Source organism: Salvia splendens, chromosome 16 (genome assembly GCF_004379255.2).
Source record: "Salvia splendens isolate huo1 chromosome 16, SspV2, whole genome shotgun sequence".
In the NCBI taxonomy this organism is placed as follows: Eukaryota; Viridiplantae; Streptophyta; class Magnoliopsida; order Lamiales; family Lamiaceae; genus Salvia; species Salvia splendens.
In genome coordinates, this window is record NC_056047.1 from 16,852,361 (window position 1) to 16,924,166 (window position 71,806).

Here is a 71,806-nt window from a genome sequence, read left to right on the forward strand (position 1 = left end):
AGACACCTAACACATTCGTTTTGATCTCAATAGATCTCTGACGTGGGTTCATCACTATTGCGTGTGCTGGTTCTCCATCGAGATGAGCCGTTAGTGACCCTATTTCTGGATCTGGGTCCGCTACGTGTGCCATCTCAACTTCCTCTTCCTCCCCTGTTTCTGACTCTGTTTCCGATTCTGGTGGGGACTCCGGATCTGTTCGTCCTGAAGATTCCCAGGATTCGTCACTCAAAAACTCAGTCGGGAACGGATCTCCCGTCGTGAACCCTGATCTGGTAGTCACAGTGGAGGCTGTATCCTTGATCTTTCAAACGAACTGACCGTATTTCCAACCAGACGAGTTACTCCGGTGGAAGTTCATGCTCATGCATGAGAAAATATTTGTCGGCATGAGAAAGTTCATCAAAATTTTCATCGTAATGATATAGAAAAATTTGGACTGTGTTAGGAAATTTGGAATAATAAATTAGTGACCTGTATAAGGTGTTCACTAAAAAAACTAGATTTATCGAGCATCGAAATATTCGATAATCAAACAAAGGTGTTAACTAAAATGTTACCGAGTATTTTTAGAGTATCGTTTTATTAGAAACTAGTTTTACCACCCGTGCTATGCACGGACCATAAAACTTGTAAAAAAATTCTAAGATAAATGAATTTAAAAAACAACGTTGACAAATATTGAGTAATTATGCTTGTAGACGGATCATAAATGTCTAATAAAAAAACACATTGTAAATATAAAAACAAATGAATAAGTGTGTATTTCCAATGAAGAAATATTTTTTTTGAATTTGAAACACATATATGAGTAGACTAAATAAAATATAATACAGAATAAAGATGAGGTAATAATACTTATATACATACATTATACATAAATGAATACTAAAATAAGTTCATTAAAAAACAAAAATTCATAAATACGAAATTACACAAATATCAACAATCCAATAGTTCATAAATTTTGAAAAACTTCTTTATAAACAATGTTAACAGTGGTATCACCATTGCCTTCATCTACTTCATCTTTACACACCAAAATCTTCAAACCTTCACGACTTGTGACTCTTGATATAGCAACATACAGCTGTCCATGATTAAAAACAGGTTTTCTAAAAAATAATCCAACATGAGAGAGTGATTGACCCTGACTCTTGTTAATGGTCATTGCATACGACACAACCAAAGGAAATTGTCTTCTTTGAAACTTGAAAGGCAATCTCGGATCAGATGGTATTAATGACATTCGAGGAATCAACACTTTATGACCAATATTATGGTCACCCAATACCTGTCCCTCTAACACATAATCACCTAATCGTGTAATTATCAATCTTGTGCCATTACACAACCCGTTTGACAGGTCTATGTTCCTCAACAACATCACAGGAGTACCAACTTTCAATAACAATTCATGGTTAGGAGTACCAGAACACTTCAATTTATTCAAAAACTCAACAGAATGTATCTCAGCAAGACCATTTGATGTTGAGTCAGGGTTTGAAATACTATCAGAACTAAAGTAAACTCGACCTTGAGACTGATCCAAAGATATCATGAATTGGTTAACCTCGTCAACTACCTCTAAAGTAGGAGCAAGTATAGCACGACCATGCAAACAACTAATCAATTCTTCAGGATTCATGTAAGAAGGATAGACATTTGAAACAATGGTTCTAAGAGGATCACCAGAATTTGGCAAAACAATGTCAATGGGAAGTTGAATAGCCACTTCACCATCATTTGGACCACCAATAACACCATCTCCAATAGAAGCAACCCAAGAGGAAAATTCCTTCAACTTAGAGGCTTCATGAACATTTTCTGTATTCAAAAGCCTCATATTTTTTGTTAGCCTTAAAACTGTGCAACTCTTCCAAAGATAAGATGAGTTAATGGTAGCATTCACAACATCTTGACGGCTGCCTTTAGGAACAACTGGCAAGATCTGTCTAAAGTCACCACCAAAAACAACAGTTTTTCCACCAAACGGTTTGTTCCTATTTAACTCATCGCAAACACGCATAATATCTCTTAAAGTTCTATCCACGGCTTCTATGCAATGTTTATGAATCATCGGAGCTTCATCCCATATAATAAGCTTAGCTCTCACAATCAACTCAGCCAGTGCACCGCCTGGTTTAATATTGCACATAGAATCTTCATTCACATTAATGGAAATTTTAAACCGAGAATGAGCTGTTCTACCACCAGACAATAATAAAGAAGCTATGCCACTGGACGCCACATTTAAAATAATATCGCCCTTCGAACGAATCCCTGCAGACAATGATCTCCAAATGAAAGTTTTCCCAGTACCTCCATACCCATAAACAAAAAATATTCCTCCATAATTAGAATGCACAGACGACATTATAGTGTCATGCACAGAAAGTTGTTCACCAGTGAATTTAGAGATAGATTCCAAATATTCCCTTGCTAAACATTCACGATCATAACACAACTCATCAGCAATCAACCTATTTTCACTTGACTCAAAATACTGACTATCCGGATACGGCAAACCATGGAAATCACGCAAAGTTTTGCCAAGATTTTGCAACAATTTCTCAATCTCTGCCAATGCAACATTCTGAATTTCATCCTCACTCAAGATCATACCTATAATAATTAAGAATACGTTGTTAGAATTAAACTTATATTATAAATTGAAATTAATAACAAATAACATAATACACATGCAATTAAAATAATTAACAAATAACTTACCAGGATTATTTGTTAATTTCCGGCGGTTATAAAGAACATCTTCAGAAAAATATTTCCAACATCTTTGCCAAACAAAGTCCGGCCGTGAAATAGATTCAGATGTTAACAAACTCACAAAGAGCAATCTCAAAGAGTGAGCTGAAGCCCAAAAAGAAGCCTCTACAATTCCATCAACATATTCCTTATCATCATCCAACAATCCTAAAGCAAAGCAAGCATCTCTAAATGTATCTGAAACGAGGATTTTTTTTATATATATCGCGTGTGCACAGAAATAGATCACTGCAAGCGCTTGGTCAAGACACCACGCTCCTTAAATCCACTAGAGCACAAGGTCTAGGAACTTAAGAGAACATAAAGTGCTTGGTCGTTGGACACACATCGACTCCCCTTCAAAAAAATATAAATCCCTCAACCCGAATACTATGAATTAGTATAGGGAAGTGGGGTCGATCCCACAGAGATGGACTCGCAAAGTAGTGCTCAGAGACTTTGGACAGACAAATGGCTGCTGCCACGCAACAAAAGGGTTGAGAATTTTAAACTAACTCTAGACCTAGGCAGAAAATGTAAATGCTAGACCTAGGACATGTTAAACTTGTAAATTCAGACTTCGACAACAAGAAACATAACCACTTCCTAGACAGTGTAAACAACTACCTAATCTAGCTAAACAGAATATGACTGAAAGTGGGGACCATAATTCCAAAAACGGCAAGTACGGAAAGAACTGCAGATTAACAAACTCTGACGCTAGCTCGCAGCAAAATGCATCCTCTCAACCAAATTAAACTTGCAGATGAACAAACAGAGCAAAAAGCGAGATTCGAACAGAATATAGAGATTTGGTCGTCGTTATCTTGCTGCAACTCGGAAACACATCAGATCTGCGTACACTAGACGGAATGAAAGAAAAATGCGTAAACTAAGCATGAAAATCAGATCGAAACTACTCAGATTCACGTCAGAATACTTGATCCACTCCGGATCCAAGACATCCGAACCCAACAACCAACAAATCCAGCAAATCCAACCAAAATTCCTCCACAATCCAACTCCAATCTCCCAGATCTGACCATTAACCTACAATAACTCAGTAAACAGCTGCGAAACGCATCCAACTCAGACAATTTAAAAACTCCAAAATCTCAATAAGCGAAACGATCAAACCAGAAATCAACACAATCGCCATAACGGAAAATCAAACTTGCATTTAAACCAGAAACTATTCGGTGAAAACAGCGAACCGAGCTTCGAACAACGAAGCTCGGCAGAGTAAGCAAAATGCGGAAAGCGGAAAATAAATTGTTTCTTCGCTCCTAACAAGAGCGGTGTTACACCATTTCGGAAACTAAGATGAAACCCGGACGTGCGAACTGAGATCTCCTCAAAACTAGTATCAAGTGTGTGTGTGGGAAAGTGAACTAAGCAACAGGCTGTGGTGAGGTCTCCCCCGGGAAGATCCCTCCAGCTTGCATGCTTCTGCCTTTTATAGATGCGGACATAGCCCTTGAGTCTTCGTAGAAATCCCTATTCTACCCTTCAACTCTGGAGCTTCCTCCGTCGAGCAATTCTCTTCATAATCGTTCACTAAATCGCCAGTTCCTCGACCTTGTGATTTTTTGGTCTTCTTTCCTGGACCTGGCGAATTCCTTCACACACCTGGCTTAAAACGTGCGTTAGTCCTAGTAAAATCACGAATTAAATCCCTAGACCCATGCATGAAATTAGCCTTATCAGTATCATACTGAACACCATTAACACATCTGATGTCTTCATATGAAGAAGCTCCTTTAACAATATTCAACAAACATCTGAGATAATACATATCACCAGAACCAGGGGCAACATAAAACAACCTTCCAATCGAATATCTTTGTTTCCTAGGTTCCCAGCGATTCTTCTTCCATACAAACTTCGTCGGAAATTCACCATAAGTGAGATCCCTACCTTGAGAATATATCTTATTTGCTTCCATCCAAGCCAAGAACTTACTTTCATGAATTGTCTTACGATTCAAAACAGTATCCAAGTCATCAGCTTCATCAAACACTACATGTTGTTGATCTGGAAGATGAAAACTCAATCTTTCAACAAGAGGATCCTTATATTGAATTTCAAATCCAAATATTCTCCAAGCAGCTTCACAAGACGATATATACCTACAATCGTAGTACAAACTTACTTCATCAATACATCGTTCAGTACCACCCGCACCAGATTGGAAAAAAGAAGTTGTCACACGGTCGTAACCCTTATTTATATACTTAAACAAATACTTAATAGATCGCGACTGATTGCACCACTCAACGTTGATATGACCGCCATACTTCATAAGAAGAAAACGATTGTGTGGAACAACATATCTATTATCTAAGGGCACACCATCCTTCATAACAACACGACCATTATCTCTACGTCTGTAAGCAGGGTAGCCATCATCATCAATGTTTGTGGCCGCGAGATATTTCTTGGGAAAATATTTGGAACAACGTCCGTTCAGCATGCAAGGAGATGATTTTCGAACAACACCACACGGCCCATGCATCATGAATTCTTTAACATATTCATGATAGTGAGGATCAGTTGCTTGGTCAGGAAGTTCAGTTGAAATTATCTCATCAATGCGTTGAGGCTTAGGATGTTTGTCCTCATTGCTTAAAAACAGCAAAATATGGGCATGAGGCAATCCACGTTTCTGAAACTCAACCGTGTACACAACTACAAAAAAAAAATTATTTTTCACAAACAACTAACAACAAATTTATAAGCAAATGTCATTATTTACAGAAAGAATGCTCAAACATACCTGCTTTCACAACTCCAAATATTTTTTTTACTCTTAAGATCTCTTATCAAATTATCCAACTTGACTTTAAATATCCTACAAATAATATCTGGACGATCATCTGATTTCAAACCCTTAGATGCAAGATATCGACATATCTCTGGCCACTTTGGATTGCACGTAAAGGTAATAAACAAATTTGGATAACCAATCCACCTACAGATCGCCATAGCATCTTGATAATTCTGAACCATATATCGAGCTCCACCAACAAAACTGGAAGGCAAGATAATTCGTTTCCCATGCCTTGAACCATCTGTCTCACCACGAAGAACAGCTTCTGCTAAACCACTATACAATTCAGCCCGCAACCTTTTCTGATGGGTTCGTACAAAAGTAAGACGACCAGTCTCAATCATCGTATAGGCATCAACGACAAACTGTTGAAACAATCGCCTTCCAAATAAAAGAATAGAATACTCAGAAATTCTTTCATGTAAACGAAACGCGAAAAATTCTTTAGGACTAATACTTTTCCTATGGGTTGATGAAGAAGAAGAATTTCTAGAAAATCCAATATCTTCTTTATAACCATCCTCCCCATAAGGAAACAAAAGTGGATACTGAAGTGGAAGATAAGAAGGATGCAGTTCACTAATGCGCTGCAACTGCCCTGACTTCTTTACAACAACAATATCTCTGTCACCCAAAGCTTCATCAAAATCCCCAACGACAAGCATAGCAACCTCAGAAACAGAAGGTAGATTATGAGTTCTTCCATCCCTACCTCTCTTACCAAGCAACCTCAAACTTACATTGGGTTGATTTTCAAGCCCAATCTTTTCTTTGGCCATACGAAAAGACTTTACTAACACATTTTCTTTATCCAACATATGTTGCAAATCACTAACAATCTCTGAATGAAGATTATTCACAGCATCCATTTGTCTGTAAAACAAAAATTACTAATTTATTTTTTTACAAAAAAATATAAAAGTAATGTGTTATAAAATGAAAACTATTTACCTCACCGACGTTATTCTGTAATTGATCTCATCGTCCGTATCATACACATATAACTGGGCAAACTTCGGTTCACAACCATCTACTGGTAGTAAACTACCAATTAAGTGGTAATTTTGCCCGTATAAACGAAATACAGGAGGGCCACCACCGGTGTTCACACTATTATCAACTTTACCTCCCATGGAGGTAAAACCAAACATCGAATTATATGAACGAATATTTTTCAAGTAGTGACTACTTTTGGCGTCATTAGAGAACATTAATTGGTGCAAAACGTCAGGTGGAGCAGTCAATTTAGGAATCTCAATATTTCCATTCATACAACATCCCGAATATCTTGGATTAGTGGGCTTAGTTGGTTTGCCAAGACGTTCCTCATACCAAAATATTGCCCCACAATGCGAACACATATACGAAGGATCACCGATATCCCAAAATTCTATAAAACAAAATTGTTAGTAAAACATAAATAAAAAACTGATATACTTTTAAATATTTAATCAAGAAAATAAGAATTTTTAAAAAGTTACCCAGCAACGATAAAAAATTTACCTCCATCTTCATTTAAACTGGATGAATCAAAAGAGCTCTCATTGACAATAGACCGATTGCGTTCATCAAGAACATCATCACTTATAACAATAGGACTTTCAAATGATCCACACACATCAGCTACAATACATAAAGCAAAATTAGTAGAAAGATAGTACACAAAACATAATTAGAGTATTACTTTCCAAATTAAAATAATACAATAGATTGCTATTAAAATTTAAAAATAATTACCACAAGTTTACTCAAATAATTTAAACAATTCTACTTTTTTAGAACCTAAGGTTAACATCTTTGCCCCAATTCGGCGAACATCGTTAGCTTTATTGATGAATCTGTAAATTATGGCGAGAATCCTATAACAGTATAGATTAATTTGGGGTTTTGAATCTTAATGTTTAAGGATATTCTGATATTATGAGCCACTCTTTAATCTCACCGCTATTTCACTCTCTACCTTTTTCTATGTCTCCTATTTTTATTTGCAAGTCGTCGTTGACGTGATGATTCAAATAAATCTCTCAACTAACAAAATACTACTACTAACTTACTCCATTTCATAATAAAACAGCCCAAATAAAATGCATCAGAGCCCAAACATTTCAAAAGCCCAAATCTAATAGCCCAAAACAAACCACACCTGCCTTCTAGGGTTTGACACTAATTCGCCTAACACTTTCCCGGTGAAATCGTTGCAATCCTTCCTCTTCTTCGTCACTCCACCTCCATCGCCCCCACCGTTACTCGTCGGCCATGGTGTCGCCGGCGAGCCGAACCTGTCTCCCCATACTTCCTTCATGCCTCTCTTCCAAATTATTCTCAATCGGTCAACCCAATTTTATCTCATACAAAATGCATACAGCGAATCGACGCCATCTCCGGCTAAATCGAATGGTCCACTCTGCTTACCGTCCAACCGTAGTCTATTTCTCACTCGGCCTCACCATGCTAAGCATCTCTCCCTTAAACTTATGTCCAGAATCACATACCTCAAAACCCTAACCCACAAAATGCGAAAAAAGAGAATAACTCAATCTCCAAACTAAATTATGTTCGAGAGTGTCTACGAAATCGGCGATAGCATCATTTCACGGATGGATTTGAAGAGAATCACAATTACTTCACCAAAACTGAGCAAAGAAATTCTCAAAGGTAAGACAAATTTCAAAATCTATGTATTCTTACTACTCAATCAATTTATGTTGCTTCAAACTTATTACAGTACATGTTAATTGAAATACATGTTTAAAAGTTGTTACTAATTGTTTCAAACAATGGGCAAATCACATCTGTAATGTTTGTCAAAATCAAGTAAATTTTAAAAAAATTACACTGATAGGAATGAAATCACTTAATTAGGATTCATAATGAATCCTAATGAGTTTGTGATTTGCAGATGCTAATGTATAGGTTTTTTATTGAACTGGCATCCAAAATAAATTAGTTGGATAATTTCAGAACGTGCATAGTACTAAATGAGTTTTAAGAAAAAACATAATACAGCTCCAGGAGAAATTTCAAAACAGAAAAATTTACATAGTTTACCTGATGTTGTAGGTGTTAACTGCTGATGACCACAACTCTTAAGTAAGGCAGATCTTTTTAACTTCTTCATTGATTAAGAATCTCAACTTGAATGACAATGAAGGTAATAAAAACTTATATGTACATTAAAAAGAAAAAAAAATCAGATTATAGTGAGGACATCTTAATCTCTGCAGATTACATCTTTTAAAGCTTTAGACCTTCACAAGTACCAAGAAGACCTTTCAGATTATCCCACAAAAAAGATGATTTAAATTGGTATTTCAGAAATTAAAAGGATGAAACCCAAAAGAGTTTTCACTAACATGATTCTCAGATATTGCTTAATTTTCAGCTTAGAATAATGGCAAAAAAATTCTTGTTAATTTCCTGAAACTGCTACATATTAGGACTTCAAGGAAAAACATATAGTAGAATCTCAACTTGAATGACAAAGAAGGTGAAATGATTCTTGGTTGTGCCTTACAAACAAAAAAACTTCAGATTATAAGGAGGACATATTAATCTCTGCATATTCCATCTTTTAAAGCTTTACAACTTCATAAATAGCAAGATGACCTTCACATTATCCCACAAACCAAACAGTTCAAATTGTTATTTCAGAAATTAAGACTCTAATTTTATCAGATAACTTTTGTTCACAAATGCTATATAATGTGCCAATGATTAGAACACAACATGTTCCAAAAAAGGCATTTCCTTTGAATTCAGAATCTGATTTTACATGTATCAATAATAATCTATAAGTATCATTCAATTTGAGAATGATTTCACCTTTGTTTTGACAGGTAATAAGGTGTGAAAGAAGGCCCACTGAAGTGACAAAAGGATGGTAAAAAAAGCAATAAAAACATGTTCTAACTTTCCCAATAGATATAAAGCAACATATGATCATAACTGAAATAACAGCTAAACGCTTATAAAATTGAATGGCAGATTCTGAATAATTGTGTATTACATTGTATGAGTTCTCAGCTTACATCAGTAATTATGGACACATATGAATCTGAATGTTGACTGCAATGTCTGAAAAAATTATTATTAATAACTAAGTAGATAAATAGAGATTTTATTTGGCAACAAACAGTTTATTTACAATGATCAAAGCTTGAATATTGCATTGATATAGTGATTCAATTTGATAATGATTTCACCTTTGTTTTGACAGGTACTAAGGTGTGAAAAAAGGCCCATTGAAGTGACAAAAGGATGATAAAAAACTAATGAGAAGAGGTTAGAACTTTTCCAGTAGATATAAAGCAACATTATCATAACTAAATTAACACTTAGATTATAAAATTGAATAGCCGATTCTGAATAATAGTGAACAATATTTTATGAGTTATCAGCTTACAACATGAATTATGGACACATATGAATCAGAACGTTGACTGAATGCCTGAAATAATTATAATTAATAACTAAGTAGATAAATAACAATTTTATTTGTCAACAAACAGTTTATTTACCATATTCAAAGCTTGAATATTGCAATGATATAGTAATTCAATTTGAGAATGATTTCACTTTTGTTTTGACAGGTAATAAGGTGTGAAAGAAGACTCATTGAAGTTACAAAACGATGATAAAAAACCAATTAAAAGAGGTTAGAACATTTCTACTTTCCAGTAGATATAATACAACAGCTGATCATAACTCAATTAACTGTTACATGATTATAAAATTGAATGGCAGATTCTGAATACTTGTGAACATTATTGTATGAATTATAAGCTTACATCAGGATTTATAGACACATGAATCAGATTGAAAATAGATTATTTTACACATCCACTTCTACAATTGCTTTCAGGTTTATTCAATGATAAATACTCCTTTACTGACCTTAATCATACATTTCAAATTTAAACATTGTCAAACATTAAAATACATAATAAGGGGATAAAACAGAACAATAAATTAAAAACTTCATTATAAAATGAAGGGATAGCTCAACAATAAAAATTCTTGATAAAAATCAATCTTCCTAACTTGACTACATGGAAAACATGCACATGCCCTAACAACATCAAAAAATTGTCAAGTTCAGTGCCAAAATCCAATTCCAACACAACAAAACATAGGATGAGAATTCTTTTAAGCTGCAAAAAAAAAAAAAAAACACTTGAAATCATAAACACCAAGCATGATTGCCCATCTAATTAGAACCAGCAATTTTCTCTTTCTTCTTCATCTGAACTTCACCAACATCAGCACATCTGTCAAATTCTAAATCCAAGCATCGCTTTACTGAGCCTTCAGCACCCCATCCATGATTTTTATCATTAGAAACAGTAGACAGATTAGGTGTATCAAACACTTTCTGAGAACCCTATATTAATAATGAAAGTTAATTATTAAACAGGACAAATATTTACAAAATAATCAAAATAGCAAAAATATAAACAGAATTACCTCAGCAACAACAACTCCAACATTTAATTCAGATCCTTCAACAAATAAGTCACTGATATTCTCATTACCAAGGCTGGACAGATCAGTTGTAGCATAAGGCTTTTGAGAAACCTATAAGTAATATGAAATCAGATATAAAACAATACCAACTGTTTCAAAATACTAAATATAGCTACTCAATAATAACAAAATATAAATACCTCAGCAAGATCAGCTCCAAAAAGTAGATCAGATAACTTGGTATCAAATTTAAAAATCTGTTCACCCAAGTCTTTAGGTGTATACTTGTCAACTACTTCAGGGAGATTACAAACTTTGTTCACAGTAAATGGGTAACTTCTGTAATACTCAATATGATTTTTCAACTGAAGTTTAAATAGGACATTCTGACCCACAAGAATCTCTTCAATAAGTGCAGGAATGGAATTCTTAGGAGCAACCTGCTGAAATAGAAATGAAATTAGAGCTCACATGATACAAAAAAGACTACATTCCAGTGTTTAAATATACAAACCTGACCACCATTTCCTAAAAAATCTGTCACACTTCTCCCTAAAAGTTGGCTGCCTTCCCTATCCCACAATAACAAAGATGCATTGCTGGTATGATCAACAACATTCACCACAAACTTGAACCTGATTAAGACAATATTATTGATATTAATTACTTAATTATATTGGAGTGGGATATATATACATATAAATTCATAAATTCAGATACAAAAGTACCACACCTTTTAACTGCATAAGAATGAGTTTTTGTACATCCAGAACAGTTAAATTTATTATCCACTTCTCTGACCTTCTTAACACAAGTCTTACACGCCAAAAAATACCATTCACCATAATGACACTCAACTGACTCAATTTTACCATACACCCAACATGAACCTTCCTGTGAACCACAAAAAGAAATAAACTACTGAAATGTTATACATATAATTCAAGAAACATAATAACATAAAAGAGACAGATCTGACACTTATTCAATACCTCTAGGCAAGACAAATCCTCAAGGGACTTCACTTGTAGATCATCATATTCACCACCAAGCCTTTGTCCTCCTTCAATGACAGAACCTTGCTGAAGAAATCTGCTATCATCTCTTATTCTAAACAAAACAAAATAAAATTTTGATAAATTGAGTAATAAATAAATAGAAATGGGTAATAAGTACTAAATAATATAACCAAGAACTGACTTGAAAATCCAGTAGTTAAAAATGACTACCTCATCCTAAAATCTTTCACTTCTTTAACATCAGCATTGATCACAACCTTAGAAGCTTGAAAATGTGTAGAAATGCGAATTTCACCTAAAACATAAACACTAAAAGATTAAGACAGATAATGACAAATAAAAACTTTAAACAGAAACAAAACATCAAATATAATTAACCTCTAAATAGATTGCGCTTGCAAAACTGAATAATAACAATTGGAATTGTTCCTTCACTCTTTTTCAGTTGATCCAGGTATAAGTCAACATTTGACTCCCATATTGTGCAAAATAGTTTGTTGTGACTGTTAAGAAAGATATACAATAAGTTTAAGAAAAGTAGATTACAAAATGTGATTGCCCAAATAGTAATCAACTTACTTCTCATCAGATATTTCAATCTCAATCAATCTATACTTAGATTGAGAGATAACTCTACCAGGTCCGGTTATCACACCAATGACATCTAAAAGCAAGTCATCAAGATTGACAGAAAATAGCTTCAATCACACTATCACATAATAGGCAGTAGATAGAATAAGTACACTAAAGTAAAGTTCAATAACAAAAAAATCATACCAAAGAATGATGAATCATCAACATTTTCATATTGTGATATTTCACCAAAGGGCTTGAAGTCAAACATTTCTCTCAAAAACCTAACATCATTAACCTCAACCATCTCCGTCTTGACATTCATTAGCAATCTATACTGGTGATTTGCTGCCTTGTTTCTGAGAGTATTAGGTCTCACAAAGAAATTTTTAATACAAAATATCCCTACTTCCCTAAGTTTAGATGAAAAAGGCAATAATCCTCGAACCCGGGTCTATTGCTTGGAAGAAGGCAATAATCCTAACCATTGGACTACAAACGCTAGTTGAAATATCTTCAAAACTAAATTGTTTTATTCGTATGAGAATGATATGACAAAAATAAAAATTCACGTCTACTTTTTAATCATAAATTATCATCTTAATAAATGTATAAAACTTAATCATTTTGTGGTTGTAAAACTTGAACAAATTAATACTTCGATACTTTACATGCAAGCGTTGAAGTTGATATGCAAATCTACAATTTGATGAAAATTTAGAAATTTACGGGCAAATAACCCTTATATTAATGTTATACTCTAAAGGATACATAATTATTTAAAATATTAACTGTGCCTTGATTTTTTTTTATTTTTTTTAATGAAAAAAAGCTTCAAACTTACTACCGTATAAAACTTTAAGCATCAATAATGAGAAAATTGATTCAATGATTGATATGATTACAAATTTACAATGTTATAGAGGGGACCTGCAATAAGTTAATTCAAAAAATGATTAAGTTTTATACATTTATTAAGATCATAATGTTATAAAAAATGATAATTTATGATTAAAAGTAGAATTCGGTGAAACGAGAATTTGCTTCTTCGAGTTATTAAGATGATTATGTTGTGTGATTGAAATGAAGGTTTTTTCTAATTTTTGTAGTTATTTAAATATTCAAATAAAGAAAATGCTTAGGGCAGCCTTTAAGACGGCTTATAGGACGCCCCACTGCATGTGGAAGGGTAGAAGAATAAAATGCTGACGTGGCGGTGTATAGGGCGGGCTTTAGGGTGTCCCTTAAGGCGCCCCACTGCTGATGCTTATGTGTGTTCAAATAAACTTGATGTGCATGTCATGATGTTATATGTTTTCTGCTGTATTGTCGCTGTCTTCAAATTACCAGTTCCACACACTCCTAAAAGAGTCTCACTTAAAAAGATAATGTTTTAGAAATTTGTATGGCTATGATTGAATTAAGGGAAAACGATTCAAGTGAAAAAATATTTGTCGGCATGAGAAAGTTCATCAAAATTTTCATCGTAATGATATAGAAAAATTTGGACTGTGTTAGGAAATTTGGAATAATAAATTAGTGACCTGTATCAGGTGTTCACTAAAAAAACTAGATTTATCGAGCATCGAAATATTCGATAATCAAACAAAGGTGTTAACTAAAATGTTACCGAGCATTTTTAGAGTATCGTTTTATTTGAAACTAGTGTTATCATCCGAGACACATGATTTTCAAATAATAAAGATATATTAACGGCTAAATATATTTAAATAAAAAGTTAGAGTGGAGAATATGAATATAATAAGACAAAGGATAAATTGGAAATATGCTTCCATTTCAGAAAATGTAATAAGACATTAGAAAAATATGTGTTATAGTTGAATAAATGAAGCATATGGTATATAACACTTTATTAGATGTATTTATATCCTTACATTATATATTTGGAAAACACAAAAGTAAAAAAATACTGTATAAATTTGATCATGATAACATAGTATTCCCGCCGTCCACTCTAAGCGATTAACATGTTTTTGGGGCATCCCACTGAAAATCTTTTAAAAAGGTAAATGACTTCACTACTATGTAATGTACCAAAATGATAAAATGACTTAACTACTATGAAATGGATGAAATAGTTTTATAGTCAATAAAATATGAGTGTTAATGAGTTCGTTGAGTGTGAGATCCACTACAAAAGATAGCAAAAGTAAGAGGTGACAAATTTTTAGGGACGGACAAAATGAGAATAAGTGACAAATTTTTAGGAATATGGACAGTAGTATTTTTTATAAAATTTTAGTAATACAAGAGATTTGGTGTCTTTAAAGAATTTTCATAAGTTAATATATGAAAATATAAACACAATTTGCAAACAATTGAGTATGTATTAATAACGAAATAATTTTACTAACATGTTATTAATTACTTTGAATTTACATTAGATAATTTATTTATAATTAAGTTTCAATTATATATGCATCTTTCAATAAAATTTAGAAGGACCACTTTTCTATAAAACTACTCGAGTACAACATCCTCCAATTTTTATTTATATTTAGATAGAAAACCTACAACTTTATTATCAAATTCATCAAGTTAAAGATTTATTTTACTATATATAACAACTTCCAATAATTATACCTATATTTTTAAATTAAAAGTCTAATAAAAGGCAAAATAATAATATACAAATTTAATTACAAAAGAGAGTTTAAATTAAAAGATTTATACAAAGTCTTATAAATTAATATTCCGAATTAAAGCCTAATATTTAAAACATAAATATAATGATAATATAGCCATAACACCCAATTTGGAACTCTAATTTTTTTATAAATTTTTAATCATAAAATTCATCACAAATAAAGCCCAAATAATACACTTCATAAACTAAAATACCAACACAAAAAGTCCAACAGATAGTCCTCGAAAACAAACATTTTATGGCATGACAACAATTTAACAAAAACCATAGCTCCATTTGAGAAAATATGACATTCCATAAGTTCACAAATATTTAATTTATATCCACACTAATGTGCTGGATATTAAAAGAAAGCTCACATGGTATGCTTATCTCCAATTAACAAATCCTCGTTTGGCCTCACTTGCCCCTTGAATAATTTCCTTTAGAAAATAGCGTGACACGCTAATTAATACTTGAACTATTTTTCTGAGAAAAGAATGCATGCACCCTATAGGATAACATCTATCTCTTAGTCTCGGCTTATAGAATTTTTCTTAAATCCTAAATCGGGCTTCACTGCTCTTGCAGAACTGTAATATCCCCTTTACTAATTTTGGAGAAATTCTATTTTCTCTTAAAATTTAATTAATGATATATGGATTCTTAAAATCTCTTCTTAAATCCTTTTCTTTGGATTTTTCTTAAGATTTCTTAAGGCCGCCTGTGGCGTCGCAGGGCGACGCCGGTCGGCCCTTCGCGTCTCCAACTTTAATACTTCCAATCACCGGGAACTTGATAAATTATTCGAGAAAAAATTATTTAATTGAGCTCCAAGTCAATATATTTTTTTCCAATCAAACATAAATAATTCTCGGCCCAATTATTAATTTGATTACTGGCCCAACCATCAACTAATTAAAATTACCCACCTTATCTCTACCATTTAAACTTAGAGCCCAATTAAAGAAATGGCCCAAATCAAGTTAGAATTGCGCAGCCCCAATTTATACTAAGCTCCGTCAGCTCCTTTCCCTTTCTCTCAATTCAATTATATGTCTTCTTCTTAAACAAAACCTTCTCAACGTAAATTCCCAATTTGGAGAACACAGTAGCGGTGGTTCCTTCTCACTCCGCTCCTTTCGGCGAAATCGTCTCCCCCTTGCGTCGCCAGTGTGCTGCCGGCTTCGCCTCCTATCTCAATTTCACCATTTGTTCCTTCCCCAAATGGAGAAGAACAGCAGCTTCTTCCCCTTCCTCGGCGAAAGCGCCGTCTAACCAGATCACTGGAGCTCCGCCAGCGCCAGCCGTCTCTCGGCTTTCTCTCCAATTTCAAATCGGTAAATCTCTGAAAAAAAGAGAGGTAATATAGGATGCAGAATACAAAAAAAATTAGAGTATAGATATATATCTAGATATAGAATTCCCTAGAATATAGATACTCCCTCCGTCCCGGGCTACTCGCCCCTTTCCTTTTCGGCACGGAGATTAAGGAATGAGTGTATAGGAAAGTCAAAAATGACGGCTGTAGGTGAAATTTTTTACTAAAAATGGAAAGAGTGCAAGTAACTTGGGACGCCCAAAAAGGAAATAAGTGCGAGTAGTGCGGGACGGAGGGAGTATTATTTAGTAAATATGTATATTTTTAGATAGAAAAATATAGATATAGAATATTAAAGAATGAAGTAGAGAATCCTAGAATTAGTAAGGGATGCCTATAAATAGAGGAGGAGAGTTGTATCATATAAAATAAGTTGAGAAGGTTTGAGAATAAAGTGTTTTTTAATTTTCTCATATCACCAATGTCTCTTAAATTATTTTCCATACTCCACCCATTCTCCTTTAAAATATTTCCTCCAAACTAAAATATGTATTTATTTCTGACGAAAAGGCTCTCCTTTTTATTCATCTTGTATTAGTATATATTTCAGGAAAGCAAATTAGCAAATTATCTTATTCCTAGAGTTTGAGTTACAGTTCGCGCGAATTTTCTCCATTACTCTGATCAGTCCCCTAGCACACCAAGCTTTTGAAGAATCTGGTCCGATAAATTTTCTCCAACATCTGAGCTGCGCTGTAGTATTAATGCGTCGGCAATCGGAAGGCTTTATCTTAATGCCTCTTAGGTGTTCGATGAAATGCTTCAGTGGCATGATTGTGCCTTCTTTCCTCTGAACCTGTGTTTTCTTATACTTTGATATCTAATTGACTATGCATTGAGGTCTTGTTGATGCTTTTGTGTGCAATGTTCACTGCAATGTCGCGGCGGCTTTCACTCTTACACACAACTCACAGATTATTGAGAAATGCATCATTCACTAATCATGTTGCAGTAGCGCCTTATCATGTTGCTTTAAGTTGTTATAGAGACTACAGCAAAATGCTCGCCTACCCCTCCTTTGTACCGAGCAGAAATATTCTCATCGGCCCGCATTTTATGACTACATATCCACTTATGTTTCGGCCCTATTGCACTTCAGAGGAATTTGAATCGATCAAGCCATCTTCTACTGATGGAACTGATCGTGCTGATGAGGTGTATAAAATAGTGTTGGATTATGCAAAGCCCGAGTACAAAATGGAGGGGGCTCTTGATGAACTTGGCATTGAATTGACAACACCTTTGGTAGTAGAGGTTCTAGACAGGCTTCGATTTGAGGAGAAGCTAGCATTCAGGTTCTTTAATTGGGCGGGGCACCGAGAACATTATAGTCATGAGCCTGAATCCTATAATAGAATGATTGAAATTCTATCCAGTACTAAGTACAAGGTGAGGCAGTTTCGGATCATATGTGATCTTCTTGATTATATGAAAAGGAGCGACAAAAGCTCTGTACCCATTGAGGTGTTGCTGACCATTTTGAGACGGTATACTGAGAAACACTTGACGCATCTTCAGAAGTTTGCGAAGAAGAAAATGATACGCGTGAAGACACAGCCTGAGATAAACGCGTTAAATCTGCTCTTGGATGCTATGTGCAAGTGCTCTCTCGTTGAGGATGCTGAGGCGATGTGCCAGAGGGTGAGAAGCAAGGTCAAGCCGAATGCTGACACGTATAACATATTGTTCTTTGGATGGTGCAGGGTTAGGAACCCGACTAAAGCTATGGGCGTGCTCGAGAATATGATCAGTATGGGTTTTACGCCCAAATATTTCACGTACAACACTGCCATTGATACCTTTTGCAAAGCAGGGATGCTGAAAGATGCTGCTGAGATTCTGCAGTTCATGAAGACCAAAGGCTCAACTATGTCTTCTCCCACAACAAAAACTTATGCGATTATGATGGTAGCACTTGTCCAGAATGACAAAATGGATGAGTGCTTTGAGATCTTAGCAGATATGATAGCTATTGGATGCCTTCCTGATGTGTCTACGTACAAAGAACTGATTGATGCCATGTGTTCAGCTGGGAAAATCGAAGCAGCGTATAAGTTCTTGGAAGAGATGGGACAGACAAGCTACCCTCCTGATATTGTCACTTACAACTGCTTTCTCAAGGTTCTGTGTGATAATAGGAATAGTGAAGAGGCACTTCGTCTTTACCAGAAAATGAACGAGGTGGGATGCTCACCCAGTGTGCAAACGTACAATATGCTGATTGTGTTGTTTTTCAAGATTGGTGAGCCCAATGGCGCCTTTGAAGCTTGGGGGGAGATGGAGAGAAGAGGTTGTGCTCGTGATACTGATACCTACTGCGTGATGATTGAAGGACTATTCGGATGCAATAATACCAAGGATGCCATTTCACTTTTGGAAGAAGTTTTAAACATGGGGCTAAAATTACCCTTTAAGAAATTTGACGCCTTTTTGAAGGAGCTCTCTGCAGTTGGTGACCTCCGTGCAATCGGTAAACTGTCGGCGCAAATGCGTAAATTTTACAATCCTGCAATGGCACGCCGTTTCGCTGTAACTCAGAAGCGTAGAAGTATGAGCTTGAGGGGAAGGTGAGTGCTTCTCTAAATGGTTCCTATAAATTCACAATGGCTTGTAATGATATCCCCACATGTGACGATTTCTTACTTTTATCAACTTTGGCATCTTTTCTTCATCCTGTAAATTTATTTTTTGTCTAGTTTGGAATGACACAGTTTATTGAGGAACTAAATCACATGTCAAGCAAAAATAGTCTGTCTTCTCTATTACGATCTTTAAATGCGTGTTATTCCCAAGAAGCTTCATGCCATATTTGATTGCTTCAAGCAAGTTTATTCCAGTTAAACAAAGTGGGAGAACATAGTTAGGGTCGTTCAGCCCATAATCTAGAACAAATGTTTTTATATTATTATCAGTATGAATGATATAATTAAGGTCATATGTGATTCATTAAATTAGTCATCGATAAATTCTTGAATTTGTTAAATTTGGATAAGTTAATCTCCCAAAATCTTGGCATAGGTACCCAAATTCTCTTATGATCACCGCGGTGTATAAATTTTTGTGAAAGTGAAACGTTTCTTGAATGCTTTCTTCTCTCTTACTTTTTCTCTCTCTAACTCACAAAATAACTCAACATAAATATTGTATTACAAATGAAATGTTTCATATTTATTGAGACGGAAGGAGTACATCAATTATCCGTTGGCATCATAGTTATTATTTATTAATATCAGAAACGGACATTGATGAATCAAATGATATTAAGAAAAATCTAGTACTCCTTCCTTCCCACAATAAGAGTCACACTTCATTTTTACCATAAATAATAAGTGGGTCTCACATTCCACTTACTTCACTCATATTTTATTATAAAACCAATATAAAAAAGTGGGTCTCATATTCAACTAACTTTTCCAACCCACTATTCTTTACATTTCTTAAAACCTGTGTCCACAATAGGAGTGACTTCTATTGTGATACGGATGGACTATGTATAATGATATCAACTAATATCAATTTGTTTGAAAATTAATATAGTTCTGTATTATGACCTAAAAAAGTTTTATCATGATTTATGTCCCTATTTGATAGTATGTTATGATATGTGAAAATTTGAAATTATCGCAATTAAAACATCATTTTTTTATTTTTTTTTTCATTTACAACCCCCTCCATATATTCAACTCCAAATAACTAAAAGTACGTAGAGTATGTGAGTAGTAAAAACTACACCAATTTTTTGGTCTAAGTTTTTACCATAAATTTTAAATGTGGTGAAAATATACACCTAACTTTTCACATATACGTAGTAGATTTTTCATAAAATACAATTTCGCCCAAATTTATTCCTATGTGTAGAGATGCCCACCGGTTCCGGTTCCGGCGGTTAACCGCTGAACCGGAACCGCCGGTTCCAGTTCCGAACCGGAACCGTGACAATTTTCTCGAACCGGAACCGTCGCATTTGGAACCGCGGTCCGGTTCCGGTTCAAGATTTTTCAAACCGGAACCGTCACCGAACCGCCGGTTCCGGACGGTTCGGAACCGCCGGTTAACCGGCAAAACCGCCGGTTCGGGCGCGTAAAATAAGGTGTCAGGGATGGGGCCGCCGGCGGCAGCTTTTCAGCGGCAAAACCGGCCTGAACCGCATGTTTTTCGTCGCTTAACCGCCGGTTCAGTGGCTTTCGATGCGGCGCGGAACACGAGGCGACAATGGCGTAGCTTTTGCAGACGGTTCGTTGACCGAACCGGCGGTTTTGTCCCGGAAACCGGCGGTTTTGTCCCGGAAACCGGCGGTTTTGGCGGTTCCGGCGGTTTTCCGCCAAAACCGCCGGTTTTCCAAAATTTTCAATTTTTTTTTTTTCAAATTTCAAATTTGAATTCTTCCATTTTCCCCCTCATTTTTATCTATAAATACCCCCCTCTATCCTCATTTACATTTACCCCACTCTTGTGTTAATAAGAGTTTCTCTCTTCAATCTCACAATTATCTCTCTTTGTCTCCAATTTCTCATTTGTGCTATTGTGCTTCCATTTAATTACTCAAGTGCTACTCTTATTAAGCATTGTTATACACTTTATACTTGTTCCCGTAGTTCTATAAGTTGTCTTTCTTTCTCAATTGCTAAAATAAAAAAAAAATATATTATTCCATATTTCTACATTTTTACTATATATCAAGATGTCTTCATCCCGAGAAGGTCGTGTTGATAAGGGAAAGGGAAAGTCCAAGAGGCCATCTCGGAGAGCCGTTATTGATGAGATTTCTCAAATGAACATGAATGCGTGGCAGGTTAATATTTATTATCTACTAATTTAATTAATTTTGATTTACATTACATTATTGTTCATAATTTTATTTGATATTTACAATACAAATATTATTTTGTAGAATCGAGAAGAGCAAGATATGGCACATGCTATTGCTCTCTCTCGCTCTCAATCCCAAGGCGATGCTTATGTTGGTACCGGTAGTGGTGCTCCCGGTCGCGGTACCTATTCCCAACAAATTCCAACCCCTGTGAATCTTGATGAAGAAGACGATGATGATGACGACGACGTGGAAGAGGGCGAGGAGGTAGAAGAGGTTCAAGAAATGCCACCCCCACCACCACCAAGGAGTCGTCGTGGCCGCAGTCGTGGTCGTGGACAACCTCCTCAACCTCCTAGACCAGTTGAAATGTCTTTAAGCTCAAACATCATGGTGAAACATTTCAAGAAGGTACAAGATACTAACGATCCTGACACGTATAATGTGTATTGCAACTATTGCGAAAACGTATACACACTCCGAAAGGTGGAGGATACGGTACATTTACCCGTCACATGGAGAAAGCGCATCCGGTCGAGTTTGGTATCGCTCCAACCCAAACTCAACTCCACTTTCAACATGTCGGGACCGGGAGTGGGACGGGTTCATCCCAAACATCAGGTATGTGTAGCAATACTCTTTTGAAATATGATCACAAAAATGCTCTTAATGTGATGTCTAGATTTGCCGTTATGAAATATTTTCCATTCAATGCTTTTGATAACGATGCTTTTGAGATGAGTATGCGACAAGTTTATAATGCCGCTGCAAGAAAGTTGAGTCGAACTTCTATGACTCGAGCCGTTGTTAGACAATGCATGGAAAAGAAAGCGCAACTAGGTACGTTTATTTTTAACTTAGGGCATAAGATTTCTATTTGCTCTGATGTGTGGACCGATTGTTTTTGCAAAAACTCCTATATGGGCATCACTGTGAATTTCGTTGATCACAGTTGGACTTTGAACAAACGTTTGATTGCATTTCGTGAATTTCCCGCACCACACACTGCACAAGCAATTGCTCAATTGATCATTCAAGTTTTGAATGAATTTCAATTGATCGATAAAATTTTTTCCATTGGTTTTGACAATGCTAGCGCTAACACTGCTAGTATAGATGAACTAATCAGTGCATGTTCTCCTGTTATTGATGGCAAATATTTTCATGTGCGATGTATTGCCCATATTTTGAATTTGTGTGTTCAAGATGCTATCGATTTGTGGCAAAAGTATGTTGATCCTATTAGAACTGCTGTGAAGTTGATTCATAACAAAGCTCCTATTGGTAGAGCTTGGAAGAGATATTGTCATAGCAAGCAATGCAGGTACACCAACTTCAAATTGGATGTTTCAACTCGTTGGAACTCGACGTATGATATGTTGGAGTCGACTTTGAACCACATTGAGTATTTATGTGATTTTTTTAGAACTTGCCCTCATGTGCCTTCTGATTTGCTTTTGATACCCTCTTGTTGGGACCACAACATGGATTTGTTTCGATTATTCCGCGCGTTCAAAAATGCCACTGTTGAGTTATCCTGTGTTTATTATCCTACTTCTGTGCGCGTTTTGGAGCATTGCATGTATGTGGCAATTGGTTTTAAAACATGTGTGAAAAATACTCAATTCATTGAGTTGAGGGCTATTTTGTTTTACATGATTGAAAAATGGTTAAAATATTTTGCTCGTATTCCAAATGTGTTTTTGATTGCAAAATGCTTGGATCCAAAGTGGAAGTTGCATGGTGTTTATAAAATTTTAGACATGTACTATGGTTGTTTGCACGATTTGGATTTTTCTCAACTCCGCGAAATGGGCTTGACAAGAGGAGAATGCTTCGAACTAAGTATTCCGGATGTTGATGAAATCAAACTAAGGTTAGATAGTGCACTTCGTTCTCTCTACGCGGAATATGAAATGCGGTATAACACCGCTCACCAGGTACGTGCTCCTCCTAGTCCTTCTACATTTGATTTTGGTGGAGGGGATTTTAGCAATGTCATGATCGATCCCGACGTAGTATCACAATTGCAAGATCTATACGGTATTACAACCAATAGGACTGGAGCGACTAGTGAATTAGATATATATTTGGAATCACGCTCTATTTTTCAAGATGCAGGTCCTCCTACTCAACAAATTGACGTCCTTAATTAGTGGGGAACACATGACAAAGAGTTTCCGATACTCTCCATCATGGCTAAGGAGATATTCGCCGTTCCCGCTTCCACCGTCGCCGTTGAGCAAGCTTTTAGTGTCGGCGGTTGTGTCCTAGACGATAAAAGGAGCAATCTCTTCCAAGAACATGGAAGCCACTATGCTACTTGATGATTGGGCAAAGGCGGACATGAGAGCACAAGAGCGGGATTTCGACTTCCGTGTAGAGAGTGATGGTGAAGAATTTTCCTCCGATGGCAATGACGAGGTCAGAAGCGAGAGCACTCAACAATAGCAATGACGGGGGGCGGTGAACGGCGAGCACGACCGACCAAATAGGTAAGCAAGGTAAGAGAACTACGTGGGCTTTGATTCCTCAATAAAATTGTGGATACGTAGGCAACTCAACTTAAATTTAAAAAGTTTAACTTTGAAAGTTTAAGTTGAGCTCAAGCCCTTTCCAATTTAATTTTTTTCCCCCATTTCATGTTTTTTTCAATGTAAATTATATTACATTGTTGTATGTTGTATACGTGTAGTTGTAGATGTATATATATTGTAATTTGTAATGTATCGTTGTCCGTTACAACTCAAACTCAATAAAATTGATATCATTTTCTCTTTATTCGCCGTATTTTTATTTGAATTATACATTGTCTTGTTCCAATTTGTTGTATAAATCCAAATTTCAAAAAAAAAAATACAATCGAACCGCGAAACCGCCGGTTCCGAACCGGAACCGGAACCGCCGGTTTTCGAACCGGAACCGGAACCGGAACCGTGAAATAGCCTCACGGTTCGGTTCCGGTTCCGCCTTCTACCGAACCGGAACCGCCGGTTCGTGAACCGTGGGCAACACTACCTATGTGGCACATCTGGATGTCTACACCATATGACCATTGGTTCCCTTAAATGATGTAACATAGGAAGAACTTGTAAATAAAGATGCAAACTTTGAAATACACAAACTTTTATTCACCGAAAGATTTTGTAGTGAGAAATTTACAAGTTAAAAGTTGGTGTATTTTTTCACCATATTTAAACTTCAAGGTAAAATTTTGAATTGGCCAAAAAACTGGTGTATTTTTGGACTATTTTGCCAAATTTTGAAAGATATAATTGAGTAAGCTAACTAAGCTTTCTCAAAAAAGCACAAAGTTTATAATTTATTCTTTCTTTTCTTTTCCCAACCTTTTTTGGATTAATTCCATGAATTCAGAACTAAATCAGTAAATTGATATTCCTGGGCAACATAAAAATATTAAGTATGCATAAACTGAAAAATAAGTATATGAAGCTATCTGTATAAACTTTAGTACACATTACTATGTGGATTTTGAAAACATTCTTCACAAAAAGGTGACATTATCTGGAAATAATATGGACAAAAGGGCACCACACAGTAATTTTATTTCCTATTTCAAATATATGATGCAACATAGTAATACATATGCTCCAACTTTTCCAACAAATCTTGAACTCCCAGTAAAGAATAACCAATGTAACCTGTTGAGCCGCGAATCTGAAGACCTTCGATGTTCGAGCTCCTGATAGAACGCGTCCAACCAGCTAAGATGTCTTATTCACGGGTGAATCTCTGTCAATGAGTGGCTCAGTTGACCGGACATGAGGAAGCGCGTTTCTTGCCTGTTTCTCGTTGTAGGACGCCCACGTGACCAAATAAAGTCCGATTATAATGAGCACTCCTCCAATAATGCTGTTCCAAAACACGAGAAATAAACATAAAATGATCCTTCACTAAGTGCAAATAGTGTATGTGCAATTGTGCATGAGTTGCTCCAAGAAAATAAAACGGTTGCTACGCTAAAACGAGGCAGGAGGGATTGAGATTAACTAACCTTCCCAAATAAATTGTGCTTCCAAGAAAGACTTTTGCAAGGATGGATGAAGCAAGAGGTTGAAGTGGATTGTAGAGAGCAACCAAGGCAGGCCCCATCGTTTTATTAGACCAAGTCACGAGCCCGTAGTTCAGAGCAGATGCTACAACTCCCTATTCAAGACAAAATAGTAGTATGATTTAGAGAGAAAGGAGTAGTCGGATACAAAATTGGCAATATCCAAAATATGTTTACAACCCTCATGGACAAAGAGAAGAATCGTGGCTCGAAAACCAAATGCAGAACAAAATGTGTAACAATGTGTTACTCGTAAACCATTAGCCCAAGTTTCGATAAGTTCATGTGTTCATAACGACTGCCGTTGTCGCCCAAGAAGAAGGCGGGAAGGAGAGAGAAGATGACTTACAGCATAGCAAACTGCAATAACCTCAGATTTTGTGAGATTCCACTCTGATGATGTATTCGTTGCAAGTACTCCAGTAGCTACCATTAATATGGTACCAAAACCGTATGAATAGGCCGTCACTGATATACTAGCCGGATATTTAGCTAAAAGTGGAGCCTGGTACACACAGAAGACGCAGAAATTAAGCCGATATAGTTAGTCATGTAAAGAAGTAGAAATGCAGGGTGTCGAGAAAGTGAAAGTAATTCAAGAATTGATCAACGTTTATAATACTTCGTATCCAATGTAAGCGTAAAATCAAGACAGAAAGGATTACTTGCAATATTGATAAATTTACCTGAATGGCGAGAAAAGCAGCCATGCATATGCAGTTTCCAATTAAGCACAAAACCCCGAGGTGCCAAGTCTCGATCCCTAACCCCAGAAAATTGGATATCAACCAGAGAGCGGGTTGTGATTGAACCTCGGCATTAGGCTCAGCATTTGCTGTTAGTAACTCCTCGGGTCCGAACACAGCTGGCCCCCGGAAGATAGCCATTAGAATGGCACCAGAAACACAAACAAGAGTACCTCCTAACTTTACTTGACCTTCTACTTTATGTAGATTGACCGTCTCTGTCCTGCACATAGAAAAGTTATGTGACCAAGCAAACCAGTAAGAGAGATATAGAGAGCAAATATGTTGAAGAAATTAGACTGACCCCATCATCACAGCAAAAATGAATGTGAATACTGGAATAGAAGGCTGTATGGCTGAAGCATAAGTCGGACTTGTGTAGCTAAGCCCGAGAAGAAATAAAAGCTGGTTCCCGAAAATCCTAATCCAAATAGCACGGAGAAGATAAGTTACTATAGTGTGGTAGTGTTTGCAAATTAAAGCCAAATAGAGAATAAGAGATATTCCACTTACCCGGTTAGCCCGAGTAGGAAAAACGTGAATACAAGGCTTCTGTTTAACGGCAACCTCTTCTTTCTGCAAACAGGGAAATGCAAATTGGTAAAGCTCGAGAAAAGAAAATATTTCAGGATAACACCATTTTCGATGAATCTTTAACTAGAGACACAAGACTCTAATCGGGGCAGTGAATAACATGCACTTCATCAATTTAGAGTTGGTGTGTAGGTTGTTGCATCTACAATTTCCCTACCTAATTGTCTAGAGTCAGCTTCAACTACATAAAGACTAAACTTGGCTTTCATAGTAATGAAATGCTTTCACAACGTTTGGTTTTAATATCCTCGGTAAATATGGGCGATCGAATGACAGTACAAGAAAGAGATACAAAGACACACCAAATCTTTTTTACATATACACAACAGCAACTAAAATACAATTCATACGAAGAGTAAATAAATGCATCCATAGCCTCTGAAATTTAGTAGTACCAATAAATACATTCTTCGTTTTACAAAGCAAATAACACACAAGATATACATGAGCATTCCACAATAAGATTAAAGGAAAAACAAGGAACAAGAATAAGCTCATGTCCGACACCTTAAATCCTATCACAACATTCAGAGATCAAATAATGGGAAACTCCCACAATAGTACCAAAAAAACTATTCTCTCTATCGAATCATCAACCACTCAAAGACTATATGGCACATCTCATATCATTTTTCTGTTAAATCCTCTATATATGGGAAACCAACATGAGTTTCTCCATCTAATAACACATTACGAAATTACTTGTGAGCTCGATTTCTTCCAATCTAGAAACCCTTGAGCAAAGAATTTTACAACTCCATATCCCAAACATCAAAGGATATCATCATCGAGGTTGAAACTGGCTCCACAACTGTCGGAAAGCATTCAAGATGATACAAGTAGCATCTACCATCAATTTCAACTTTACATACAAGCACATGACCGCAAGTGATAGCAGTATGTGTGTGTAGAAATGCCAAAATTCACAATCTTCACTTCAGCAAGTACCAATTGGGGGTAAACATACTTGCATACAATCTTCGCTTCACCAAAATTCAATCTTTTCCACATCACACCACACAACACAACATATTCAAAACAATAACATAACCAAGCAATTATTCTATCACGCACACACAAAATGTGATAACAGTGTGTGACTGTGTGTATAGAGACACCATGTCATAATTCATATCATTATCAATAAACCCCTCTTTCAACTCTCCAATTGGAGCAAAATATACTTCCACACAATCTTCACTTCAACAGATTCATTATCTATCTTCCCCACCCCACACCACAACAACACATCATATTCAAAACAATAACTCTATTAATCAATCACTTCAAATCAAGGTCAACGAGAAAAAAAGATGTGAATTACAGACTTCTCCACAAAATAGGCAACAGGGGCAAGAATCGAGAGCGCCAAGAGGTCCCTAAACACGCAGAAGACAAACTGGTTGACCCCATCATTGAGCGCCACCGTGGTGATGACGTGGTAACCGCCGTTGAAGAGCTGCACCGCCGCCATGGCCAAATGGGCCCTCGCTATATCGCCGCTGGCCGCGGCTGTCGAGACTTGCACCGCCATAGAGTCGTCTTGATCAGAGCTACCGCAGCAACAATCGCATTTGCGTGCAAAGATTTGATTTTTATTTGTTTTCAAGACTTAGTTTCTTGAATTGGTTGGTGTTACTGTTACTTTTAAAATTCATAATTCTTGTATGTTGGTAATGATCGTAGCTGACGTGTTTTTATAACCTTTCTCTTCATGAGACCTTTTAAGGGCCGAGTGGTCTATTTTTAATATGGTATTAATAGATTATATCTTCTTATCTTTTCTCTTGCCTATCTAATGTGATAAAAGTCTGATATATCTTAACTCACCTATATAAGTGTGGATAACCTTCCTTACTACGAGGGTGAGTGACTCATTTCTAATAGTTATCTTGAAGACGATGGTTCGTAAACGTATAGTTGAAGGGAAAGTCAAGGTGGGGTTCGTAAACGTATAGTTGAAGGGAAAGCAGAGACAGAGCTCTGAAATGTACGGCCAAACATATGGTGGTTGTTGCTTTGTTCATTTTTTTATGACACGTTTAAAACTGTGTGGATTAAAATCAGATTTGTCAATGATATTTTGAGTACTTATTGGCTTCATAATTGTATACTATCTCCCTTAAAATGTCTATGAGTGTTTAGAAGAAATTGTTTTATGTAATAAAATAGAAAGAAAAAGGTAGTTGATTGTTTTAATGATAACTGAATTCTATAGAGTCATTTAGATGACAACTTAATTCCTTTTTGTTCCTAAGCTCGAGTTCAAAAGAAAGATTTCTCAAATTAATTTTTTTTAGAGATCATCAGTTGATGATTTCCTTCCAAAAACATTTCTAATCATCAACAAATCTCCACTTAGACCAGAGATCCATTCCAAGTTTGAATTTCCCCGATTGCCCAATCTCCCATGTATACAGGTTGTTAAAAATAGTGGGAAGAAACTTCCAAAGCCGTGTACAGGCGGTACTCTAACTAATACAATCGAAAGAAAACTTGCAACAAAAAGATGAATGAAAATGACAACGGAAATAAAGCAAACCAAATTTATAAGTCGAGTCGAGGAAAGCCCTCTTTCCGCAAGATAAATTACGCCCCGGCTAGTGCTCACGGAATGGCGTATTGCCCCCAAAGATAAAACGACTTCCTCCTAGCGTGTAGAAGCACCTCAAAGCCGCTAGGCACCGGCGAACTTGATGGAGTTCCGAGAATCGAGCTAGACAATGCTCCTATAAGTGAACTAGATGTAGAGAGCTAGAGAAGAGAGAATGCTTGTTGTGGTGTTGGTGTCTTTCTCATCTCTCTAACCCACCTATTTATAGGATAGGAGAGACCACTTCAAAAGTCTTGGCATTAAGGATCCCCATAAACCACATGGAGGTTACCTTAAGTTGAAAAGCCAAAAGACTTAAGGAAATGAAAGGCTTTGAGACCCTTCCAATTTCTCACATTTTGCACATGATTCCAACAATCCCCCACATTGGTTAGAGCACTGCAAGCTCAAACCAACACAAGACGTGTATGCATGCATGCAGACTCTTTGCTCAATTCTCGAGAAATAATATTCAATTTGGAATAGTAGCTTGGGGCTTTGAACTTTCCATAGTCAACACTATCGGGCATACCGGCGGCCTGGTGGACGTGATGCCTTGAACCATTCCTCCTTGGTGTATACCGAGACAATAATATTGACACAATATTATTTACAAACTCATCAGTTCTCACGTTTGTGTCCTTTACTGGCCATGGAACACCACTTTAGACTCATAAGTGATTCACATGTTGAAGCGGCCCACACTTCTTCAGTTACATAGGTGATTCTTTTCCAGGTATCTTGCAATACCCACCCCCTCGAGGTTTCCAAGAATCATTAAAAGTCAAAACTTAGCCTCCTACCACATGCAGGTTACAACACTCAATGCTTTCTAAAGAATGGACGAAGATTAAAAATCTTCCGAGTGTTACAACTAGATTCATATAGCTTCGTTTTCCCATTGAACCAAGCCCATGGGATCTCCAATCGTATGGTTGGGTTACCACTATAATCATCTTTTTAAGATGTGGTTTTCAGTCCCATTCCTTTTAGCAATTTATGCATTTGATCACGGTTTAAACCTTTTGTTAACGGATCCGCTAAGTTATCAACTGACATTACATAGTCAACTGTGATAACACCACTTGTGATGAATTGTCTGACGGTATTATGTCGCCGACGAATATGTCGAGACTTACCGTTGTATAAGTCACTATGTGCTCTCCCTATAGCTGCTTGGCTATCACAGTATATCACTACTGTCGGCACTGACTTCTTCCAACATGTAATACATTCTAGGAAATTTCTGAGCCACTCGACTTCTTCCCCTGCTTTATCCAATGCGATAAACTCATATTCCATGGTGGAACGAGCAATACACGTCTGTTTCGTTGATTTCCACGAGACAGCACCACCCCCACAGTGAACACATAACCACTCATCGAGAACGAGTCTTTTGAATCAGAGAACCAATTTGCATCACAGTACCCTTCAAGTACTTGGGGATATCTTGTGTACTGCAGCTCAAAGTTAAGAGTATACTTCAAGTATCTCAAAACTCTACGCAGAGCTTTCCAATGTTCCTTACTTGGGTTGCTCGTAAATCGGCTCATCTTATTCACCGTACACGCAAGATCTGGTCGGGTGCAGTTTGTGATAAACATCAAACTCCCAATGATCCTTGCATATTCTTCTTGAGCTACAGGCTCACCCGTGTGCTTACTCAAATGCACGTTGGGTTCCAATGGAGTCTTAGCTGGCTCACAATCGAACGAGTGAAATTTCTTTAGCACTTTCTCAATATAATGAGATTGTGTCAGAGCAATTCCCTCATGATTCCTTTTAATTTTGATTCCGAGAATCACATCAGCTAAACCCATATCTTTCATGTCGAAATTTCTCTTCAACATATTTTTGGTTTCGTTGATAATGGCACTATTGCTGCCCATAATCAACATATCATCTACATAAAGACACAATAACAAAACCGTTAACTGTGTTCTTAATGTAAACACACTTATCACACTCATTGATAGTGAACCTGTTTGACAACATCACATTGTCAAACTTCAAGTGCCATTGTAACGGCGCTTGCTTCAAGTTCAACCCATATAATGATTTTACCAGTTTGCATACTTTACGCTCTTGCCCAGGCACAACAAATCCTTCGGGTTGTTCCATATATATTTCTTCTTCCAGATCACCATTCAGAAACGCAGTTTTCACATCCATTTGGTGAATCTCAAGATTGTGCAAAGCAGCAATCGCAAGAAGCACCCGAATGGAAGTGATTCTCGTAACAGGTGAATAGGTATAAAAAAAGTCACGCCCTTCTTTCTGGTTAAAGCCTTGGACAACTAGGCAAGCTTTGTACTTATCTATAGTACCATCGGGCTTATATTTCCTTTTCAGAATCCACTTGCACCCTAAAGCCTTACAGCCTTCAGGCAAGTCTACTAACACCCAAGTGTTATTTCCCATGATGGATTCAATTTCACTGTTGATAGCTTCTTGCCACCACGCTGCATCTGGGCCAGACAAAGCTTCCGCCACTGACTTTGGTTAACCATCCAACATGAAAGTTATGAACTCTGGACCAAAAGTCTTAGCAATTTTAACTCTTTTACCACGTCTTGGTTCTATATCCTCAGGACTTGAACTCGTCCTTTTTCGAGGATTAGAACTAGTGGATTCATCCATCATTCTTTCACTAGAACGATCCTCCTGCTTCTTGCAAGGGTACACATTCTCAAAGAATATAGCATTTCTTGACTCAATTGTTGTTCCTTCAGCCACGCCAGGCATAGCTGACCTATGGACTAGGAAACGATATGCACTACTATTACGTGCATGGCCAATAAAGATGCAATTGGCTGTTTTAGGGCCTATTGCAACTTGTTTCAGAGGAGGCACTTCTACCTTCGCTAAGCACCCCCACACTTTGAGGTATGAATACGAAGGTGAAGGGTCTGACTACGATCTGGTAGTAGCGTGGTTTCACACGGAGTAAGCAAGTGTGCATAGAGAAAACTAATGCAAGTGCTTGGTCAAGACTCCACGCTCCTTAAATCCACTGGATCACCAGGTCAAAGAACTCAAGAGAACACATAGTGTTTTTGTCGTTGGACACACTCGACTCCCCTTCAAAAATAAATCCCTCAACCCGAATACTATAAATTAGCATAGGGAAGCGGGGTCGATCCCACGAAGATGGATTCGTGAAGTAGTGCTTAGAGACTCTGGAAACAAGCGGCTGCTGCCACGCAAAAGGGTTGAGAGTTTTAACTACCTCTGGATCTAGGCACGAAATGTAAATGCTAGACCTAAGACACATAAAATGTAATAAAATCAGACTTCAACACTGAGAGACACATTTTACTTCCTAGATTAAGTAAACGACTAACTAACTAAGCCTAGAAAGGGAAAATAAAACAGTGGGGACCATGGCTCCAAATATAGCAAGTACGGCTAAAGCTGCAAATAACAAACTCATGCTCCACCTAACAACGACATGCAATTTCCTAACCGATTCAAGCACGCAAATGGAGAAAACAGAGCATATATCTAGATTCGAACATAATATAGAAATTGGGATGCAAGAAACTTGCTATGAACCGGAAATACATCAGATCTACGTAAACTAGGCGAAACAAAATGAAGACACGTAAACTAGGCATAAGATTAAATAAATCTTGTTCAAATTCACGTCGGGTGCTTAATCCACTCCGGATCCAAGCGATCCGAACCCAACAACAGACACAATCGACTCCATAACTCCGGTTTTCACAGATCTGCTCCGATCAACTCCGAATTCAAACAATCACAGACAACTCCACAACTCCAGCGAACTCAACCCTCCGATTCATCCACAAACAGACTCCGATCACCCAGATCCAACCACAAACCTGCATAAATTCAGAAAACAACTGCGAAACGCACCCAGTTCGAACAATCCAACTCCAAAATTTCGGAAATCAACATGACAGACGTAACAGAAAATCAAACTTGCATTAAAATAAGAGAATATTCGGCAAAAGCAAACAGAGGTCCGAGCTTCGAACAACGAAGCTCGGCAAAATCAGCAAAGTATGAAAGCGGAAATTAAATTGTTTCTTCGCCCCCACTCAAGGACGGTGTTACAACCCAATCGAAAATATATGAAAGCTCAAGTAAACCCCAGTGCATGACCCCACTGAATCTCCCCACGAAAAGAACCCAAGTGTGTGAAAAGTGTACCGGCTGTTAGCGAGGTCTCCAACTGAGAAGATCCCTCCAGCGTGCATGCTTCTGCCTTTTATAGACGCAGACATAACCTTCTAGAGTCTTCGTAGAAATCTCTATTCTACCCTTCAACTCCGAGGCTTCCTCCGTCAAGCAATTTTCCGTATAATGTCGACTCATTCGCCTATTTCTTAGGTCCACGCAACTGTCTTCCTCCTTTCCTGGACCTGGCGAAAATCTTCACACACCTGGCTTAAAACGTGCGTTAGACCCAGAAATTTTACGAATTAAAACCCTAGACCTATGCATGAAATTAGCCTTATCAAACTGCTCACACTTAAACCATGCTTGTCCTCAAGTATGAAAGACAAGAAAAAGAAGTAAGGCGAATTTCTATGCACGGTTCCCAAGAACGACTCTACAAACAAGGTACTAACACAAAAACAGACTCCTAAACCTAAACAACTACAGACTCAGAAAAGAAAAGAACACACAAAGAACACAAAACACAACAAATAAGCATGCACTAGTTTCAACTTTTAGGCGACTGTCCCCACAAGCTTAAGTTCTCTCTGATCGTCTACAGTCTTCAAATCCTCCTTCTTCCTTCGTCGACCTAAACAGTCCGTCAGTTTGTCAAGAAACCTATGGATTTCCTAGCGGTTAGGTTCGCTCGATCACTCATTCCTTACCAGGGATGTTAGGATCAAAATGCTCCAAAGTTAAAGTTACACCACAGATGCGTTGGGTTATGAGAGTTTCTCCTTTCTATCATCTCCTTTTTCACTATCCTCTTTTTTATTCCAGGGTCAGGTAATTTTTTACTTCCTGCCCTTAGGTAGTTAACCGTCTTTTTCTTTTCTTTTTCCCAATTTCTCCCTGGACTTCGTCCAGCTTATACCTCCGAATTTTATTTTATTTCTCCCCTGGACTTCGTCCAGCTTATACCACCAGTTCCTGGACTTCGTCCAGCTTATACCTCCATAACCCATTTTTTCTCATTTATACTCTACTCCCTAAGCATCAAGTGGTTGCCCATTTTTCACATGTTAGCTCAAAGCGTTTAGGCTTATAACTCACTTTTATAGTAGGGCTGCACAGCTAGGTTATCTAAGGCATTTTCCATTGTCCTTACTTCATTCAGACCGCTTTTAGTTTATTAAGGAAAAAGGCATCAAAGTTGACGTGCATCCTTTCTTCAATTGCTTTTACTAAGTGAATTTTTGCCTTATTGTATCCACTAGCTCATGCAACACGCAACACAAAACAAATACTTGCACCTATTCCCTCCCCCTCCCACTTCACTCAAGCTTGTCCCCAAGCTATCCTAGTGAAGGGGGGAAATAGGGAAGTATAAACAACACAAAACAGATCACCAAACAAACAAACAACATTCTAAAAACAAAACAAACTTCTCACACTTAGACCGTACACCGGGCTAAGTGGGAGAAAGTTCAACAACCAAAACCAAACATGCAAAAACAGCACAACCCCTTCTCACACTTAGACCAAAGATTGTGCTAAGTGTGGGAAGGTGCAACACATAGATACAGAACGAAGCATGCTGGCACAGATAATCATAAACAGAAAGCAATAAAAGATGAAAAGTAAAAGTTACTTGGGTTGGGGGAATCAATTCGGGGTCTGGCCCCCTCGGGAGCCAGACTTGGGTGGCACGGCCTGTTGGGTTACTTTAGCTTTCTTTCTTGCCGGCGACTCCGGCTTCTCTGTCATCTCTTATGTCTGTCTGGGTACGCTCTTCTTCAAGGTCACGAGTCTAGTGGAAAACGGGGTGGTTAGAGGCTTGGTGGCTTGTGGCGGCTTCTGGATAGATAGATTTCCTGGACCTAGAGCCTTGGAACCGCCACTAGGTGCATGAAGTGACTTTGGCGCGTCCGGGAATTTCTCGCGCAACCACTTCATCATTGTCATCATTAAAGAGACGGTGAAGGTTGTGCCCGCGAGTGCTCGCTAAGATATGACTCAGGAGCGGAGTGAGCAAGTGTGCACAGAGAAAGTTAATGCAGATGCTCGGTCAAGACACCGCGCTCCTTAAATCCACTGGATCACTAGGTCCAGGAACTCAAGGAACACAGAGTGTTTCTGTCGTTGGACACACTCGACTCCCCTTCAACAATTAAATCCCTCAACCCCAAATACTATGGATTAGTATAGGGAAGCGGGGTCGATCCCACGAAGCTGGATTCGTGAAGTAGTGCTAGAGACTCTGGAAACAAGCGGCTGCTGCCACGCAAAGGGTTGAGAATTTTACCTAACTCTAGTCCTAGGCACGAAATGTAAATGCTAGACCTAGGGAACTGTAAACACACTGACAGCAAACATCGTCATGATCGCGAGGTATTAAAATCACTTCCTAGACTGTGTAAACGATTCACAAATTAAGACTAGACAGAGAGAATAAAAGCAGTGGGGACCACGACTCCAAATATAGCAAGTACGGTAAAAGCTGCAAACAACCAACTCATGCCCTGACTAACAACGACATACATTTCCCTAACCGACTCAAGTACGTAAATGGAGAAAACAGAGCACGTACCTAGATTCAAACAGAATATAGAAATCAGGACGCCGAAAACTTGCTACGAATCGGAAATACATCAGATCGACATAAACTAGGTGAAGCAAAATGAAAACACGTAAACTAGGCATGAAATTAAATTAACACTGCTCAGATTCACGTTGAGTGCTCAATCCACTCCGGATCCAAGCCACCCGAACTCAACAACCATCAAAATCAACTCCATAACTCCGATTCTTACAGATCTGTTCCGATCAACTCCGAATTCCAACAATCACAGACAATCCTACAATATCAGCAAGACAAAACCCCCATTCATCCACAAACAAACTCCATTCTCCCAGATCCAACCACGAAGCTGCAATAATCCGCGAAAACAACCAACTCCAACAATTCCAACTCCAGAATTCAAGTAAACACAATCAACAAACAGAAATCAACACAATCAACATAAGCGAAAACGAAACTTGCATTAAGATAAGAGAAATATTCAGCAAAGTACAAAAACAGAAATTAAATTGTTTCTTCACCCCACAGAAGGACGGTGTTACAACCCAATCGAGAACGTGAGAAAGCTAGGTGTGAACCCAAGGTGCGTCACCCTGAATCTCCCCTTAAAAAGAACCCAAGTGTGTGAAAAGTGAACTAAGTTACAAGCTGTTAGCGAGGCCTCCAACCGAGAAGGTCCCTCCAGCTTGCATGCTTCTTCCTTTTATAGATGCGGACATAGCCTTCTAGACTCTTCGTAGAAATCCCTATTCTACCCTTCAACTCCGAGGCTTCCTCCGTCAAGCAATTCTCTTCATAATGTCCACTCTTTCGCCAGTTTCCTAGGACCATGCAAGCGTCCTCTTCCTTTCCTGGATCTAGCGAAAACCTTCACACACCTGGCTTTAAACATGCGTTAGATCCAGCGTTTTCATGAAATAAAATCCCTAGACCGATGCATGAAATTGGCCTTATCAAACTGCTCACACTTAAACCATGCTTGTCCTCAAGTATGAAAGACAAGAAAAAAAATAAGGCGAATTTCAATGCACGGTCCCCAAGTACGACTCTACAAAACAAAAACAGACTCCTAGACCTAGACAACTAACAGCCTCAAAAAGAAAACATCACAAAAACAAAATAAACAACAACCATAACAGATAAACATGAACTAGTTTCAACTTTTAGGCGACTGTCCCCACAAGCTTAAGTTCAATCCGATCGTCTGCAGTCTTCAAATCCTCCCCCTTCCTTCTTCTATCTAAACGGTCTGTCAGTTCGTCAAGATACCCTTTTGATTTCCCAGCGGTTAGGTTCTCTCGATCACTCATTCCTCACCAGGGATGGTAGGATCAACACGCTCCACAGTTAAAGTTATACCACTGATGCGTTGGGTTATGAGAGTTTCCCCTTTCTATCGTTTCCTTCCCCCTTTTTTTTCCTGGGTCAGGTAATATTTTCTTCCTGCCCTTAGGTAATTAATCTTATTTTTCCTCTTTTTATTTTCCCCCGGACTTCGTCCGGCTTATACCTCCGTTTTCTTTCCCCCCCCTTTTTTTTTCTATATATATATATATATATATATATATATATATATATATATATATATATATATATATTTCAATATACTCCTCCCCTGGACTTCGCCCAGCTTATACCTCCTGTTCTGGACTTCGTCCAGCTTATACCTCCGTAACCCATTTTTTCTCCTTCATACTCTACTTCCTAAGCATCAAGTGGTAGCCCATTTTACATGTTAGCACAAAAGGTGTTTAGGCTTACAACTCATTCTTATAGTAGGGTTGCATAGCTAGGTTATCTAAGGCTTTTCCATCGTCCTAACTTCATTCAGTTAGTTTATTAAGGAAGAAGGTGTCAAAGTTGACATGCATTCTCTCTTTAATCGTTCTCACTAAGGGAAACTTGCCTTATTATCTTACTAGCTCATGCGAAACACACATCCTAAAGACTCTAAAACCGAAAAACTGACACCATACTTACTCCCCCCCCGCCCTCTTCACTCAAGCTTGTCCCCAAGCTATCCTAGTAAAGGGGGAAAAGGAAGTAAGAACATCAGACAGAAACATGAAACAAAAACAAACAAGGCGCACAAACAAAACAAACTTCTCACACTTAGACCGAACATCGGGCTAAGTGGGAGAAGGCACATCATACAAAACCAAGACATGCAAGACAAAACAACCCCTTCTCACACTTAGACAAAAAATCGGGCTAAGTGTAGGAGGGTATAGCACATATATACAAAACAAAGCATGCTGGCACATAAAAACACAAACGCAAAAAAAAACGAAAAGTAAAAAGACAGAAAAGTAAAGGTTACTTGGTTTGGGAGATTAATTCAGGGTCTGGCCCCCTAGGGAGCCAGACTTGGGCGGCACGGCCTGTTGGGTCTCTTTAGCTTTCTTTCTTGCCGGTGATTCCCGCTTCTCTGTCCTCTCTTCTGTCTGTCCGGGTACGGTCTTCTTCAGGGTCATCGATTTGGGGATTGATTTCACCATCACGGGCTTGCTGGTAGACGGGGCGATTAGAGGTTTTGTCGGCTGGGAAAGCCTTTGAAGAGATAAACTTCCCTGCCCCGGCAATTGTGAAGTGCTCCCAGGTCCAGGAAGCAACTTTGGTGCGTCTGGGAACTTCCTTTTAAACCATTTTGCCATCGTCATCATTAGTGCGACGGCCTCCGTCATCCTCTCAGTATACTTAGGGGTGGGTAGGTACGGTATACCTTACCTAAACCATCATATCGTATACCTTACCGTAAATACGGTATGCGAAAAAATCATACCTTTACCTTACCAAAGTTTTCGGTATACCGAACTTCGGTATACCTTATTTTCGGTATGACGAATTTTCATACCGATACCGTACCTCATTTTCGGTATACCATACCGAAGTTCGGTATACCTTACTTTCAACATCAATTAAAATAGAAAATTAGATTTTTTAGAATATTATTTATATTTTAAAATTTTAAAAATAAATTAAATATAATTTATTCATAATTATATTTATATTTCACAATAGATTTTATAATTTAAAAATATATAAAATATATTTTATATATAATTGTGTTTATATTTTTGTGGTATATACCTTAGTTTACGGTATATACCTTAATTTACGGTATATACCGAATTTCGGTATGCTGCGGTATACCGCGGTATTTGAAAATCCATACCGTTACCTTACCGAAATTTTTCGGTAAGGTATCATACCGTACCGAAAGTCACGGTATACCAAAAATTCGGTATTTTCGATATTTTTTCGGTACGATAAGGCCGGTATTTCGGTATTTTTCCCCAGCCCTAAGTATACTTGGCCGATGTAGCCACTAGATCGGAAACACGCCCTTTAAGGGCCACGATCTCTTCCCTAACTTGCCCAACTTCCATCCGCATGTTGTGTACTTCCGTTCGTACTCTCGTGACCTCCTTCCGTACTCTCTCACTTTCAGCACTGTCATTTCCTTTGCCCCGTAGGGCCACGATCTCTTCTCTCACCATTTTAATTTCGGATCTCATTCATCCGACTTTCGTCCTCATTACTTCCACTTCCACGACTGACTGTCCGGCCCCATCCACATCAGCAACTTCCTTCACTCCCGCCACCTCTTGCTCCTGTTTGATCTGGGCTTCTGACTTACCAACTTCATAGAAACAGACGTCCTTCCCGTGCGTGATTAGCAACCCCTTGTTAAAGAAGTAATCCATGTTGAAAACTTCTGGGGGTAGACACATCTTCACTTCTCGGCAGGACTTGTGGATCTTCATAATCACATTCCGCTGTAGATACGCCCCAAGAAGATGGTATGTGTATAGATGTCGGGAAGGGTTGGCAGTTACCTGGTGGCAGGCTTGAGCTAACCAGTAACCCAAGTGGACACGTACTCCCGTCGCCATGCACCAGGTGAAGTACAAGTCGGGGGTCGTCAATGCGTTGTTGGACGTGCCCATCAGATTGTAGCTAATGAAGGTTTGGGCGAACCTCAGGACCCTGTCCTCGATATGGTGAGCCTTCGAAAAGCTAGTTTTAAATTGACCCACCCTCGGGTGAGTCAAGAATTCCCATGCGCTCTGCGCTTTGAAGCCTGGTGTGAACTTTGGTGGGCCAATCATTCTCTCGTTCCATAATCCTTCGTCATCTTCTGTACGCGTCAGCAGACCCATTCATAAAGTCCACTCACGGATGCTCATCACATGCTCTTCATTGAAAAGCCGGAAGTTGATGGAATCGGCATCCAAGTCAGTGGTGGACTTAAACTGAAAAGTCGAGAAAAATTCCCGGGCCAAGTCTATCGGAACCTCAAGGGTGCTATGTTTTAGCAACCAGTCAAAGCCGATTGCCTCTATATACCCCCGAAATTCATCGTTGCTCGAGATCTCCTTTAGTTCCGCCGAGTCATACATCTTCCCGGACTTAGCAACCTTTCCTAAACCACTCTTCTCCGTGTATATTGCTGTGCGTTTTGGATCCGCAAACTTCCTCATCTCGTTCAGCAGCTCTCTAGTAATCCAGATTTCTTTCGGCTCAAAGTTGAGCTCCACCTCTTGTTCTTCGTCGGAGTCACTGGACTCAGCAGCGTACGGTACCTTAGCAGGTGGAGTGAGAGAGTGTTCAACGGTCTTTCCTTTTGCTTTCTTGGTCGAGGAAGGAGCAATCTGTTTTCCTTTCCTCTTTCTATCCACCGCCTGGCGACGCTCCTCCTTGTCACTCTCCTCATCGTTAAGACTAGGAGAGATTACCTGCTCAGGGGCTGCAGTCTCTGGACCCAGCGACCCTTCTTCCGTCTGCTGGACGGTTTCATCTATCTCATCAAGTAGGCTCCGGCGAGCTTGCCTCCTTGCTTCCCTTGCGTTAACCGGGGAATCGGTCCCTTCGGGGACATCAGTCAGGTCCACTATCGAATTCATCCTGTCGCCGACGGGTTCCTGTACATTTCCAAAGACGAGGGCTTCCCCCTCTTCACACAGTAAATGGGTTTCCCCAGTGATGTAAATAGGGGTTTTCGTCCCCTCTAAACCATCTCTAACGTGGGCTTTGGCACCCACCGCTTGTACAGGGGTTTCCCCCTTACTAACGTTTTCTTGGGCGTCATCGCCCTTTGGAACATCATCACCAACAACAGGGGTTTCCCCCTCAACAAACTCCTCCAAAACAGGGGTTTCCCCCTCTGTACGACTATCGGTAACAGCAGAAAGATCCACACCCTCAGATTCAGGTAGGGATTCTCTCTCAACAAAATCCACAGCGGCAAACACAGGATTCACCTCTTCAGAAACGTCAACCACGTTACCTTTTACCTCTAAAACAGGGATTTCCCCCTCAGTGACAGAACCTAACCTGGGTTCACTTACGGCCAACAATTCCAACCCCGCGGTCAGATCTGCTTCTTCTTCACGAGTTTCCGCGACGGTGGTTTCTTGAACGGCAGTAGTGATTTCTGGAACTGCTTCCGGCTCAGCGGTGGCTTCTTGAACTGTCTCTGGTGGCGGTGTGGTGGATGTTGAAACGGCTGGTACGGATTTCCCCATCATAGATGCGAACATGGCGAACGCCTCCATAGCTTTTTCTGGCCCCCCAAATTTTTGTAGTAGATCAGCCATGAATGCCGCCGCGTTAGAATCGGCGGAACTCGAAGTGTTTCCGGTATTCTGCTTGTTATCCATGAAGAATTCTGTAGAAAATTTGACAAAAACTTGGACAGAAATTTTCTTGGATTAGGGTTAGAGAAAGAAAACCTAGAGAGAAATTTGGGGAATTCTGGATATAGAGAGAGAGTGAGTAAGGAAAAATAAAAGGCAGCACACGGTTATTAGCTGATGGGTATGGATGAGGACGGTTTTGCAGGCATGACGCTAGCAACCGTACGTCTCCTCATAAAGGTGCCCCTTTAGTTTTGAAATCCGAACCGGTGCTAATTCCCGCCAATGTTTTGCTCCTCAACTCCGTGCCCCAGTAGATACTCTCTGCAGAACTACACATAAAAAGAATCAAACTAAAAAATTGAAACGCCAGACCCCCCAGATCTAGGATATGACAATATCAAAAACATTCCCAAGGAGTTTGGTATTTCGAAAATATTTTTGGAAGATTATTTTTTTTCTGATTTGTTTGGGTTTTCTTGATTTAAGGAATACAATTAAATATTTACAAATTGTGTTCAAGTGTTCTCACGATTCCTAGGTCAGGTCATGATAAAACTTTTTGGATACATGGACCTAGGAAGTCCTTAAGAACACTCTCTTCCTAGACCGATCAGGCGATATCAGGGAGTGCGCGTAGTGGCATTTCGTCCACTACACACAGCTCCGAGTTATCCCTAAATACCTTCACACGATGACCGTTGACAAGAAAAGGAGTTGAGTTTGAAGCACTTCCCTGAATCTCTACTGCTCCATTTGTACGAAGACTCACAATAGTGTATGGTCCAGTCCATTTGGACTTCAGCTTACCAGGCATTAACTTGAGCCGGGATTGGAACAGGAGAACTTTCTGCCCAACTTGCAGTTCCTTGGTCCGGAGATTCTTATCATGCCAAAGCTTGGTCTTTTCTTTGTACCACATCGCTGATTCGTAAGACTCAAGCCTCAATTTTTCCAACTTCTGGAGCTGCAGTTTCCTCTCTCCCTCACAGGCTTGAGGACTCATATTAATCTCCTTGACTGCCCAGTACGCCCTATGCTCAATTCCCACCGGCAAGTGACACATCTTGCCGAATACTAACCTGTAAGGAGACATTCCAATGGGCGTTTTATATGCTGTTCTATATGCCCATAGTGCGTCATCAAGTCTCTTACTCCAGTCCTTCCTTGACGGATTAACCGTCTTTTCCAGAATCGCTTTGATTTCCCTGTTTGATATTTCAGCTTGCCCATTTGATTGAGGATGATATGGTGTGGAAAGGCGATGGTGAACTCCGTACTTTCTCATTAGAGCTTCAATAGTCCGGTTACGGAAATGCGTCCCATTATCAGATATTATAGCTCTGGGCACGCCGTACCTATTAAAGATGTTATCTCTAAAAATCTCGCTACCTCTTTGGCTTCACACGATGCGGTCGCCTTGGCCTCTATCCACTTTGAAACATAATAAACTGCCACAAGTATGTATGCGTTCCCGTATGAAGACGGAAATGGACCCATGAAATCCATTCCCCAGACATCGAAGATCTCACACACAATCACTGGAACTTGTGGCATTTCGTCCCTCCTGGAGATTCCCCCTGTCTGTTGACACCTCTCAAAGTTCTGACAAAACTCGAAAGCATCCTTATGCAATGTAGGCCAGTAAAAACCACTATCTAACACCTTCCTTGCGGTCTTCCTAGGTCCAAAGTGACCTCCACAATCTAGGTCATGACAATGGTTCAGCACATCCCTTTGTTACCATTCTGGTATGCATCTTCTAATCACTTGGTCAGCTCTCATTTTCCACAAATACGGGTCGTCCCAGAAATAATACTTGGTCTCACTTTTGAGCTTCATTCTCTGGGCCCGGGAAATTTCCTGCAAACTGGGCACCTCTCCAGTGACTAAGTAATTTGCCAGGTCAGCGAACCATGGCTCATCGTTTTGATGACATTTCCCTTTTTCGGCTTCCCCTGGACCTGTTAACGCCATAATCTCTTCCCAGCTGATAGGTCGAGGAAATTCTTTCACATAGTACAGATGTTCCTCGGGGAATGCATTCGGTATTGCTTCCTAGGTCTCCCCTTGAAATATCCTACTCAGGTGATCGGCCACCTTATTTTCTGTCCCCTTTTTATCTCTGACTTCCCAATCGAATTCCTGCAAAAGCAACACCCAACGGATTAATCTCGGTTTGGATTCTTTCTTCGCCAACAGGTACTTTATAGCCGCGTGGTCGATGAAGACTATCACCCTCGACCCAAGCAAGTACGGGTGAAATTTCTCAAATGAGTACACTACCGCTAGCATTTCCTTTTCAGTAGTGTGATAATTTCTCTGAGCCTGATTCAGCGTTTTTGAAGCATAAAAGATCACATAGCTTTTCCCATCGACTCTTTGACCTAGCACCCCTCCCACGGCATAGTCACTTGCGTCGCACATGATCTCAAAAGGTAGATTCCAGTCGGGCGCTCTAATAATGGGAGTAGAAACTAACCTGTCCTTCAACAACTGAAAAGCTTTTTTGCACTCCTCATCGAAAACAAAATCAACATCGTTATGCAACAGGTGAGTGAGTGGCTGAGCAATTCTCGCAAAATCCTTTATAAACCTCCTATAAAATCCTGCATGCCCTAGGAATCCTCTCACCTCTTTCTGATTCGTCGAGTAAGGCAGTTTTGAGATAACATCGATTTTTGCTTGATCTACCTGTATGCCTCTTTCCGATACCACATGCCCTAGGACAATTCCCTCGTTGACCATAAAGTGGCATTTCTCGAAATTCAAAACCAAGTGCTTCTCCTGACACCTCCTCAGTACTACATCCAAACTTGCCAAACACGAGTCAAATGAATTCCCATACACGGTGAAATCATCCATAAAAATCTCGATGCAATCCTCCAGGAAATCTGAGAAGATACTCATCATACACCGCTGAAAGGTGCCTGGCGCATTGCACAGACCAAACGGCATCCGTCTATAAGCATACGTTCCAAAGGGACACGTGAAAGTCGTATTCTCCTGGTCCTCGGGATCCACATAGATTTGAAAATACCCACTATATCCATCCAGGAAACAAAAATATTGCTTGCCCGCTAACCTCTCCAACATCTGGTCAATGAAAGGTAACGGGAAGTGATCCTTCTTAGTAACCTCGTTCAGCTTTCGGTAGTCGATACACATCCTCCACCCAGTAACAAGTCGAGTGGGGACCAACTCATTTTTATCATTCTTAACCACATGTATTCCTGACTTCTTTGGTACCATATGTACTGGACTAACCCATTCACTGTCTGGTATAGAATATATGATTCCAAGGGATAGCAACTTCAATACTTCTTTCAACACTTCTTCCCTCATGTTCGGATTCAACTTGCGTTGCGGGTCCATGCAGGCTTTTGCTCCTTCTTCTAGACGAATGTGATGCATGCACATATCTGGACTGATCCCAACTAAGTCAGAGAGTGTCTATCCAATAGCCTTCTTGTGTCTCCGGATCACCTTCAGCAATTTCTCTTCTTGTCCCTTGGTCAAGCTGCTGTTAATAATTACCGGGAAATTTTCATTCTCCTCCAGATACGCATACTTGAGCTATGGTGGAAGTGTTTTCAATTCTTTCTTGGGAACGTCTTTTTCCTGGGGCAAGGGATTTTTTCCTGTTGCTTCCGTTGTCATTCCCTTCGTCGACCCAGCAGAACCTTCCACACTCGCCACATAAGGTGTATTCCTTGACTTAGCTACCTCCGGGTTTGCACAGAATTCCAGAATTGCTTCAGCTAACTCTTCATCTGATAATTCACTTGTGTTCATTGCTTGACACCAACTGGCCACTTCTCTATCAATGGCATGACTCATCTCAGAATTCTCAATCTGTTCCTGCATTAATTCGGTCTCAAGATATTCCTGGACCAAGGGGTTAATAACATCCATAGCATGCAGATTTTCGACGTCAAGAGGTTTCTTCATTGCCTCATCTACACTGAATGTATATTTCTCCCCATTATAATCAAGGCAGATGGTTCCATCAAAGACATCAATGACAGTCTTAACGGTACGTAGGAAAGGTCTCCCTATCACATTCTAATCACATGGAAATCAACTGGGTACAAGAAGTCATGTACCTTCACTATCACATTCTCAAGTACCCTTTCAGGACAAATGTATGACATGTCTGCCAATTGAATCACAACTTTCGTGTCCACCATGCCTACCCCCACTAACTTCTTGTATATAGACAGTGGTAACACATTTATCGATGCACCCAAATCACACATAGCATGCTCGATTCTCACATCACCAATAGAGATGGGTAAGGTAAACATACCTGGATCATTGCATTTCGAAGGCATCCTCCGCTTTTGAATCACTGCAGAGACGTTCTCGCCTATCAAAATTTTCCCACTGGGTCTAGCCTTCCCAACTATGAATTCCTTGATGAACTTGCTAAACACCGGCAGTTTCAAGGCTTGTAAAAATGGTAGATTAATCTTCAATTTCCCGAAAATATCCATGAAGTCCACCGGTTCTTCCTTCTTCTTCTTGGCTTCCCCCCGGCTTGGGAAAGGCTTCAGTCGCTTCCCTGCTCCTGTAGAGCTTTCAGCTAAGAATTCTCCAGTTTCCTCCCTTACTGCCTCGTTCTCCAACTCCAGCTCTGGATCGAGGAAAAAAAACTCAACTGACCTTGGCAAGGGTTTCTCCACATTCCATGTCTTAAGGTCATCCTTGATCAAGGAAGTTCCTCCCTCCAAGTTTCTAGGCCTAGGAATTGTAGCTTCGTTCTTTCCTTCCTTGGGGCTTGTCGCTTCTTTCGTTCTTACCTCTGGCCCATCATATCCTTTCCCGGATCTCAAGGTAATCTGACTTATATTCGCTCTATCCGGTGGCCTTACGGAGGCGGGAATCTTCCCTTCATTTCCCCTCATATCACTCAAAGAAGTGGCTATCTGGGATAACTGCTTGGCCAGCATATCCATTGCTGCCTTTTGCTCCTGTTGAGCTTCTTGAAGCTTGTGCACTACGGCATTGATTGATTGCAGGTTGTTTTGCATATGCTGCTGAGAACTGACGAGATCGTGCACCATATCATCGATACCCTTTGGTGATTTCGATGGCTGACTGGGCCCTTGCCCTATGCTCAGAGTCGGTCCACTCACTTGACCCTGACGAACGTTTCCTTGACCTCCTGAAGAGTTGTTGTATTGATTTCCTTGACTTTGGTAATTGTTCTGAAAATTCCTTTGGTGCGGTGGTACATAAGAGTTCCCTTGACTGTTCTGATTTCTGTTTCCCCAGCTTGAGTGGTCTCCTTGGTTCCGATTGATCCAGCTGCCCTGCCCCTCTTGATTCCTTCCTGACCAGTTACCTTGTCTTTTGGGCTGAGGTGCAAAGTGCTGACTTTGTTGTGGTGCCGGCTGATTCTGCTCATTGTCAGTCCATCTGAAATTTGGATGGTTTCTCCAGGGTGCATCTCTCTGTCTCCCTGGATTCCAGCTCCCGTCGGGATTCCAACTTCCCATTGCATTGACCTGGGCTTGATAATATCCGTCCTGGGTCCCGTAATATTGCTGAATTTGATTATCTCCTGAACCAGGAGATTTCTCCTTCCCTTGTGAAGCTAGTGGAATCGTCTTTTCAATCGCGTTCAAAAGAGCTTTCTCGAGCCTATCAATTCTTGCTTCTACTTTGTCATCTTCCTGCTCTCTTACAGCATGCACCGATCCTCTCCTCACTGCATTCCTAGGGTTATCGTATGCTTTTTTAGCGTCGATCCTCTCCTCTTTTTCTTGTGAAATTCCCTCCACTCGAGGAATTCATTAAGTCCTTTGACTCAGGAGTTGCCCCTTCGTAAAACAGAGAGTAGGTCTCTGCCTCTATCATTCGGTGGTTCGGACATGCACCCAACAACCCCTTGAATCTCGACCAATATTGACTCAGCGATTCTTCGTAATCTTGCTTACACTCTAGTATTTCTTTTTTTCAGGGCATTCGTCTTGTTGGATGGAAAGAAATAATCTAAGAATTCCAACTTGAAGTCCCTCCATGTGCAGATAGAATCTGGGGGCAACCTCAATAACCACGTATTAGCTTCCCCCTTCAAGGCAAATGGAATTGCACGTAGGCGATAATCCTCCTCTGTTGCATCATTCGACCTCTTCTGAATACCACACAACTTACTAAATTCGTTTAGGAACTCATACGGACACTCATTCCTACGCCCAGAGAACGTTGGTAAGATGCCGAGTACGTTTGTCTTGATCTCAATAGTCCTCTGGCGTGGATTCATCACTATTGCTTGAGCTGGTTCTCCATCTAAATGGGCAGTGAGCGAACCGATCTCTGGATCTGGATCTACTTCTTGCGCCATGACTACTCCCTCTGCTTTCCCTGTTTCTGACTCTGTTTCTGATTCGGGTGGTGACTTTGGATCTTCGCGTCCTGACGACGTCCAAGATTCGTCGCTAGTAGATTCACTCGGAAACGGATCTCCCGTGGTGAACCCTGATCTGGTGGTCACAGTAGAGACTGTATCCTTAATCCGCCAGTTAAACTGGCCGTGCTTCCACCCAGATGAGTTGCTCCAGTAGGTAGATTTTGAGCCTCTGCTCATAAACTACAAATAAAAGAGAGAGAAAATAAATCAAAACTATTTACACCACAGGCTCTGAACACTATCACAAAGCACGCCATCCATCCCCGGCAACGGCGCCATTTGAAGGTTGTGCCCGCGAGTGTTCGCTAAGATATGACTCAGGAGCGGAGTGAGCAAGTGTGCACAGAGAAAGTTAATGCAGATGCTCGGTTAAGACACCGCGCTCCTTAAATCCACTGGATCACTAGGTCCAGGAACTCAAGGAACACAAAGTGTTTCTGTCGTTGGACACACTCGACTCCCCTTCAACAATTAAATCCCTCAACCCCAAATACTATGGATTAGTATAGGGAAGCAGGGTCGATACCACGAAGATGGATTCGTGAAGTAGTGCTAGAGACTCTGGAAACAAGCGGCTGCTGCCACGCAAGGGGTTGAGAATTTTACCTAACTCTAGTCCTAGACACGAAATGTAAATGCTAGACCTAGGGAACTGTAAACACACTGACAGCAAACATCGTCATGATCGCGAGGTATTAAAATCACTTCCTAGACTGTGTAAACGATTCACAAATTAAGACTAGACAGAGAGAATAAAAGCAGTGGGGACCACGACTCCAAATATAGCAAGTACGGTAAAAGCTGCAAACAACCAACTCATGCCCTGACTAACAACGACATATATTTCCCTAACCGACTCAAGTACGTAAATGGAGAAAACAGAGCACGTACCTAGATTCAAACAGAATATAGAAATCAGGACGCCGGAAACTTGCTACGAATCGGAAATACATAAGATCGACATAAACTAGGTGAAACGAAATGAAAACACGTAAACTAGGCATGAAATTAAATCAACACTGCTCAGATTCACGTTGAGTGCTCAATCCACTCCGGATCCAAGCCACCCGAACTCAACAACCATCAAAATCAACTCCATAACTCCGATTCTTACAGATCTGCTCCGATCAACTCCGAATTCCAACAATCACAGACAATCCTACAATATCAGCAAGACAAAACCCCCATTCATCCACAAACAAACTCCATTCTCCCAGATCCAACCACGAACCTGCAATAATCCGCGAAAACAACCAACTCCAACAATTCCAACTCCAGAATTCAAGTAAACACAATCAACAAACAGAAATCAACACAATCAACATAGCGAAAACGAAACTTGCATTATGATAAGAGAAATATTCAGCAAAGTACAAAAACGGAAATTAAATTGTTTCTTCACCCCACAGAAGGACGGTGTTACAACCCAATCGAGAACGTGAGAAAGCTAGGTGTGAACCCATGGTGCGTCACCCTGAATCTCCCCTTAAAAAGAACCCAAGTGTGTGAAAAGTGAACTAAGTTACAAGCTGTTAGCGAGGCCTCCAACCGAGAAGGTCCCTCCAGCTTGCATGCTTCTTCCTTTTATAGATGCGGACATAGCCTTCTAAAGTCTTCGTAGAAATCCCTATTCTACCCTTCAACTCCGAGGCTTCCTCCGTCAAGCAATTCTCTTCATAATGTCCACTCTTTCGCCAGTTTCCTAGGACCATGCAAGCGTCCTCTTCCTTTCCTGGATCTAGCGAAAACCTTCACACACCTGGCTTTAAACATGCGTTAGACCCAGCGTTTTCATGAAATAAAATCCCTAGACCGATGCATGAAATTAGCCTTATCAGACGGACTCTCCCATCCTATCAGCATGCCTCGACGACGCTGCCACCAGATCAGTGATGCGCCCATTTAAGGCCACGACCTCCTCTCTGCTCATCCCGATCTCTCTTTTCATCTCGTCTACCTCCGTTCTCATTCCGGCGACCTCTTTCCGTACTCTCTCAATCTCAACATTGTCCTTTACTTTACCCCGTAGGGCCACGATCTCTTCTCTCACCATTTTAATTTCGGATCTCATCCATCCAATCTCCGTTCTCATTTCTTCCACTTCAATCCCGCTACCTGCTTCCACACTCACTGCTTCATGTTTCACCTGCACATCTGACTTGCCAACTTCGTAAAAGCAGACCTCCTTCCCCTGCGTGATTAACAGCCCCTTGTTGAAGAAGTAATCCATGTTGAAGACCTCCGGGGGTAGACACATCTTCACTTGCCGGAAAGACTTGTGGATCCTCATGATCACATTGCACTGCAAATAAGCCCCCAGAAGATGGCATGTGTATAGGTGCCTGGAAGGGTTGACAGTTACTTGGTGGCAAGCTTGGGCTAACCAGTAGCCCAAGTGGACACGCACTCCCGTGGCCATACACCAAGTAAAGTACAAGTCGGGGGTTGTCAAGGCATTGTTGGCGGTGCCCATCAGATTGTAGCTAATGAATGTCTAGGCAAACCTCAGGATCCTGTTCTCGATATGGTAGGCTTTCGAAAAGCTGGTCTTGAACTGACCCACCCTTGGATGAGTCACAAACTCCCATGCACTCTGTGTCTTGAAACCCGGCGTGAACTTCGTCGGACCAACTATTCTCTCATTCCATAAACCTTCGTCGTCCTCTGTTCGCGACAGCAGACCCATCCTTAGAGTCCATTCGGCGGAAGTTGATGGACTCAGCATCCAAGTCAGTGGTGGACTTAAAACGGAAGGTCGAAAAGAATTCCCGTGCCAAATCTATTGGAACTTCGGAGGTGCTGTGCTTAAGCAACCAGTCAAAATCGATTGCGTCGATATACGCTCGGAATTCATCGTTGCTCGAGATCTCCTTAAGCTCGGCCGAATCGTACATTTTCCCGGATTTAGCATACTTCCCCACGGCACTCTTTTCCTTATATATTGCTGTGCGTTTTGGGTATGTGAACTTCCTCATCTTGTCCAACAGCTCCTTGGTGATCTAGATTTCCGTCAACTCGAAGTTGAGCTCTTCTTGTTGTTCCTTTTCAAAGTCGCTGGACCCATCAGGGCTTCCGGACTCAGCAGCGTATGGTACCTTAGCAGGCGGAGGGAAAGAGAGTTCAACGGACTTCCCTTTTGCTTTCTTGGTCGAGGAAGGAGCAATCTGTTTTCTTTTCCTCTTTCTCTCGACCGCGTGGCGGCGCTCCTCCTCGTCGCTCTCCCCATCGATAGGTCTAGGAGAGATCACCTGCTCAGGGGCTACGGTCTCTAGACCCAGCGACCCTTCTTCTGTCTGCGGGACGTGTTCCTCGATGTCATCACGTAAACTTTGACGAGCTTGCCTCCTTGCGTCAACCGGTGAATCGGTCCCGTCGGGGACATCAGTCAAATCCACCATCAAATTCATCCCGTCGCTGACAGGTTCCTGTACATCTCCAGAAACGAGGGCTTCACCCTCCTCAATCAACAATGGGGTTGCCCCCACGATGCAAATAGGGGTTTCTACCCCAACCGAACCTTCCTCGTCGTGGGTTTTAGCACCCACTGCTTTTACAGGGGTCACCCCCTCACTAACATTTTCTTGGGCTTCATTTCCCTTCAAAACAGTCTCACAAACACCAGGGGTTTCCCCCTCTCCAAACTTCTCCAAAACAGGGGTTTCCCCCTCAGTACGACTATCAGCAACAGCAGAAAGATCCACACCCACAGGTTCAGGTAGGGTTTCTCTCTCAACAAAATCCACAGTGTTAAACACAGGGTTCACCCCCTCAGAGATTCCAACTACTTCATCATTTAAAACAGAGGGTTCCCCCTCAACGACAGAATCAAACCTGGGTTCACTTTCAGCCAATAGTTCCAGCCCTGCCGCCAGATCTGCTTCTTCTTCGTGTTTTTCTGCGGCGGTTGTCTCCGGGACGGCAGTGGTGGGTTCTGCAATGGACTCTGGTTGGGGTGTTGAAACCCCTGACGATTCTGGTGGTGGTGGTACGACAGATGTTGAAACAGTCGGTACGGTTCCCCCATCGCAGATGCGAACATGGCAAACGCCTCCATCGCTTTTTCCGGCCCCCCAAGTTTTTGTAGTAAGTCAGCCATGAACGCCGCCACGTTAGAATCGGCGGATCTTGAAGTGCTTCCGGTACTCTGTTTGTTGTCCATGAAGAATTCTGCAAAATTTTCACAGAAACTCGGACGGAATTTTCTTTGATTAGGGTTAGAGAAAGAAAACCTAGAGAGAAATTTGGGGATTTTCGAATGTAGAGAGAGAATGAGTAATGAAAAATAAAAAGCATCACACGGTTATTAGCTGATAGGTATGGAAGAGGACGGTTTTGCAGGCATAACGCTAGCGACCGTACGCCTCCCCATAAAAATGGCTTTTGAAATCCGAACTGGTGCCAACTCCCTCCAATATTTACTCCTCAATTCCTTGCCCTAGTAGATACTTCCTGCAAAGTCACACTTAACATCAAACTAAAAAAAATGAAATGCCAGACTCCCCGGGTCTTGGGTATGACAGTATCAAAATTATGCCTAAGGAGTCTGGTTTTCCGAAAATATTTTTGGAAGATTGTTTTTTTTTTATTTTGTTTGGATTTTTTTCCTTGAATTAAAGAAGACAATTAAATATTTACAAATTGTGTTCAAGTGTTCACAAGATTCCCTAGGTCAGGTCATGGTAAAACTTCTTGGATGCTGGACCTAGGAAATCTCTAAGAACACTCACTTCCCAGACCGATTAGACGATATCAGAGAGTGCGCATAGTGGCATTTCGTCCTCTACACACATCTCCGAGTTCTCCCTAAATACTTTCACACGATGACCGTTGACAAGAAAAAGAGTCGAGTTTGAAGTACTTCCCTGGATCTCTACTGCTCCATTTGCACGAAGACTCACAATAGTGTATGGTCCAGTCCATTTGGACTTCATCTTACCAGGCATCAACTTTAGGCGGGATTGGAATAGGAGAACTTTTTGACCTACTCTCAATTCTTTGACCCGTAGGTTCTTGTCATGCCAGAGTCTTGTTTTCTCATTGTACCACATTGCCGATTCATATGACTCCAGCCTTAACTCCTCCAACTCCTGCAGCTGCAATTTTCTCTCTTCCTCACAGGACTCGGGTCTCATGTTAATCTCCTTGACCGCCCAATATGCTCGGTGTTCTAATCCCACGGGCAAGTGACACATTTTTCCGAACACAAGCCTATAAGGTGACATCCCAATAGACGTCTTGTGCGCTGTCCTGTAAGCCCATAGTGCATCTCCAAGCCTCTTACTCCAGTCCTTCCTAGACGGATTAACCGTCTTCTCCAGTATCGCCTTTATTTCCCTATTGGAGATCTCTGCTTGCCCATTTGATTGAGGGTGGTATGGTGTGGAAAGACGATGGTGAACTTCGTACTTTCTCATTAGAGCTTCAATAGTCCGGTTACGGAAATGCGTCCCATTATCAGATATTATAGCTCTGGGCACTCCGTACCTGTTAAAAATGTTAGCCCTAAGGAATTTCGCTACCTCTTTGGCTTCACAAGATGTGGTCGCCTTGGCCTCTATCCACTTTGAAACATAATCAACTGCCACAAGTATGTATGCGTTTCCGTATGAAGACGGAAATGGACCCATGAAGTCCATTCCCCAGACATCGAAGTTCTCACACACAATCACTGGAACTTGTGGCATTTCGTCCCTCCTGGAGATTCCCCCGGTCTGTTGACACCTCTCACAGTTCTGACAAAACTCGAAAGCATCTTTATGCAATGTAGGACAGTAAAAACCGCTATCTAACACCTTCCTTGCGGTCTTCCTAGGTCCAAAGTGACCTCCACAAGCTAGGGCATGGCAATGATTAGTACATCCCTCTGTTCCCACTGCGGGATACACCTCCGGATTACTTGGTCAGCTCCCATTCTCCACAAATACGGATCGTCCTAGAAATAATACTTGGCTTCGCTTTTGAGCTTCATTCTCTGGGCCCGGGAGATTTCCTGCAAACTAGGCACCTCTCCAGTGACCAAGTAATTTTCCAGGTCTGCGAACCATGGCTCTTTGTTTAGATGACATTTACCTTTCTCAGGATCTCCTGGACCTATTAACGCCATGATTTTTTCCCAATTGATAGGTCTAGGAAATTCCCTTAAATAATACAAATGTTCCTCGGGGAATGCATCTGGTATTGCTTCCTCGGTCTTCCCTTGAAAAATACGACTAAGGTGGTCAGCCACCTTGTTCTCAGTTCCTTTCTTATCCTTAACCACCCAATCAAATTCTTGTAAAAGTAACACCCAACGGATCAATCTTGGTTTAGACTCCTTCTTCGCCAGCAGGTACTTAATGGCCGCGTGGTCGGTGAAAACGATCACCTTCGACCCCAGCAAGTACGGGCGAAATTTCTCAAATGAATATACCACCGCCATCATTTCTTTTTCGCTGGTGTCATAGTTCTTCTGGGCTTGATTTAGCGTCTTGGATGCATAAAAAATCACGTAGCTTTTCCCATCAACTCTTTGACCTAGCACCGCTTCCACGGCATAGTCGCTTGCGTCACACATGATTTCAAAAGGTAGATTCCAGTCGGGCGCTCTAATAATGGGAGCAGAAACTAACCTATCCTTCAACAACTGAAAATCATTTTTGCACTCCTCATCGAAAGCAAACTCTACATCGTTATGCAATAAGTGAGTGAGTGGTTGAGCGATCCTTGCGAAGTCCTTTATAAACCTCCTATAAAATCCTGCGTGCCCTAGGAATCCTCTCACCTCTTTCTGATTCGTCGGGTGAGGCAGTTTTGAGATAACATCAATTTTTGCTTGATCTACTTGTATGCCTCTTTCTGACACCACATGCCCTAGGACAATTCCCTCAGGGACCATAAAGTGGCATTTCTCGAAATTCAAAACCAAATGCTTCTCCTGGCACCTCCTCAGCACCTCCTCAGTGAAGTCGTCCATAAAAATCTCGATGCAATCTTCCAGGAGATCCGAGAAGATACTCATCATACACCGCTGAAAAGTACCTGGCGCATTGCACAGGCTAAACGACATCCTTCTGTAAGCATACGTTCCAAAGGGACACGTGAAAGTTGTCTTCTCCTGATCCTCGGGATCCACATAGATTTGAAAATACACACTATATGCATCCAGGAAACAAAAATATTGCTTGCCCGCCAACCTTTCCAACATCTGGTCAATGAAAGGTAATGGGAAGTGATCCTTCTTGGTAGCCTCGTTCAGCTTCCGGTAGTCAATACACATCCTCCACCCAGTAACAAGTCGAGTAGGGACCAACTCATTTTTATCGTTCTTAACCACCTGTATTCCTAACTTCTTTGGTACCATATGTACTGGACTAACCCATTCACTGTCTGGTATGGAATATATGATTCCTAGGGATAGCAACTTCAATACTTCCTTCAGCACTTCTTCCCTCATGTTCGGATTCAACTTGCGTTGTGGGTCCCTACAGGCTTTTGCTCCTTCTTTTAGGCGAATATGATGCATGCACAGATCTGGACTGATCCCAACAAAGTCAGAGAGTGTCCACCCAATAGCCTTCTTGTTTCTCTTAATTACATTTAGCAATTCCTCTTCTTGTCCCTCAGTCAAGCTGCTGTTAATAATCACCGGGAAATTTTCATTCTCCTCCAGATACGCATACTTGAGCCCAGGTGGAAGCGTTTTCAGCTCTTTCTTGGGGACATCTTTTTCCTGGGGCAAGGGATTTTTCTCTGTCGACTCAGTTGTTATTCCCTTCTTAGACTCAGTAGAACTGTCCACGCTCGCCACATAAGGTGCATTCCTTGATCTGGCTAGCTCCGAGTTCGTACAGAATTCCAGAATCGCTTCAGCTAGCTCATCATCTGATAACTTACTCGTGTTCATTGCTTGACACCAACTAGCTACTTCTCTATCAATGTCATGACTTATTTCGGAATTCTCGATCTGTTCCTGCATTAACTCTGTCTCAAGATATTCTTGGACTAAGGGGTTAATAACATCTATAGCATGCAAATTTTCAACGTCAAGAGGTTTTTTCATTGCCTCATCTATGCTGAATGTATATTTCTCCCCATTATAATCAAGGCAGATGGTACCATAAAAAACATCAATGATAGTCTTAGCGGTACGCAGGAAAGGTCTCCCTAAAAGTACTCCACCACACTCTGCAGATTCATTATCACTCATTCTAATCACATGGAAATCTGCTGGGTACAAGAAGTCATGTACCCTTACTATCACGTTCTCAAGCACTCCTTCAGGACAAATGCATGACCTGTCTGCCAATTGGATCACAACTTTGGTGTCCACCATGCCTACCCCTACTAACTTCTTGTATATAGAAAGTGGTAACACATTTATGGATGCACCTAAATCACACATAGCATGCTCGATTTTCACATCACCAATTGAGATGGGTAAGGTAAACATACCTGGATCATTGCATTTCGAAGACATCCTCCGCTTTTGAATCACTGCAGAGATGTTCTCACCGATCAAAATTTTCCCACTAGGTCTAGCCTTCCCAGCTATAAATTCCTTGATGAACTTGCTAAACACCGGCAATTTCAAAGCCTGTAAGAATGGTAGATTAATCTCCAATTTCCCAAAAATATCCATGAAATCCACCGGCTCTTCCTTCTTCTTCTTAGCTTCCCCCCGGCTTGGGAAAGGCTTCAGTCGCTTCCCTGCTCCGATAGAGCTTTCAGCTGAGAATTCTCCAGTTTCCTCCCTTATTGCCTCGTTCTCCAACTCCGGCTCTGGATCGAGGAAAATGGTTCAGTTGACTTAGGCAGGGGTTTCTCCAAATCTCCTGTTTCAAGGTCATCCTTGACCAAGGAATTTTCTCCCTCCAAGTTCCTGGATCTAGGAATTGTATACTCGTACTTCTTGTCTTCCTTGGAACTTGTCGCTTCCTTCGTTCTTACCACTTGCCCTTCATATCCCCTCCCGGATCTCAAGGTAATCTGACTTATATTCGCTCTATCTGGTGGCCTTACTGAGGCGGGAATCTTTCCTTCATTTCCCCTCATATCACTCAAAGAAGTGGCTATCTGCGATAATTGCTTGGCCAGCATATCCATGGCCGTCTTTTGCTCCTGTTGATCATCTTGAAGCTTGTGCACTACGTCACTCTTTGATTGCAGGTTGTTTTGCATATGTTGCTGAGAACGGACGAGATCGTGCACCATATCATCGATACTCTTTTGTGGCTTTGGTGGCTGACTGGGCCCTGGCCCTATATTCAGAGTCGGTCCACTCATCTGATTCTGACGAACGTTTCCTTGACCTCCTGAAGAGTTGTTGTATTGATTTCCTTGACCCTGGTAATTGTTCTGAAAATTTCTTTGGTGCGGCGGTACATAAGAGTTTCCTTGATTGTTCTGATTTCTGTTTCCCCAGCTCGAGTGGTCTCCTTGGTTCCGATTGATCCAGCTGCCCTGCCCCTTTTGATTCCTTCCTGACCAGTTACCTTGTCTTTCGGGCTGAGGTGCAAACTGCTGACTTTGTTGTGGTGCTGGCTGATTCTGCTCATTGTCGGTCCATCTGAAATTTGGATGGTTTCTCCAGGGCGCATCTCTCTGTCTCCCTGGATTCCAGCTCCCATCGGGATTCCAACTTCCCACTGCATTGACCTGGGCCTGATAATCTCCTTCCTGGGTCCCATAATATTGCTGAATTTGATTATCTCCTGGACCAGGAGATTTCTCCTTCCCTTGTGAAACTGGTGGATTTGTTTTTTCAATTGCGTTCAATAGAGCTTTCTCGAGCCTGTCAATCCTTGCTTCTACCTTATCATCTTCTTGTTCTCTCACAGCATGCACCGATCCTCTCCTCACTGCATTTCTAGGTTTATCGTACGCCTTCTTAGCCTCGATCAACTTCCCCAGGATTTCTCTTGCCTCACTTCCCCTCTTCCTTGTGAAATTTCCCCCACTCGAGGAGTTCATTAAGTTCTTTGACTCAGGAGTTGCCCCTTCGTAAAACAGAGAGTATGTCTCTGCCTCTATCATTCGGTGATTCAGGCATGCATCCAACAATCCCTTGAATCTCGACCAATACTGACTCAAGGATTCATCGTAATCCTGCTCACACTCTAGTATTTCTTTTTTCAGTGTATTCGTCTTGTTAGATGAGAAGAAATAATCTAAGAATTCCAACTTGAAGTCCCTCCATGTGCGGATAGAATCCAGGGGCAACCTCAATAACCACATATTAGCTTCCCCCTTCAAGGTAAACGGAATTGCCCGTAGGCGATAATCTTCCCCCTTCATTCGGCCTCTTTTGAATACCACACAACTTACTGAATTCGTTTAAGAACTCATACGGACACTCATTTCTGCGCCCAGAGAACGTTGGCAAGATGCCGAGTACGTTTGTCTTGATCTCAATAGTCCTCTGGCGCTGGTTCATTACTATGGCTTGGGCCGGCTCTCCATCTAAATGTGCTGTCAGCGACCCTATCTCTGGATCTGGATCTACCACTTTCGCCATGACTATTTCCTCTGCTTCCACTGTTTCTGACTCTGTTTCTGATTCGGGTGATGACTCTGGATCTTCGCGTCCTGACGACGTCCAAGATTCGTTGCTAGTAAATTCACTCGGAAACGGATCTCCCGTGGTGAACCCTGATCTGGTCACAGTAGAGACTGTGTCCTTAACCTGCCAATTAAACCGGTCGTGCTTCCACCCAGATGAGTTGCTCCAGTGGGCAGATCTTGAGTCTTTGCTCATAAACTACAAATAAAAAAAAAGAAAATAAATCAAAACTATTTACACCACAGACTCTGAACACTAACACAAAGCACGCCATCCATCCCCGGCAACGGCGCCATTTGGAGGGTCTGACTACGATCTGGTAGTAGCGTGGTTTCACACGGAGTAAGCAAGTGTGCACAGAGAAAACTAATGCAAGTGCTTGGTCAAGACTCCACGCTCCTTAAATCCACTGGATCGCCAGGTCCAGGAACTCAAGAGAACACATAGTGTTTTTGTCGTTGGACACTCTCGACTCCCCTTCAAAAATAAATCCCTCAACCCGAATACTATAAATTAGCATAGGGAAGCGGGGTCGATCCCACGAAGATGGATTCGTGAAGTAGTGCTTAGAGACTCTGGAAACAAGCGGCTGCTGCCACGCAAAAGGGTTGGGAATTTTAACTACCTCTGGATCTAGGCACGAAATGTAAATGCTAGACCTAAGACACAGAAAATGTAATAAAATCATACTTCAACACTGAGAGACACATTTTACTTCCTAGATTAAGTAAACGACTAACTAACTAAGCCTAGACAGGGAAAATAAAACAGTGGGGACCATGGCTACAAATATAGCAAGTACGACTAAAGCTGCAAATAACAAACTCATGCTCCAGCTAACAACGACATGCAATTTCCTAACCGATTCAAGCACGCAAATGGAGAAAACAGAGCATATATCTAGATTCGAACAGAATATATAAATTGGGATGCCGGAAACTTGCTATGAACCGGAAATACATCAGATCTACGTAAACTAGGCGAAACGAAATGAAGACACGTAAACTAGGCATAAGATTAAATAAATCTTGTTCAGATTCACGTCGGGTGCTTAATCCACTCCGGATCCAAGCGATCCGAACCCAACAACAGACACAATCGACTCCATAACTCCAGTTTTCACAGATCTGCTCCGATCAACTCCGGATTCAAACAATCACAGACAACTCCACAACTCCAGCGAACTCAACCCTCCGATTCATCCACAAACAGACTCCGATCACCCAGATCCAACCACAAACCTGCATAAATTCAGAAAACAACTGCGAAACGCACCCAGTTCGAACAATCCAACTCCAAAATTCTGGAAACCAACATGACAGACGTAACAGAAAATCAAACTTTCATTAAAATAAGAGAATATTCGGCAAAAACAAACAGAGGTCCGAGCTTCGAACAACGAAGCTCGGAAAAATCAGCAAAGTATGAAAGCGAAAATTAAATTGTTTCTTCGCCCCCACTCAAGGACGGTGTTACGACCCAATCGAAAATATATGAAAGCTCAAGTAAACCCCAGTGCATGACCCCCTGAATCTCCCCACGAAAAGAACCCAAGTGTGTGAAAAGTGAACTAAGCTACCGGCTGTTAGCGAGGTCTCCAACAGAGAAGATCCCTCCAGCGTGCATGCTTCTGCCTTTTATAGAAGCAGACATAGCCTTCTAGAGTCTTCGTAGAAATCTCTATTCTACTCTTCAACTCCGAGGCTTCCTCCGTCAAGCAATTTTCCGCATAATGTCCACTCATTCGCCTATTTCCTAGGTCCACGCAACTGTCTTCCTCCTTTCCTGGACCTTGCCAAAATCTTCACACACCTGGCTTAAAACGTGCGTTAGACCCAGAAATTTTACGAATTAAAACCCTAGACCTATGCATGAAATTAGCCTTATCAGAAGGTTTATTGCCTTTCCACAACTCATAAGGAGTCACATCCCTATTTTTTAGTGGAATTTTGTTCAGGATATGATTCTCTGTTAACACAGCCTCCCCCCACATGTTCTGGGGTAATCCTGAATTAATCAACAAAGCATTCATCATCTCTTTTAGTGTTCGATTTTTGCGTTCAGCAACACCATTTGATTGAGGAGAATATGGAGCTGTGGTTTGGTGAATTATTCCACTTGCATGGCATAATTCTGCAAACGGCGCTACATACTCACCACCTCTATCACTTCGAACACACTTAATTCGACATTAAGTTAATTTTCAGCTTCATTTTTGAAGTCTTTGAACGCTTCAATTGCCTCATCTTTACTTCTTAATAAGTAAAGGTAACAATACCTTGTGCAATCATCTATAAACGTGATGAAATACTTTTTACCACCTCTTGTTTGCACAAATTTCAAATCACATACGTCTGTATGGATCAATTCAAGAGGTTTTGTGCTTCGCTCTACCGAATAGAATGGCAGTTTAGCCATTTTGGCTTCAACACACACTTCACATCTTTCTTTGAGTTAAACTTATCTACTTTTAGTAAATTAAGATTTACTAATCTTTTTATAGCATTTAGATTTACATGTCCCAATCTATTATGCCATAAATCAGAGCTTTCAAGCAAATAAGAGGATGTGTCATCTTCCTTATTGCTTATTCCTTTTCCACGGTGAATGACCGTAACATTCAGCTCTAAAAGCCCATTCACTAGGTGACCTTCACCTATGAACTTTTCATACTTGGTCAATATAACCTTTTCACACTCAAATTCTTGTGAAAATCCATGATTTACTAGAAGTGAGCCTGACACCAAATTATTTCGGATGTCTGAGACATGCAGTACATCCCTAAGGGTAAGAACTTTTCCAGATCCTAATTTTAGGAACACATTACCCACACCCACCACCTTAGAAGAGGCTTGGTTTCTCATACGTACTTTTCTACCTCCAACAGATTTGTAGGTAGAAAAAACGCTTCTTTCAGAGCACGCATGACATATGGCACTTGTATCAACAAACCATTCATTTGGATTGTTACCATGGTTCACATCGGAGACCATTGCGACCACCTCGTGATCATTGTAGTTTATAACAACACGTTCAAATAATTTGCACAATATTGTCTCCACCAATAAGTACACAATTATATTGAACCACATGTGAATTGGTATATTCAACAACCCATGCATCCCAATTACTACTACCAAGTCTAAATTGGTCTTGCTTGTCAACTGACAAACGATAAACACAATTCTCAAGAGAATTGATCTCAGGGAATTAACCATTTCGTAGCCCATGAACAATGCGACTGTTCGTTTCTTCATTCCAGCTTTGGTGCTCATGTTTCCTCCAACTTCAATTAGTATAACCCTGTCTTAGAAGAGTACACTAATTTGTCTTGCGATTGTTAGAAATAGTGGGAAGAAACTTCCAAAGCCGTGTACAGGCGATACTCTAACTAATACAATCGAAAGAAAACTTGCAACAAAAAGATGAATGAAAATTACAACGGAAATAAAGCAAACCAAATTTATAAGTCGAGTCGAGGAAAGCCCTCTTTCAGCAAGACAAATTACGCCCCGGCTAGTGCTCACGGAATGACGTATTGCCCCCAAAGATAAAACGACTTCCTCCTAGCGTATAGAAGCACCTCAAACCCGCTAGGCACCGGCGAACTTGATGGAGTTCCGAGAATCGAGCTAGACAATGCTCCTATATGTGAACTAGGATGTAGAGATATAGAGAAGAGAGAATGCTTGTTGTGGTGTTGGTGTCTTTCTCATCTCTCTAACCCACCTATTTATAGGATAGGAGAGACCACTTCAAAAGTCTTAGCATTAATGATCTCCATAAACCATATGAAGGTTACTTTAACTTGAAAAACCAAAAGACTTAAGAAAATGAAAGGCTTTGAGACCCTTTCAATTTCTCACATTTTCCACGTGATTCCAACACAACAGAGGTTCCCCCATTTCACTGATTCAAAGAAAACATAATTAAATGGCTGCTTTTAATAAAAAAATCATTTTAAAAACACATAGTACTACTATTCCAACACAACACAGGTTCCCCCATTTCACTGATTCAAAGAAAACATAAATAAATGGCTGCTTTTAATAAAAAAATCATTTTAAAAACACATAGTACTACTATTAGTATGACAGCTTTTTGGATAGGAACAAAGAATGAATCAGAGCCGCTCAATATAGAAGTCGCAAGTATAGTGAGTGATTGATTGATTGCTTGAGGATAAATGAGATTTTATTTTTCAACATAGAAAACTTGACAATAGTAAGTGTGTTGATAAAAAATATGATTAGTGTAAATGTAGTACTATAAGTTGTCACCTAACTTATCAATCAATATACATAGTTGATCAACCCCATTTTATTAGACTCCACTCCAAGATTACATGTCCTCATCCACAGAAGAACGGACCACAAATATATTTGCCATTGTAGTAATTAAATTGTTGTAGTCCTGATTATAATTTAACTTATTTGGTTACCAAAATTATATAGAGATAGAAAATTATCATTTCATAATATATAAAGAGAATAATCTAATTAGAATCATAATATATTTTATGTACAAAAATACAATCTCCTTAAGAGTCAACTCATGAAATAGTTTACTTTTGGAAGCCATGTTTACTTGGTTTGAAATTGACACTAGTGTAAAAGATTATAATGTTTACTTGGTTTGAAATTGACACTACTCTACTTTTGACTAGCTTTATATTTTACGCCTATAACAATATAAGTAATTACTATTGTTTTAAATTATAAATATTTAAATTCAAAATTGGAATTTAGAAAGTCGCGAAATTACAATTGTAAACTTCAACAAATTGCAACAAATTCATCTCGATAACAAACTAGTCAAATTTGAGTTAAGCAATAAAATACTCAGTTCACTTATATTCAATTGAATTGGAAACAAATACTCTCTTCATCCTATTTAAAATCTCACTTTCCATATTTAAAAACATGGAGCACAAGCTTTGTAATGCCCTATATAAGGGTGTCATATTATTGAAGAAAATAACCAAGCCATCTATCACAATGTAGTCTTCAAGCCGTTCTCGTTCTTTAAATTCAGTATTTACATTTCCGCATTTAAATTCTATTTTTCGACATGGTATCAAAGCGGCTAACGATCAATCGTTAGTATGTTCCGAACCCAAAAAAATCAACCAAAATCTTTAAGGGAGCCAAGATCCGTGTTCGCCTAAATCAACAAATTGTGGCTGATCTTTGGTAAAAAAAAATCAAAACCTATCTAGATATGTAACAACTTCCTTACCTTCTAGCCCTCTCGAACTCATCCCAGTTACAAATCCGATCTAACAAAAACCATCACAAATTCAACAGAAACAACTTTTCCATGTTGTCCTGATTCAATCGAAATAGGGAAAACTGCCACCTGCCATGTCTTTGTAGGCTCCATTTTCCAACCATTTGAAGGGGTTGGCAACGAAAGCGTGCATAAATCAAATACATAATAATTCAGATCTAGTTAGCAGATTATTTAGACAAATTCTATTCACGCAATTATCACATGTATCATACTCATAACTTGAATTAAATCATGCTTTAAGTATAATTGAAACCTAAAACATGCTTTCTACGGAATAGCCAATTTACCTTGAGGATTCTCCAAAGAATTGAAGATAGCTAGCGCCTTCTCCACGTGAAGATCTTCAGTACTAAACCACGGATCTTCTGACTGGTTCCCGGACTGCATGCTGATACCAGTGTGTGCTGATATCACCGGAATACCAGGACTTAAATAAAGAAGACAGAAATCCTATCTCACGGAGGAGAGGAAAATCGTCCCCTATGTGAATAGGGAGGGGGCGAAAATTTTTGGAGAAAAATAATTGTGTTTTCTGTCTCCTTTATTCTCCTATTTATATTAAGTCATATATTAGGCCCAGTCAGAGATCTATGGAAGGTTTTGGATATGGCCTCCCCCAATTAGCTTTTTACTAATTAAATTGAACCCACAATTTAATATAAACTTATATTGGAATATTACGAGCAACCACTACAGAAGTAATATTCCACTGGCCATCCAAATCCAAAATTATAAGTAATCCGGGTTTCCATTGTTTGTCATTCATTTCCTGCGCTTAAGATAGAAACGTCCATTAATTAATTAGTGTCTGCTATGAACTTAATTAATTAACATCTTATTAATTTCAAGAGTGGACTTAGCAAGAAACGCTTATTTATTATTCATAGAGTAATCAAACTCCAACTAGCTAGGTTCCGAATAATAAAGCCTTGTTTCGAGCTTCTCTTGAGGACGTTATCAAACGAGACTCACCTCGTGCACGATTCAATATATTAGCAATCCTAGCACCACTAGATATTAATCACCACTACTCAATATACCAGGATTATTGGGTTGCGAAAAACCCACACCATTTGGTAAGTCAAAGTAGTGCATAATCAATATTGTATGCTCAATGCTAACGTACATTGATTAAGAAATAAATAATTTATCAAGACATCGTCTTTCCGTAGATAGGATAAAGACTTGTCTCGCTGTTAGATCTAATTCAATGCTCTACCACACCAATGTCATCTTGTTTCAGTAAGGCTAAGAAATATGCGGACTGACATTGCAACCTTTCACGATAGGTAGTCTAGGCCTATCTAGGTTGTGAAATTCTTATTTTTCTTTGTTTAGAACTGACTGTGTTACCTTAAGTGGACGACGCTCACAACTGGTCTACTAAAACAAAGACTTAGACTTTGTTAAGTTACTTATACATATAAACATGCAATAAACATCCATTAAATGTAAAACATAACAACATTATGACAAAAATAATCTGTTTCATCCATTGGAAAATAAATAAAGAGTTTTCCAGTATTCAATCACTCGAAAGGTGATTTCTAGTATACAAACTCTAACACCATTTAGTAATTTTTATGGTAAACAGATACTTTTTCCGTTCCACAATAATTGTCACTCTTTTCCATTTCGGTCTGTCCCACAATAATTGTCTCGATTCAATCGAAATAGGGAAAATTGCCACCTGCCATGTCTTTGTAGGCTCCATCTTCCAACCGTTTAGTATTTTTTGTGGTAAACAGATACTTCTTACGTTCCACAATAATTGTCACTCTTTTCTAATTCGGTCCGTCCCACAATAATTGTTACACTTCTTTTTTACCAGAAATGACAAGTAGGTTTCATATTCAACTAACTCACTCTACTCACATTTTATTATAAAATAAAAAAGTGGGTCCCACATTCCACTAACTTTACCAACGATTTTTTTTACTTTTCTTAAAACCCGTGCCGTGCCCACAATTAGAATGACAATTATTGTGGGATGTAAGGAGTAAATCTAACCTCATACTTACAGTATACTCTAACCTAAGGTTCTAGAGAATGGAAAGTAGAGAATAGAAAACCTTGAATTAGCATGTCCATGATTTATGTATACTTATTTCATTAGTGTATAATCAAACAGGTTCATCACTTTTGAAAAACATTTCATCTCATAATTAGATCATATGATTCATGTCTATATACTATAACTTTTGAAATTGCCAAAATTTTGCCCATCAATTTAAAATACAGAACAGAGTTTAGCTTAAACTAAAAAATTATAACGTACCACAACATTTTACAAAATCTAAATTTGAAACCAAGCACTACCACAAAAGTAGCAACTAAAATGTTACTACAAAGAAATAAAAAAACACAACTTATTAAGTTCCCTTACATGTTGGTGTAGCTTTAGTGCATCTCTTCTTCATCTAATATATCCAATGCTAAAAAAGAATTTCACTAACCATCTTGGCCTTCCACTTCTTATAATCTGTAACCAATTCCAATCCCAAGTATGAATCCACTTCCATATCCCATCACAACACTTCGCCAACCAAATCCATCAAGGAATTCTTCTTCATCTTCTTCTCCTTCTTCTTCTCCTGGCTGCGTCGATTGCCCATTCTCATCTTTGCACTTTCTCATCAACGGAACTCCGCACAATCCTAAGTTTCCTATATATGAATCATTCTCAAATGTGGAGAACTGATTAGATTGTGGTATTTTTCCAACAAGATTGTTCATGGAAAGGTTTAATTTCGCAAGAAAGGTCAACCTTGTCAAGTCGCTTGGAATTTCTCCATCCAATTTGTTTGTTGACAAGTCCAACGATTCGAGCTCACCCAAGTTTCCAAGAGATGAAGGTATATGTCCGGTGAGGGCATTGTGGGACAAGTTCAAATATTTGAGAATCTTAAGATTTCCTACGGAAGTTGGAATTGTCCCAGAAAATTTATTGGATGACAAGTCAATTGTTGCGAAGTTTTCCAACAGTCTCTTCAATAATTGATCCTGGCCTTTCAAGGTGAGTATCATATCAAGAAAACTTTGATAGTTGTCATTTTCTTTCGTCGCCTCCATCATTGCTTTGAAATATCTTTGAGGTAGAGAGCCCACAAATTCATTATGCGACACATCTAAAACTTGCAACTTAGGAAAAGAAATGTTGGTTGGTGAAGCAAGTGAGATGTTACCATAAAACTTGTTAGAACTCAACACTAGCACTCTAAGCTCCGGAAGGCCTTCCATCCAAAAGGGAAATTCGGCTTGTATCCCATTATTTCTAATATCAAGACCCCTTAGACTTTGGCAGTTGACTAAAGATTTAGGTAATCGTCCTTTTAATTTGTTAATACTCAAATTGATGGACATAAGACTACAACCTTTGGTGAAAGTAGATGGAATGAGGCCACTAAACTTATTTGCGTTCAAATGAAAGATGGACAAAGATTTGCTCAAATTTCCAAAACATTGTGGCAGTCTTCCTTCCAAAGTGTTATTTGAGAGAATCAGATATTCAAGAGATGTCAACTTGCAAATGGAGGTTGGGAGCTCACCATTTAATTTGTTGGAGGAGAGATCTAAGTAGTGCAAATTTGATAGATTTCCCATGATGGATGGAATTGGACCTTCAAACAAGGATTAAATTAAATTTCACTAACATCAAAATTGTGAGTTTGATCGAATCAAAGTGTCATTAGAGAGAACAAATTAAGGATACAGAAGAAATTAAGCTCACCATTTAATTTATTGGAAGGGAGCCACAAGAACTTCAGATTTGATAGATTCTCAGTGGTGGTGGGTATTTGACCTACAAATTGGCACGAGACGTATAAAGTTACTCAAAATATAAATTGATACTCGTAAATCAATTATTCTTTATTGATACTCAATAAAATTTAAACAGGTAATTCAAATTTTTTATAGAGTAAATAAGACATTTTGTTTAGAAATTAAGACGAGTCTACTCAACTGTTATTTTTCTATACTGTATAATTTTAAAAGGGAAGGTTTCAAATTAGCCCTATAATGTAGAAATATGAAAAAATTGAAAACTAAGACTTACCAATTAAAGCATTGTTGTCAAGAAATAAGTATTCTAGTGCTTTCATGTTGCCAAGCGAAGGCAATGCCCCACTAACTGAGTTACTTGATAGGTCAATCATTTCCATGGAAGTCATGTTGAAAATGGTTGCCGGCAAAGGGCCTGAAAACTTGTTCATACTAACCTCCAACAATTGTACATGATCAAGATGCCCAACCTCTTGTGGAATAACTTCTATAAATCAAAATATATTCCAAAAGTTAGTACTACAACTTTTGTGTAGAAATGTAGGGAAAATATAACTTATCACCCTAACCCTAACTTAGAGCATCCACGATGGATGCTCTATTGGGCGCCCTAGTGGTTGCCACATCAGTATGCCCCTTCTTTCTGTAATGGTTGCGCCCTAGTGTGAGCCCTATCAATTATTCATTTTTCATTTAATTTTTAATGTTATTGTTTTTTTTATATTTTCACATATTATAAATTGAAAAATTAAATACTAAATTAAATGAAAAGCATGCATTACTTAATTTTAAAATAAGAATTTATACATTTTATATTTAATTTTAATCAAATAAAAAATAGAAAAATATAAATACACTATTATAGAACACAATAAATTTAAATGAAACACTTACATTAATCGAATAAAATGAGAAAAGTATAATAAAGGTCAAAATAAAAATAATGTGTTGAGCAAAGGACTTGAACACACAACCTTTATAATTTTCCAAGATATATTTACCATTAGGCTAAACATACATTGTGAATTGAAATCAAACAAATTTTTTACATAAAGCAACAAAAAAACTCTCTTTTAAGTGTAAAACTAATTGTCCCACATCGAAATCACAAAGAAACTTGGAGTTGAAAACCTATCTATAAAACTACCATTTATCCCACATCGAAGTCACAATGAAAGTTGGAGTTGAAAACCTATCTATAAAAGGTTTACTCAAGCAATGCAAAACTTGCTCATTTAGTGTGAAGAATTATATTATATTCTATAAAATATATTCCTTTCACTAATTATATTCTATAAAATATAGTGTGAAATTTTAGTTTTTTATTTCAAGTTGAAAAATGTTTTTTTTTTTAATTTAAAAATCGATTTTTTAGAATTAAAAATCGGTTTTTATAATTAGAAATTGATTTTTTTATAAATATTTTTCTGGGATTGGGCTCGGGCGTTGCGTCGCAATGGAAGCCTGATCAGGCGCCCGATGGATTGGGTGTGGCCGATCTTTCGGTCGCGCCTGACAATGCCCGACGTCTACAATGGATGCCCGACGACGCCCAAGCCCGATCTTGGATGATCGGGCGTGAGATCGGGCATCCATTGTGGATGCTCTTATGAAGTAGTAACTTTTAACATTAGTGTCTTAACATAACTTTTTATAATTATAAATGCCATTAAGTAAATCTCTATAACAAAATCAGTTTTTAATAGAAAATTAAGTTCAGTGACATAATTTTTTATAACTATAAATGCCATTAAGTAATGTTATGGCATCTTGCAGGTGAGTAGCTACTATGCGTGAAATGAAAAAACAGCATGTCACAAAACTTTAGTATTTTAGGACAATATATTTAAAATTAATGATTGAACAAAATTAATTTTATTAATAATAAAATTTTATAATTTTATTGAATGTTAACTTTGGCGAAATTTCGTAATATATTGAAATGTAACAAATTTACTGAGATTTGCAACATTTTTATTAATATGTGATTGTTAAATGTCAGTGGCCATATTGTTTGGTTATGAGCTCGAGTACAACATGATCTTACTAAATTTGTGGCTGATCATACTTCTCCGTCCCACCTCAAGTGAGACGCTCCTTTTAAGCATGTGATTTTAGGAAGTATTGTTTAGTGGTTAAATAAAGAGTAAAGTATAAGAAAAAAATATGATAGAGAATAAAGTAAAAGAGATAAAAAAAATATTGTTTTATAAAAAAGGAAAACTGGGAAGATCCGAAAAGGAATACGAATAACTTAGAATGTGACGAAGAGAGTACCACTTAAAGAATTATTGCTGAGTGATAACTCCACGAGAGTCGTCATGTTCCCCACTTCTCTTGGGATTGATCCGACAAGGTTGTTAGATTCCAAATACATGGACTCTAGTTTAATAATATGACCAATCTCTTTGGGAATAGTACCTGGAGAATAATGAAAATTCAAGTTCCATTGCTAACTTGTTACATTAGTACCAGTTGATAGCATAAAATATACTTTGTTGATTCATGAATATCAGTTGAATTTTCATAACTAGTACTATGTTTTATATTGTCAACTGATATTAATGATCAATAAATTAATAAGTTCTCAAGTTCTTATTTTAATTAAGTTCTGATCAATTGATCACAACTCTGTCTATAATATATATATCAAATAGAAATAGTAATGGGATGGAATTAGTTGAAAATTCAGAGTATAGATGCAAGATTCTACCCGTTAGATTGTTCCAACCAAGGTGCAATTCCTTAAGGTGTGTGATGTTCCCAATGTGTGTAGGCACATGTCCACCAAAGTTGTTGACTGACAAGTCAAGAACCTCAAGTCGTGGACATTGACCCAAACTCAGTGGTATGTCTCCCTCAAATTTGTTCCAGGATAGCTGAAGTTGTTTGAGTCTTGGAAGGTTGTTATGGCTGCAAATGCTCTTTGGTAGGGGGCCATTAAGAGAGTTTTCACTCAAATCTAGAGAAACAAGAAAAGAAAGATTTCCGATTTCGGGTGGGACGCGGCTCCTGAGTCCCATATTCGGGAGAGCTAAATGAGTCACCCTACTATGACGTGAATCACAAGTAACTCCCATCCATGTGCAAACACAAGTTTGGATGGTCCAATTTTTTTTCAAAACACTGTTAGGATCTGAAGTGATGACAATGGATTTAAAAGCAAGAAGTGCAGACATATCAGTGTTGATTTTATGAGTTGTAGCAAGGCTAAGACAAGAAAACAATACTAATAGAGAAAGTAGATAAAATGGGGAAACTCTCTCCATATTTCAAATGCAAAGTGCTAATTGCAATTATGTGAGCAAACAAGAAGTTTTGGAGACGCCCTTTTATTCACAACTAAAATAACGCTCCCTCCGTCCCACTTAAGATGATACGTTTTTCTTTTTAGTTTATCCAAACTAAGATATGTCTGCACTTCTTGCTTTTAGGGTTTAGAACACAATTGCTTTTTTGGAAACTTTCTTTCTCCAATTAATACACCCAACCATTTTTTCTCACTCATATTAAATTATTCATCTTTCATTCTCTTTCTATTTCAATACTTACACCCACATTTTCTCCTAAAATCATACTACCTTCATACAACATTAAGTGTCACATTTTGCCATTTTGGTCCGTCCCACAATAAGAGTCACATTTCACTTTTATCATAAATTGTAAGTAGACCCCACATTCCACCAACCAATTCTACTCATATTTTATTATAAAACTAATATATAAAAGTGAGACTCATAGTCCACTAACTTATTCAGCTCACTTTTCTTTACATTTTTTAAAACGCGCGCCCACACTGAATATGACACTTAATGTGGGACGAATGTAGTAACTCCTAAAATTCCGTGCCGGCCAAGAAATGTGTCATCTTAGCCGGGATATAGGGAGTAATATTCAAAGTCAAGTCTCACTGGAATAGTACATGAGTACGTTTCCC

General features: G+C 39.3%; 6 protein-coding genes across 10 annotated transcripts; 1 reads left to right on the forward strand and 5 right to left on the reverse strand.

The window, feature by feature from the left end:
• Nucleotides 1–958: 958 nt before the first annotated feature.
• LOC121770782 (ATP-dependent DNA helicase PIF1-like) lies at nt 959–2,080 on the reverse strand. Its single transcript, XM_042167555.1, has one exon. It carries the CDS (start codon nt 2,078–2,080, stop codon nt 959–961), a length of 1,122 nt encoding a protein of 373 aa, XP_042023489.1.
• A 173-nt stretch (nt 2,081–2,253) lies between these two features.
• Nucleotides 2,254–7,975, reverse strand: LOC121770275. Its single transcript, XM_042167035.1, has 8 exons — nt 7,960–7,975; nt 7,100–7,219; nt 6,548–6,986; nt 5,574–6,469; nt 4,489–5,454; nt 2,734–2,934; nt 2,393–2,625; nt 2,254–2,283 (listed from the first exon to the last, which is right to left on the reverse strand). Exons 1-8 carry the CDS (start codon nt 7,973–7,975, stop codon nt 2,254–2,256), a joined length of 2,901 nt encoding a protein of 966 aa, XP_042022969.1.
• Nucleotides 7,976–10,592: 2,617 nt separating this feature from the next.
• Nucleotides 10,593–13,073, reverse strand: LOC121771094 (replication protein A 70 kDa DNA-binding subunit A-like). Of its 3 annotated transcripts, none has more exons than XM_042167886.1 (10): nt 12,856–13,073; nt 12,658–12,742; nt 12,457–12,581; nt 12,289–12,373; nt 12,052–12,169; nt 11,793–11,953; nt 11,574–11,694; nt 11,260–11,502; nt 11,060–11,170; nt 10,593–10,976 (listed from the first exon to the last, which is right to left on the reverse strand). In XM_042167886.1, exons 1-10 carry the CDS (start codon nt 12,974–12,976, stop codon nt 10,803–10,805), a joined length of 1,344 nt encoding a protein of 447 aa, XP_042023820.1. In that variant the 5' UTR covers nt 12,977–13,073; the 3' UTR covers nt 10,593–10,802. The 3 variants fall into 3 exon arrangements, with proteins under 3 accessions (XP_042023820.1, XP_042023819.1, XP_042023818.1); XM_042167885.1 differs by having other exon boundaries at nt 11,260–11,499; nt 11,793–11,977; XM_042167884.1 differs by having other exon boundaries at nt 11,793–11,977.
• A 3,258-nt stretch (nt 13,074–16,331) lies between these two features.
• Nucleotides 16,332–19,425, forward strand: LOC121772191 (pentatricopeptide repeat-containing protein At1g73400, mitochondrial-like). 2 transcript variants are annotated; one of them, XM_042169192.1, is made up of 2 exons: nt 16,332–16,661; nt 17,230–19,425. In XM_042169192.1, the coding sequence occupies exon 2, from the start codon at nt 17,529–17,531 to the stop codon at nt 19,248–19,250; it is 1,722 nt and encodes a 573-aa protein (XP_042025126.1). In that variant the 5' UTR covers nt 16,332–16,661; nt 17,230–17,528; the 3' UTR covers nt 19,251–19,425. The 2 variants fall into 2 exon arrangements, with proteins under 2 accessions (XP_042025126.1, XP_042025128.1); XM_042169194.1 differs by having other exon boundaries at nt 17,276–19,425.
• A 5,469-nt stretch (nt 19,426–24,894) lies between these two features.
• On the reverse strand, nt 24,895–28,565 carry LOC121769738 (WAT1-related protein At4g19185-like). The gene is made up of 7 exons (XM_042166484.1): nt 28,230–28,565; nt 26,821–26,883; nt 26,612–26,728; nt 26,248–26,530; nt 25,911–26,066; nt 25,505–25,656; nt 24,895–25,362 (listed from the first exon to the last, which is right to left on the reverse strand). The coding sequence occupies exons 1-7, from the start codon at nt 28,433–28,435 to the stop codon at nt 25,215–25,217; spliced, it is 1,125 nt and encodes a 374-aa protein (XP_042022418.1). The 5' UTR covers nt 28,436–28,565; the 3' UTR covers nt 24,895–25,214.
• A 37,720-nt stretch (nt 28,566–66,285) lies between these two features.
• Nucleotides 66,286–71,157, reverse strand: LOC121770735 (receptor-like protein 52). Of its 2 annotated transcripts, XM_042167502.1 has the most exons (6): nt 70,583–71,157; nt 70,147–70,290; nt 68,144–68,356; nt 67,817–67,888; nt 66,854–67,706; nt 66,569–66,752 (listed from the first exon to the last, which is right to left on the reverse strand). In XM_042167502.1, the coding sequence occupies exons 1-6, from the start codon at nt 71,136–71,138 to the stop codon at nt 66,704–66,706; spliced, it is 1,887 nt and encodes a 628-aa protein (XP_042023436.1). In that variant the 5' UTR covers nt 71,139–71,157; the 3' UTR covers nt 66,569–66,703. The 2 variants fall into 2 exon arrangements, with proteins under 2 accessions (XP_042023435.1, XP_042023436.1); XM_042167501.1 differs by having other exon boundaries at nt 66,286–67,706.
• Between the last annotated feature and the right edge of the window lie 649 nt (nt 71,158–71,806).

Bases quoted from the DNA above. Each gene is read 5' to 3' on its own strand.
- LOC121770782 (XM_042167555.1), bottom strand. From the start codon at position 2,080: ATGATTCATAAACATTGCATAGAAGCCGTGGATAGAACTTTAAGAGAT.
- LOC121770275 (XM_042167035.1), bottom strand. The intron at 6,470-6,547 runs GTAAATAGTTTT...TTTGTTTTACAG, and splicing joins TACAGAATAACGTCGGTGAG to ACAAATGGATGCTGTGAATA. The intron at 2,935-4,488 runs GTGTTCAGTATG...GCTTTGCTTTAG, and splicing joins AGACATCAGATGTGTTAATG to GATTGTTGGATGATGATAAG.
- LOC121771094 (XM_042167884.1), bottom strand. From the start codon at position 12,976: ATGAATGTCAAGACGGAGATGGTTGAGGTTAATGATGTTAGGTTTTTG. The intron at 11,695-11,792 runs GTGTGGTACTTT...TGTCTTAATCAG, and splicing joins CATTCTTATGCAGTTAAAAG to GTTCAAGTTTGTGGTGAATG. The intron at 10,977-11,059 runs GTAATTCTGTTT...TTATTAATATAG, and splicing joins TTGGAGTTGTTGTTGCTGAG to GGTTCTCAGAAAGTGTTTGA.
- LOC121772191 (XM_042169192.1), top strand. From the start codon at position 17,529: ATGCTTTTGTGTGCAATGTTCACTGCAATGTCGCGGCGGCTTTCACTC.
- LOC121769738 (XM_042166484.1), bottom strand. From the start codon at position 28,435: ATGGCGGTGCAAGTCTCGACAGCCGCGGCCAGCGGCGATATAGCGAGG. The intron at 25,657-25,910 runs GTAAGTCATCTT...TGTCTTGAATAG, and splicing joins TTATTGCAGTTTGCTATGCT to GGAGTTGTAGCATCTGCTCT. The intron at 25,363-25,504 runs GTTAGTTAATCT...GTTTTGGAACAG, and splicing joins AGCACAATTTATTTGGGAAG to CATTATTGGAGGAGTGCTCA.
- LOC121770735 (XM_042167501.1), bottom strand. From the start codon at position 71,138: ATGGAGAGAGTTTCCCCATTTTATCTACTTTCTCTATTAGTATTGTTT. The intron at 70,291-70,582 runs GTAGAATCTTGC...ATTATTCTCCAG, and splicing joins TGGTTGGAACAATCTAACGG to GTACTATTCCCAAAGAGATT. The intron at 68,357-70,146 runs GTACTCTCTTCG...TTTGATTTATAG, and splicing joins CAGCAATAATTCTTTAAGTG to AAGTTATTCCACAAGAGGTT.